This window comes from Suncus etruscus, chromosome 2, assembly GCF_024139225.1.
Source record: "Suncus etruscus isolate mSunEtr1 chromosome 2, mSunEtr1.pri.cur, whole genome shotgun sequence".
NCBI classification, from domain to species: Eukaryota; Metazoa; Chordata; class Mammalia; order Eulipotyphla; family Soricidae; genus Suncus; species Suncus etruscus.
In genome coordinates, this window is record NC_064849.1 from 161,483,296 (window position 1) to 161,555,384 (window position 72,089).

Sequence of the window (72,089 nt, forward strand, 5' to 3'; positions counted from 1 at the left end):
CAATTCCATACAGCAGGAGAGATTGGACAAAAAACTTAAAGCAAATGAGCAGACAATGGAAAAATTAGTCAAAGAATGGGAACAGATGAAAATAGAAGTCTATGATAAGATCAACAGAAACAACTTAAGAATCATTGGAGTCCCAGAGACCCAGGAAGAAAATTCCCAGGAAGAATCAATGGTCAAGAACATCATTAAAGAGAAACTTCCAGAGCTAAAGAATATAGGTGATCCAATCCTACATGCTCGAAGAGTACCAACCAAAAGAGACCCCAGAAAAAACACCCCAAGACACATCCTAGTCACAATGACAAATCCCACAGATAGACAGAATTCTGAAAACAGCAAGATCAAAAGGGGAAATTACATTCAAGCAAGCTTCCCTGAGATTTACAGCAGACCTGTCACCAGAAACACTCAATGCCAGAAAGCAGTGGTGGGATATTGTGACAAGACAGAATGAAATGAATGCTTCACCCAGAATACTATACCCAGCAAAACTCACTTTCCTGTTTGATGGAAGAATACATGGTTTCACAGACAAAAAACAGCTCAGAAACTTCACAGACACAAAACCAGCCTTAAGAGAAAAACTGAAAGACCTAATCTAAGACAAGACTACCCAAAAGACACACCAAATTTTGATATAAAGATGGCGTTAAATCCCAGGACAATTCTTTCTCTCAACGTCAATGGACTAAATGCACCAGTTAAGAGACACAGAGTGGCTAAATGGATCAAAAAACTCAATCCAACCTTCTGCTGCCTACAAGAAACACACCTGAATAGTCAGAACAAACATAGACTCAAAATAAAAGGCTGGAGAAAAATTATCCAAGCAAACAACACCCATAAAAAAGCTGGAGTGGCCATACTAATATCAGATAATGCAAACTTTATACTCAGGAAGGTTGTAAGGGACAAAGATGGACATTTTATATTAATCAAGGGGTATGTAGAACAGGAAGAAATAACTCTCTTAAACATATATGCACCGAATGAGGGGCCAGCAAAATATTTAATACAACTGTTGACAAATCTGAAAAATAATATCAATAACAACACAATAATTGTGGGGGACCTTAACACGGCTTTGTCAACACTGGACAGGTCAACCAGACTGAAACCCAACAAGAATATACTAGACCTGAGGAGAGAAATGGAAGAAAGAGGCTTAGTGGATATATATAGGACACTCCACCCCCAGAAACCTGGATACACATTCTTCTCCAATGTACATGGGACATTCTCCAGGATAGACTACATGCTGGCACATAAAACATACCTCCATAAGATCAAGAGGATAGAAATTTTGCAGACTGCCTTTGCTGACCACAAGGCTCTGAAATTTTTTGTGAATTCCAAAGGGACTCAGAAGAAAAACCTTAACACCTGGAAGTTAAACAGCCTCATACTCAATAACCAGTGGGTCCGAGATGAAATCAAGGAGGAAATCAAAAGGTTCCTGGAAACAAATGACAATCAAGACACAAACTATCAGAACTTATGGGACACAGCAAAAGCAGTACTGAGAGGAAAATTTATAGCTTTGCAAGCACACATCAGGAAGGAAGAAGGAGCTTACCTGAGTAGCTTAATGACACAGCTAATAGAACTAGAAAATGCTCAACAAAAGAACTCAAAAATAGGAAGATAGAAGGAAATAACAAAGCTGAGAGCAGAAATCAATGAAGTGGAAACCCAAAAAACAATCCGAAAGATCAACGAAAGCAGAAGTTGGTTCTTTGAAAAAATAAACAAGATTGATAGACCACTGGCAAACCTAACAAAGAAAGAGAGAGAGAGAAACTTGATAACTCGTATTAGGAATGAAAAAGGAGAGATCACTACTGATATGACAGAGATTCAAAGGGTAATCAGAAACTACTTTGAGAAACTCTACGCCACTAAAAATGAGAACCTGGAAGAAATGGATAAATTCTTGGACTCTTATAATCTTCCACGGTTGAAGGAAGAGGATGTAGCATATCTAAACACCCCCATCACCATTGATGAAATCAAAATGGTAATCAAAGGTCTGCCGAAAAACAAAAGCCCAGGCCCAGATGGATTCACTAATGAATTCTTTCAAACTTTCCAAGAGGAACTACTACCAATCCTGGCAAGACTCTTTCATGAAATTGAACAAACGGAAACACTTCCAAATAGCTTTTATGAAGCCACCATCACCTTGATACCTAAACCAGACAGAGATGCTACAAAAAAAGAAAATTACAGACCAATATCGCTGATGAATGCAGATGCAAAGATCCTCAACAAAATCCTGGCAAATAGGATTCAATGCCTCATTAAGAAGATCATCCACTGTGATCAAGTAGGTTTCATCCCAGGAATGCAAGGCTGGTTTAACATCCGTAAATCTATCAACATCATACACAACATCAATAACAAGAAAAATAAAAACCACATGATCATATCAATAGATGCAGAGAAAGCATTTGATAAGGTCCAACACCCATTCTTTTTTTTTTTTTTTTTAGTTTTTCAGAGGTATTTTATTTATAACACATGAAATTAAAAAAACTTTATTAATTATAAGAAAGTTAAATTGAGTCTATCTTAAGTATCTAGTTTTTTTTTTTAATTTTTATTTTTTTATTTAAACACCTTGATTACATACATGATTGTTTTTGGGTTTCAGTCATGTAAAGAACACCACCCATCACCAGTGCAACATTCCCATCACCAATGTCCAAGTCTCCCTCCTACCCACCCAACCCCTGCCTGTACTCTAAACAGGCTCTCCATTTCCCTCATACATTCTCATTATAAGGAAAATTCAAAATGTAGTTATTTCTCTAACTAAACTCATCACTCTTTGTGGTGAGCTTCCTATGGTGAGCTGGAACATCCAGCTCTTTTCACTTTTGTGTCTGGAAATTATTATTGCAAGAATGTCTTTCATTTCTCTTAAAACCCATAGATGAGTGAGACCATTCTGCGTTTTTCTCTCTCTCTCTGACTTATTTCACTCAGCATAATAGATTCCGTATACATCCATGTATAGGAAAATTTCATGACTTCATCTCTCCTGACAGCTGCATAATATTCCATTGTGTATATGTACCACAGTTTCTTTAGCCATTCGTCTGTTGAAGGGCATCTTGGTTGTTTCCAGAGTCTTGCTATGGTAAATAGTGCTGCAATAAATATAGGTGTAAGGAAGGGGTTTTTGTAGCGTCTCTGTCTGGTTTAGGTATCAAGGTGATGTTGGCTTCATAAAAGCTATTTGGAAGTGTTTCCGTTTGTTCAATTTCATGAAAGAGTCTTGCCAGGATTGGTAGTAGTTCCTCTTGGAAAGTTTGAAAGAATTCATTAGTGAATCCATCTGGGCCTGGGCTTTTGTTTTTCGGCAGACCTTTGATTACCGTTTTGATTTCATCAATGGTGATGGGGGTGTTTAGATATGCTACATCCTCTTCCTTCAACCGTGGAAGATTATAAGAGTCCAAGAATTTATCCATTTCTTCCAGGTTCTCATTTTTAGTGGCGTAGAGTTTCTCAAAGTAGTTTCTGATTACCCTTTGAATCTCTGTCATATCAGTAGTGATCTCTCCTTTTTCATTCCTAATACGAGTTATCAAGTTTCTCTCTCTCTCTTTCTTTGTTAGGTTTGCCAGTGGTCTATCAATCTTGTTTATTTTTTCAAAGAACCAACTTCTGCTTTCGTTGATCTTTCGGATTGTTTTTTGGGTTTCCACTTCATTGATTTCTGCTCTCAGCTTTGTTATTTCCTTCTGTCTTCCTATTTTTGGGTCCTTTTGTTGAGCACTTTCTAGTTCTATTAGCTGTGTCATTAAGCTACTCAGGTAAGCTCCTTCTTCCTTCCTGATGGCAACACCCATTCTTGATCAAAACTCTCAGCAAGATGAGAATGGAAGGAACCTTTCTCAATCTAGTTGAAGCCATCTACCACAAGCCAACGGCAAATATTATCCTCAATGGAGAAAAACTAAAAGCCTTCCCTCTAAATTCTGGTACAAGACAAGGTGTCCTCTCTCACCACTCCTATTCAACATAGCACTGGAAGTACTTGCTATAGCAATTAGGCAAGAAAAAGATATCAAGGGAATCCAGATAGGAAAGGAAGAAGTCAAGTTCTCACTGTTTGCAGATGACATGATACTCTACTTAGAAAACCCTAAAGACTCTACCAAAAAGCTTCTAGAAACAATAGACTCATATAGCAAGGTGGCAGGCTACAAAATTAACACACAAAAATCAATGGCCTTTCTATACACCAACAGTAATAAAGAAGAAATGGACATTAAGAAAACAACCCCATTCACAATAGTGCCACACAAACTCAAATATCTTGGAATCAACTTGACTAAATATGTGAAGGACCTATACAGAGAAAACTATAAAACTCTGCTCCAAGAAATAAGAGAGGACACGCGGAAATGGAAATGCATACCCTGCTCGTGGATTGGCAGGATTAACATCATCAAAATGGCAATACTCCCCAAGGCATTATACAGATTTAATGCTATCCCCCTAAATATACCCATGACATTCTTCAAAGAAGTGGATCAGACACTTTTGAAATTCATTTGGAACAATAAACACCCTCGAATAGCCAAAGCAATCATTGGGAAAAAGAATATGGGAGGAATTACTTTCCCCAACTTTAAACTGTACTACAAAGCAATAGTTATCAAAACAGAATGGTATTGGAATAAGGACAGGCCCTCCGATCAGTGGAATAGGCTTGAATACTCAGAAAATGTTCCCCGGACATACAATCACCTAATTTTTGATAAAGGAGCAAGAAATCCTAAATGGAGCAAAGAAAGCCTCTTCAACAAGTGGTGTTGGCACAACTGGATAGCTGCTTGCAAAAAATTGAACTTAGACCCCCAGCTATCATCAAGTACGAAGGTAAAATCCAAATGGATTAAAGACCTCGATATCAGCCCCAAAACCATAAGATATATAGAACAGCACATAGGCAAGACACTCCAGGACATTACAGGCATCTTCAAGGAGGAAACTGCACTCTCCAAGCAAGTGAAAGCAGAGATTAACAGATGGGAATATATTAAGCTGAGAAGCTTCTGCACCTCAAAGGAAATAGTGCCCAGGATACAAGAGCCACCCACTGAGTGGGAGAAACTATTCACCCAATACCCATCAGATAAGGGGCTAATCTCCAAAATATACAAGGCACTGACAGAACTTTACAAGAAAAAAACATCTAATCCCATCAAAAAATGGGGAGAAGAAATGAACAGACACTTTGACAAAAAAGAAATACAAATGGCCAAAAGACACATGAAGAAGTGCTCCACATCACTAATCATCAGGGAGATGCAAATCAAAACAACGATGAGATACCACCTCACACCCCCGAGAATGGCACACATCACAAAGAATGAGAATAAACAGTGTTGGCGGGGATGTGGAGAGAAAGGAACTCTTATCCACTGCTGGTGGGAATGCCATCTAGTTCAACGTTTATGGAAAGCGATATGGAGATTCCTTCAAAAACTTGAAATCGAGCTCCCATATGATCCAGCTATACCACTCCTAGGAATACACCCTAAGAACACAAAAATACAGTACAAAAACCCCTTCCTTACACCCATATTCATTGCAGCACTATTTACCATAGCAAGACTCTGGAAACAACCAAGATGCCCTTCAACAGATGAATGGCTAAAGAAACTGTGGTACATATATACAATGGAATATTATGCAGCTGTCAGGAGAGATGAAGTCATGAAATTTTCCTATACATGGATGTACACGGAATCTATTATGCTGAGTGAAATAAGTCAGAGAGAGAGAGAAAAACGCAGAATGGTCTCACTCATCTATGGGTTTTAAGAAAAATGAAAGACATTCTTGCAATAAGAATTTTCAGACACTAAAGAGAAAAGAGCTGGAAGTTCCAGCTCACCTCAGGAAGCTCACCACAAAGAGTGATGAGTTTAGTTAGAGAAATAACTGCATTCTGAAATTTCCTAATAATGAGAATATATGAGGGAAATGGAGAGCCTGTTTAGAGTACAGGCAGGGGTTAGGTGGGGAGGAGGGAGACTTGGGACATTGGTGGTGGGAATGTTGCACTGGTGATGGGTGGCGTTCTTTACATGACTGAAACCCAAACACAATCATGTATGTAATCAAGGTGTTTAAGTAAAAAAAAAATTATAAAAAAAAAATAAAATAATAAAAAAAATAAATTCCTAAAAAAAAAAAAAAAGAAAGAAAAGAAGGGGACAAACTCATGTTCAAACTTAAACCACTTTTCACATTATGGGTAGCTCTAACCACAGGCAATGACACTCAAGAAGTCACTTCTTCTTGAGGAGTGTTCGGAATAGAATCTGAAAATCTTGGAAGAATCTTCTCTATTCCATGTAATTTTTAAGAAGGTTGCTTGTCACTTCCATCCGAACAGTGATAAAATTCATCCCCAAGAGGACTCATGAAACCATGAGGTTCAGATTCTTCTTGATTATTAGTTCCAAGTGTATCAGCAACAACTTTATGATTATGAAAAGATGATTTAATTCGAATAATGTTTTTTATGTGTTCTAGTCATTGGAGATTGACTTTGATCACAAGTGTCAGCAACAAGAATTTCAGTTTCACCAGGATTATGTTGTGACTGGACAGAAGTCTTTGAACTTCTCATTAAAGACTTATTAATAAAGTCTTATTACATTTGTACACACAGTGTACTTGTTTAATTGGTGTATGTTCTGCATATAGGACATGAAATTTTTACCTTTTTTTTAGTCAGTTAATGCCAGAAAACTAAAAGGCTGTAATTGGTGAATCTGGAAGAGCGTTTTTCTCACAGTCATGTCCAGTTGCTTGGTGTTGATCTTTCTCAGTTTTCCATTGCAGTTGGTCAGAGAGCATTTTATTTTCTTCCTCTAGAATTTTCTTTTCATTCATGAACTCTGTTACTAGTTTAAGATTCTGTTGCCTTATATTCTCAAATACCTGCTGTTTTTTTTTTTCACATATATTCTTCAGTGACTGCACAGCAATCACATAATCCTGTACTTAATCGATATAAAACTTTAATGGTTTCATGAAGGAATTTCTGTTGTTCTCTCAGCTGTTGATTTTTGGTGAAGAATTCTTTTACTCTCTGTGCATCTAAAATTCATTCTTCTTTAAGATTTCTAACTTTTATTTATAAAAATTTTATGTATTTATTTATTTATTTTTATTTATTTATCACAGTACACCTTTAATTTTGTCCAAAGTTTTTTAAAGTCGTTCAATATAGATGCGGAACTGCTTCCACAATTGCTTCCAAAGATGCTCAGTTTGCTTTAATATACTCCACTTTATTCCCTAATATTTTCTGGTCATTTCTGGTACATTTAGAGTATGAAATCATCTTGAAACAGTTGAAATATTGCTTCCTATTATGCTTGTTGATTCTCAGAAGCCCCAGAACTTTCTGTAGGCAGGAAGAGAGAAGTCCTCATGCCTTTGCCTCCTTCGCCCCAGTAGCAGGTTAAAGCTGGAAAGGTTATGGCAGGAAAGCCTCCCTCTCAGGCCAGCCCACTTGCCGATTGTGTGGGGAAAGCCCCAAGGCAGCAGGCCTGACTCAGTGGCGGCTGGACTCCCTACAAAAATTGAAAACTTTTAAAAACAACATTATTATTAATATAATAAAAATTCAAGGTGTAACATCAATATTGGTTTTAGTTGGTTAGTTGGTTAGTTTGCTTGCTTGCTTGCTTGCTTGGTTCTTTTGTTCAATTTTTTTGTTATTTATGAGGCCATATCTGACAGTATTCAGGGCTTATTTCTGGTTGAGGTCAGGAAACTCCTCTGATGAGGCTTAAGAGACCATTTTATGGAGCTAGGTATTAAATATGGTCAACTCCATGCAACTGATCGAGCTCTATCCAAAGTGATATATTTCTATGGAACCTGTTGAATTGCTATGTGCAAGAATCAATATTGAACACAACATTTAAATCTGATTATAATTGCATAAAATAATAATTGTCTATAAACAAACAAAAATAGAATTTGCTCATTGAAAACTAAAGGTCACTTTAAAAAGAATGTCAGAGAGACATTGCCAGAGAGACAGTGAAGGGATGCATGTAGATGGTTTGCCTTAATCTTCTGCAAAACTATAGTCCTCCAAGCATTGCCAAAATGATCCATTAACATAGAGGTAAAATAAGTCATGAGTACAACAGAGGTGTGTATCATTCCACAAAAATATAAGTTAGAAAATAACAAAAAGATACATGTTCTAAGAAAAATGAACATCTCTAAAAATACCTTCCTAAGTAACAACATTTCAATTTAGGAAATATAATCAACATGAGGTGAAATATATGTAGGAGCAAGTTATAAAGTAAAATAAATTAATAAGTAATATCTTAGTTATAATGTGGGTCACTCAAATATGGGAATGCATTAAATTATATTTTTTTAGGGGCTGGTGTGGTGGCGCACTAGTAGGGCGTTTGCCTTGAACACACCTAACCTAAAACAGACCTGCATTTGATCCCCCAGCATTCCGTATGGTTCCCAAACCAAGGAGCAATTTCTGAGTGCATAATCAGGAGTAACCCCTGAGTGTCACCAGATGTGGCCCAAAATCGGAAGAAAAGAAAGAAAGAAAGAAAGAAAGAAAGAAAGAAAGAAAGAGAGAGAGAGAGAGAGAGAGAGAAAGAAAAAAAGAAAGAAAGAAAGAAAGAAAGAAAGAAAGGAAGGAAGGAAGAAAGAGAGAGAGAGAAAGGAAGGAAGGAAGGAAATAGATCAAAGATTATTGAAACTCACATGAAAACACAAAGATTCCAAATAATAAAGTACATCTAAAATAAGAGAACAAAACATATCACTCTACTAATTCAGATCTATATAATCAAAATATTGGACTCAAAAGATCTGTTCATTTCACTTTTATATAATTGAAAATCCAGTGTTTAACCTTCAGAAATAGAAATTAGGTTTATGAGAAAGGAAGAAAAATTAATATGGTTAAGGGTTGTGTTGCACCCCCACCCTGACCCTGACACAATTCCTAAGCACCTTGTCAGATGAAACCTTTATAGATCAACTGTTCCACGGGAACCTGCCTGCTCTGGGGATTCTCCTTGAGGTTAAAGTTTCAGAGACACCACTCCAGACATGGGTAAAGATAGCACAAAGAGGGCAATATCTCCCAAAGTTTAGTGTTTTACACAGGCTTAACTCCAACCCATCCCTCCTCTCTCACAGAGCTGATGGTTAAGGCAGATTACCTATCAAATTACTGGCCACTTTTATTGCTTGCTATTACTGAGACATTCCTACATCTTAATGTCATTTTTATAGTCTTTGTGGAGCATCACTTCCCTTTGTTATCATTTTGCTATATTCCTAACACTGCCACTCTGCAATATACAAGTTCCTCTTATCCTCTATAAACATTTGCAATGGAGTAAAATGCTTCTTTCATCAGCCTGGGAACCATTCTTTCTTGGTCATCATTTTGGCAGAAACTGGTTGGCAGAAAGTTTGGCAGAAAGTCCTCAATCCCAGATACACTAGGAGGACAGATGTTGACTCCATAGAAAGTTTTTTCAGCATGGTGCTGGAACTTGATTAATTAAATGAAAAACAATGAAACTCTATCACAATATCTTTTTTTTTAATCACAATATCTTAACTTACATGAAAACCAGCTCAATGTGATTTAAAGACTTGGCTACTAGTTCCCATTAAATATGCATTTTAAAGGCATTCAACTTACTCCACAATATTGGTTTTGTGATGCTCATGTACTTAACCCTAGTTACACGGAATATAACAGCAACAATTAATAAATGGGATTCTATAAAAAGCATATTTGCAGACAAAAGAACACTATCATAATTTAGTGGCATTCTATAAAAAGCCAGAAAATATTTATTCTCCATGTATTTTAGGATTAAATTCCAAAACATAAAGAACTCATGAACATCAACAAAGAAACAAACAAGATGAAAACAAAAAAACAATAGATAAAAGCTCTATATAGAATTACTCTTAAAGCAAATACATGCGTGAAATTGCTTATAAAAAAGCTTATTAATCACTAGGGAAAAGTAAATCAAAATGAAAATGAGCTATCACCTTAGACATGTAAACTGACTTACATTAAAAAGATTAAAATTAATGTGTTTTCACTGATATTTGGACAGCTTCCTTCTTATACTGTAATTGGACACATAAGTGCAAAACTTGCAGGCATATTTTTTAAAAATATTACAAAGAGAACATTCAGTTAACCTGACAATTCTCCTAATTAATAGTTACCAACACTCAAAAAAGTTTGTACATGCACTTTTTCAAACTTTTGTTTTTATTGATAACTACCTAGAAGAATTTTTAGATTCATCTAAGATCTGGAAACCGCCCAAGTGTCTAATAATGCATGGTGATATAAAGAAAAATGTGTAATGGGAATTGGAATAAATTAAAATTGACATACATTTCAAAAACTGTATTTGTATATTTATTCCATTATTTGTGTATGTGAATGAAATTATTCAATAATTAAATTATTTAATTAAAAATGATCCCAGTACAAATATTATCCTCTCAGCATATATGTAAGTTATTTTAAAATGTTCAAAAAATATTTTACCCTCCATGTTTCTAGCATTTTTCTAGAAATAGAAAATATTCCAAGTTTTTTAAATATCATTTGATCAAGAGATACATCTGAAGTCTCAATTACAAAACATTAATGGCAATGATAGTAGCGTTTTACTCTATCCGAGTCAGTTATTGTATACACTGTACTATATTTGCTTATTTAATACTCAGAAAATTTTGGTACATATATTTTAAAACCTATTGAAGTTTATAAAATATGAATTTAAGCTATAGCTGAGTTCCATTTCACCAGCCTCAATCATACTTTTCTTTACCCTTAGCAGTGGTCGGCAACCTGCGGCTCGCGAGCCACATGTGGCTCTTCCTGGGTTCGCGAGCCACATGTGGCTCTTTCCACTTTTAATGTGACTCTTCTGTGTGCCGGGCGGCCGCTCCAGAAGTCAGGACTCTGCTCCTAGCCTCTGTTAGTGCGCCCTGTGTGGCTCTCAAAATAAATTTCAATCGTGATTTTGGCGAGATTTAGCTCAGTTGAAAAAAAAAGAAAAAGTTGCTGACCACTGCTTAGAGAAATTTACAAGTATGAAATTACTGTACATTAGGCTAGTTTATAATTTTTTTTGTTTGTTAACTACATCTGGTTTTACTTAGTGCTTACTCTCTATTTTATGCTAAAAAAATATCTCCTGGCACTGCTCAGGGTATCACTTGTGGTGTCAAGAACAGGACTGTGGTGCCAAGGGCAAACCACATGCACCATGTCAAGAATGTACCACCCGAGAGAGGTGAGGCATCCCGTCAGCTAGTCTATTATAATTTCTTCACTCTTATATGCATAAAAATATGATAGTATTGTATGGAGTTTAAATAAATATATGTGACATCAGACTCAACTTTAAAAATTAGGCATACTGGTATTTTTCTTTATTTTAATAATCATATTTTATTTCAATCATTTTAATTGAGAACTACAAAAATAAAATATGAGATGAGTTGTCTTGAATTAATTAGATTAATTTATAATCTTATTTTATGGAATGCTCTCTCACTGTTGAGAAACCTTGAATTCTCCTAATAATTAGTATCTACCTTTAATAAAATGATTTGCCTTCAAAAATTTTTATCAAGGCTGATTATTCAGTGAGTTCAATCAGTTTAATTTAGAGTGAGGAAAGTGCTTATTTTATAACATGGGAATCACTATTGGAATCCTGTGTAATCATTTATCATTTATCACAATTGAACTTTATTATTCTCATTTTGATGTGGTTTAGGTTAATTGGATCCTTAATTATACACATATAAAGTTTTAATTCTGAAAACCTGTCACTTGATAATTATTATTTATTTTATCATAAAAATATCAATTTATTGATCTTAAATTTTTCAAGTTCTCTTTAAAGCTATCATAGTTATGTGAACATAAGTAGGTGAAACCAAGGTTGTGAAATTTATGTTTTGTAAACAAATCTCTCCATTGTCCACAGAACAGATGATAAACAGGAAAATACCTACATTCTATGCATTCTTTCTCTATTTTTTCTATTCTTTCTCTATTTTTCCTTAGAGAATAACTAATAATAATAAGTCTAGTTTTTCCTTAGAGAATAACTAGTAATAATAAGTCTAGTTTAAATAAACACAATAAAAAGGATAAGCTTTTTCCTCTCAATTTTTCTATTTTCATCAGCTTAAACCTATGTTATACAAAATATCTCCCTTCATATGTGTGTATACAAACACATATATATGTAGAAAAATACTTACAAAGATGCATGTATAGGTAGTTTCAGACTCTATTACCATCTATAGAAATCACAGCAAATTGTTCCACACTTTTATTTAACTATCTCTAATGTAATTCCTATTTTATATTATGTGAATCAAAAATATGAACATATGAAATACACATATTCAGCTATTTTAAAGATTGAGGGTTTTTTGATATAAAAGTTCATTTCTCTACCAAGTTAAATTGTTAAATATAAAACTTTCATTGGAATATCTTATATATTGTAGATAGGAAAATCTATACAGTAAATGAATAAATATAATAGTTGAATATAAATAATATACTGTCATAATGTGGAGATATGTTGCTAAACTATATTTTTATGCCTTACCTAAGAACTTTCAAGTATCATTGGTAGTGGTTAGACTATATGTGGCACCAAGGGACCAAATTAGGTCAGCTGGATGCAAGGCAAGCATCTTACCAAATGTTTTAGCTCTCTATTTTCTAAAGTGTACATTTTTATTTGCTAAATCAAATTCTTCAATCTATATTGCTGAATCAAAATCCTCATATAAATGGATGTTAAACATACTAAAAGGGACAATTTCTAAAAGAATGAATACATTAAATCATCCTAAAAATTATATCTTGATTTCATTATTGCTAAAACTTATTTATTAAGGAATTGTTTGTTGCATTTATTCTAAGACAATAATAGCTTTCCACTTTTTAAAAAATATTAGGTTAATTCATTTTTCTTTCTCTAAGAAATACTTCTTGAGCTAGAAACTTGTTTTTCCTTTAGTTTTAATAATTAGGATATTGTATTTATTATAAATATACATTACAATATTTTTATGTAATAACAAATCAGGAACTCTTATCCACTGCTGGTGGGAATGCCATCTAGTTCAACGTTTATGGAAAGCAATATGGAGATTCCTCCAAAAACTGGAAATCGAGCTCCCATACGATCCAGCTATACCACTCCTAGGAATATACCCTAGGAACATAAAAATACAATACAAAAACCCCTTCCTTACACCTATATTCATTGCAGCACTATTTACCATATCTAGACTCTGGAAACAACCAAGATGCTCTTCAACAGACGAATGGCTAAAGAAACCGTGGTACATATACACAATGGAATATTATGCAGCTGCCAGGAGAGATGAAGTCATGAAATTTTCCTATACATGGATGTACATGGAATCTATTCTGCTGAGTGAAGTAAGTCAGAGAGAGAGTCTATTCTGCTGAGTGAAATAAGTCAGAGAGAGAGATAAAGAGGCAGAATGGTCTCACTCATTTATGGGTTTTAAGAAAAATGAAAGACATTCTTGCAATAATAATTTTCAGACACAAAAGAAAGGAGGGCTGGAAGTTACAGCCTACCTCATGGAGCTCACCACAAACAGGGATGAGTTTATTAGAGAAATAACGACATTGTGAACTATCCTAACAATAAGAATGTATAAGGGGGGGGGGCGGGCGGTGGCGCTAAAGGTAAGGTGCCTGCCTTGCCTGCGCTAACCTTGGACGGACCGCGGTTCGATCCCCCGGTGTCCCATATGGTCCCCCAAGCCAGGAGCAAACTTCTGAGCACATAGCCAGGAGTAACCCCTGAGCGTTACCGGGTGTGGCCCAAAAACCAAAAAAAAAAAAAAAAGAATGTATAAGGGATATAGAAAGTCTGTCTAGAGTACAGGTGGGGGTAGGGTGGGAGGAGGAAGATTTGGGACATTGGTGATGGGAACATTGCACTAGTGATGGGTGATGTTCTTTACATGACTGAAACCCAAACACAATCATGTATATAATAAAGTTGTTCAAATAAAAAAACAAATCAGAGAAAAATGTTTTGATTTTTTATGACATACTAAAATATGATTCTAGAAAAGTACATCAATATTTTTAATTCACTTTGTGCAAGCTTCCTCTGGGAGGTAATCATAATGTTTACCTAATTTTATTCCAGGTGGATTTATTATTTACCCAAAATTTTTGTTGTTTTTTTTTTGAAAATTTTTCCTGTTCTACAGATTTCTCTATGTTTCTGCCCATTTTTACATTTATTAGTATACTTTAACTAGTTTACAAAGTTAACTTTACATTTACAACATGGAGATTTATAGGCATTTGATACTCAAAAGAGCAGATAATTAAAAGAACAGATAGTGTTTGACACAATTTTGTCAATATTTTTAATGTTTCATTTAAATTCTTTAAAACAAATTAAATTTTATATTAAAATTACATTTTTTCTAAAATGTAGAAAATATAATTTATTATGCGTTAAATCCTACTTTTTAAAACTGTTATTTTCTTTTGGCAAACACAAAAATATCCCAGCAATCCTCAGAAACTAAGGCCAACTCCCTACAATACTTGTCCCTGCAACACATAACTCGCTATTTTGGTGCTGCATTCAGTAACAATAATCAGTATTATTCTGGCCCAGTTGTGCTGTGGAGGCCACATGGCATTCGTGGTCAGAGACCAGCGCTCCAGTTTTTTAAGACCTCTCCTGCTCCCCATTATCCATTTTTATGCTAATTTCATTTTATAATTTTAACTTTATGTTTAATGCATTCAGACTTATGAATAAGGATGCACTAAATAAATGCTTTTTCAAAAGTAGAAATGTGTTTTAAAAATATTTTAATAATAGTATGTTTGATACATTGATTATAAACCCATGGCACATAATAGAGTCATATATTAAATATTAATAATATTTCATTTTTCCAATTTCTTTCTCCATTTTAGAAAAATACTCTTTGCTGCCTTTATTTCTGATTCCCATATGTTCTCAAGTTTTACTTCTTTGCTCTGCTCAGAGCTGATATCCTGGGAATCATATATGTTCCTGGGTATCATTACAGGGGTCAGCTGAATGCCCTAAACATTTAAACACCCACTATCTCTCTAATACTGAACTTGACATAATTAAGGGAAGGTGGTGATTCTGTTAAAAAAAATATTAGATCAAAATGCCAAATTTCAAACTTTAGTTTGATAAAAACACATTTTTATCCTAAATATATATAATCTAAAAAATAAATTAAACAATGCAGAAGATAGGGTCAGAAATACGTTGTAATTCTTTTATTAATGTTAATTAATTACGATTCTTAACAGAGAATATCTCAAACGTATTACGAAATACTCTTACACATTAATGGCATGGGTCTGTTGTCTTCTGGTTCAAATCTGAAAGTGAGATCATTGAATCATAAAAAATTTCTTAGCATTCTTTGGGAGACTTTAGACAGATTTATTTTGTTGATACTTGGACAGAATCTACCATAGGCAAAGTTGCAGTACTTGAGGACCACGGGGATCACATCTTGAAATGTTTGGAATCCAGAGATGGTGCCAACAATTAAGGTGTGGCTCTTGTATGTCTTTAATGCTTTGTTATTTTTCAAACCAAAATATGAGACATTAATAGAAGAGATTTTTTAAATCATTGAGTAGAATACAGGCAGAATAAGTTTTAAGAAAAAACACTCTCATTACAGAGGTGTGGGTATTATAAAAAATGATATGCATTTTTTTAGAAATAAGATTGCATCTGAGTATAAACTGAGATAAGTGAACATCTGTTTGTTTGTTTGTTGTTTTTGGGTAACACCCAGCAGCGCTCAGGAGTTACTCCTGGCTCCATGCTCAGAAATCGCTCATGGCAGACTCGGGGGACCTTATAGGATTCGAACCAATGACCTTCTACATGAAAGTCAAACGCCTTACCTCCATGCTATCTCTCCAGCCCCGAGATAAGTGAACATCTGAACTACAACATCTGATGGCAAAGAAATATTGTTATACAGCAGTCTGCAAACTGTAAGGCTTTTGCTAGCATAATGTAAGATTAAGGTCATTGTTTTGGAAGACTGATTGAAAAAATAGGGATCAACATACATGTGTATAGAGAAGTAAACATAGTAATTGACCTGACATCCAGTAAAATATTACTATCAACAGCCTTACTGAAGTGTTATTATTAGTATGGAGGAAGTCAATTTATAATTAAAGCATAAAATCAAGGCTTGATATTATAAATAGAAAGGATATATCCTGCTAAAAATACTTGAGAAATATATTATTTAGTCTTCTGAAACATATGGTTATATAAAGCTATCAAATATATAGGATACAAAATAATTACTAAAATTGTCTGAAAGTCAAATTTATTATTTAAATATCATTAGGTGATAATTGGTTTGCAAAATGGTATGCTTATTTTATTGTTTTTAATTTAATGAAAAGTTTGAGTAATATTTTAGCTATAAATGAGCAAAATATATCTGTACATAAATATATTTAAATATATATCTATCAGGTTTCTCATTATTAAAATGCCTAATATATTTTGTCATTGATTGTCATATCAGTGTGTGGTACAGATATTGTTTGCTTTCATAATTGATTTTAAAAATTACATTATTTCACTTTTATTCTAAGGCATATACCCATCATGTTCTTAGACATTACCTTAGCAGGCATTTCACTGAAATACCTTGAATCTTAAATCTTAAGAGTAATAAAAGCCTAGGACATTTATTTTAATAAGTAAGTAATTTCTTAGTTTTGATTATGTGTTGAATTAAGAATGCATGTGGAGGATAGTGCTTCAAAGGATAAAATTACAGAGAATTTGATGATGGCCTTGTAGAAACTTCGCCTAATCTCATAACTTCACAATGCATACAAGCATGAGCAGAGGTAGAAGAAAGACCAGATATTTACTTCTACAAGTTTATCAGGGGCCAAGAGCTTTTAACAGTTTAAAACTTTCATCTGTGTATATAAAATGAAAATAAGAGTTTTTGAGAATTCCTTAAACCATTAGAAGAGCAAACATGTATAATGAACTGTTCAGAAGTTGATGACAAGGAGGTAGAAACAGAGCATTGACTTAATTAATAGATGAGAATTATACAAAAGTAAAGACAGAATATTATTTGATACCAAAGCATCCAATAAAACACCAGTATAAGTGCAAAACTACTTGCACAAATTGCATTATTGTGAATATATCAAGATAAATGTAGAAAGTTACAAGAGAAAAGAAAAGAGCATATAACCTAAGCACATCAACAAATTTATCATTAGGAAGCCGCAGACTAGGGGAGATAAAATCACAGGGAGGACAACCCTGGTGGTGGGAATGGCCCTGATTCACTGTCACTATGTACCTTAAATATTACTGTTAAAGATTCATTACTCACTCTTTGGTCACAATAAAAATTATTATTAAAAATAAAATAAAAGAGAAAAATAGATAAAAAAGGATAAAGTATTCAGAGAGGTATGTACTATGAGTAATATTACGGTTCATGGACTAGGGATAGTATAATAGGGAGGTGGTTTGCTTTGCATATATCCTACCAGGGTTTGATCCCAAGTCTTCCTAGCAATCCCCACATTCTCTATCAGGAGTAAGTCATGAGCACAGCTGACAATTAGTGCTCCAATTTATTAGGCAATGATACTGGAAATCTGAGTTTGCTGAAACTTGTAAGTAAATGAAATACATCTTTGGAACAGAGAGAAAACTAGAATAATTATTTCAATTAAAAGATTACTTATTTAGCAAACTATGTTCTCTAAAACCTAAAGTTTAAACTAAATACATTTTAATTTAATAGATTGAACAAGATAAATGTGTTTTTTGTTGTTTTTGTTTTGCTTTTGGGCCACACCCGTGATGCTCAGGGGTTACTCCTGACTATGTGCTCAGAAATTGCTCCTGGCTTGGGGGACTATATGAGATGCCTGGGGATTGTACAGCAGTTCGTCCTAGGCTAGCTCATGCAAGGCAGACACCTTACTGCCTGTGTGTGCCACTGCTCCGGCCCAAGAAAAATGTTTTTTAAAATGATTTAAAAAATAAGCAACTTCTTGTCTTTACCCTCAAATATCCTAATTAATTATAAGTGGATAAAACTTTGTTGTTTTTTTTTGAGGGGGGACACATTTTATTGATCCTCCATTGGTTTTGAATTGCATTAAATTTGGGGATTCCAACTAGTATTTTCTTTCTATGAAGGAAAAGTGGTATAACAAAATTCTGGGTATTTAGCCCAGTTATTACTGTAATAATACCCAAAGGCAATAGAGATGAGGCCTGCAAGGACCAGATCACAAAAACTTTATTTTTGTCTCAAAATGTCAGATAGTATTGATATAGTTATTTGACAATTACATTTCTGGTAAACTAATTTCTCACTTGTCTCTATCTTTTAGCAACGAAAAATCTAATCAAATGTGCTTACTAGCAACAAAAATAGTATTTGTATATTTGTAGTTCATATGTAATATAATTGATCTAAAATTATATCTAACTCTCAACAGATTGAAATTTACAAATTAGGTATTTCAGTTTGCATGTAACAAATTGGGATTTCTGAAATTCTTTAGTTCATTTCAAGCTTGCTTTCTAATCACTGTTATGCCTTAGTTGTGATAAGTAATGTAGCATCAGTGATATCTCAAAATAAATTTTACTTGATAGACCATATAGAGATTGTATAGTCTTGATTTTGAATCAGAATCTAATTTTTTTATGAATGGCTAACAATTTTATGCACTTTCAGAGTTTAAGATAAAACATATATGCACATTTGACAACCTAAAAATGAGAAAATATGTAGTATGTTGATTGGTATGTAAAATAGCTACTGCAATGATCTTGCATTGGAAATAAATGTTTATAATTGTTATTATCAAAATTCTATAAAAATCAGTTTTCATCTTAATTGATGTAATAAATTAAATACAATATATATTTGTAGCAATGTGTATCAAATTGGCTACTTATGTCTAGAGGAAAAAATGTCTCCAAAAAGCTCATCTTGGTTCAATTTCTTTGACTGAAAATGACTGCTATCACTCATCACACTCTGTGCCAAGAAAATTAAATTGAATTCTAGTTTGCTTCCATTTATTTGCAACTGAAGGGACAAACCCTGGGCACAATCATAACATTTTATCTTTGAAGCAATAACTAAAACTCTAAAGTTGTTAAGGCATCTTGTAAAAGTCAATAGGTCAGTGAAGGATTTGAACCCAAATAACACAGCACTCTTTCAATCTTTTTAGTTCAAAACAAACATAGAAGACACGGGAGGCTCACTAAGAGAAAAGTTGCTTTATTTCTGTGGTGTAGATAATTCACATGACCTGTTTTGTTCACCTTTCTCATTTTATACAAAAAGAAGACTCTTGTCACCTTTAGATCCTGTGCGGCTGGCCTATGAGACCATCTATTGTTGCCCTACTACTGTGCTATGAATTTGAGACCAAATTTTCTTCAACTGAAATTTCCAACAATGTCTTCAATACTATAATCTAATCTACAAATTTGTAAAATAATGTCAAAATGCATTTATCAAACTGTGCTATGAATAAACTATAAGCATGTTTAATTTTAAAAAAAATACTTGTAGACATAAGTTAATAAAATAAATAATTGTAGACATACTTGTGAGTCAATATTTTGGGTACCAAATAGTGTGTGTCTGCATTCACTTCAACAGCACATATACTAAACTTGGAAAGATACAGAGAAGGTTAGCATGGCCCACGTACAAGGACACCCAAAAAAAAGTACTGTGTGTCTTAAGTCCTTACCCCCTCAAAATACACAGAAGTTAACACAACAAACTATCCAATGGTATGACTACTTGGAGGTCAGACATTACAGATTTCCAACAAAAATGTTCATTTGCATCTAAATTCAATGTTTGTTCAATGTTAATATTTAACATTAGTGTCTGAGTATTTATGTCCTGACAGTCATTTGACTTTGCTAAAGTTAAATAGTATTACAATTGTTATAGTTTCTACTTCTTTACCTTAAAATTATAGCACATATTAATTTTTCTTATTTCGAGTGACATTCAGATTTAAATACACACAAATTATATGTCAGATAAAATGTTTCATTTGTCCATAGGCATATCTCTCAAAATATTAGTTTCTTTGATATAAAGATTATATGAGATTAAATATCAACCTCCGATTAAAAATGTGGGTGTTCATCTAAAAGCACACACACACACACTGCAGTACTCAATAATGTATGCATCATACCACTTAGTACAATAGCTAAAAGTTGGAATCGACCTAGATGCCCAGCAACATATGAGTGGGTCATGAAGATGTTGTACTTATCAAATAACTACATAACTCTAAGGAATAATGCCATAATGTAATTTGCTTTAACAGAGATGGAATTGGAAGATATTTTAAATGAAATAAGTCAGAAGAATAATAAATATAGAATGATACTGCTTATATAAGTTATTTAGAATAACTGTATGAATAAATGCAATAAATAAGTAAATGGGGGGGTTGAGAACACTCAGCTCCAGAATATAGTGAGAAGAAGGAAAGAAATGGATTGGAGGAGGAGAAAGATAAATATAAAATAACAGGGGACAATAGCAGAAATGGACTTAGATGCATAGGTGGTATTAAGAAAAGAAAGAAAAAATATTCAAGCTACAGAGCCAATAACAATGAAATCATGAGAACTAAACTTTATTAATAAAAAATGGGCCTGTTTTGATGAGAGGCTAGGGTGGGATGTGGTGACATGGGACGGGACTCTGGGAACAATAACTCAGATTGATACTGGTGGTGAAATTAGTACTGAAATATTTATTGTATGTCTAAAACCGAACTATGAAAATTTGTAAATTACAATGCTTTAATAAAAATTATAAAATGATGAATGAACATGAAATGCAATTTAAACAGTATGGTATGAAAATAAACTTTTTTGAGTATTGTCTCAATATATAATAATTCAAACAAAATATATGTAAAATGCATTTTTTAGGGGCTGAAGAAATAATATAGCAAGTAGGGCAATTACTTGTAACTAATTTGAATTAGATATCCAGCACCCAATATGTTTTTCAAAACCCTGCGAGAATTTATTCCTGAGTGCAGGAACAGGAATAAGCCCTGAGCAATGCTCAATGAAGGCCCCAAAATAAATTCTAAAAAAATATTTTTTTGCTTTTAATAATTAAATGTATTTGTCTAAGCGATTCATGTTTTTATTATAATAAATAAAATATTTTTATTCATAACAGTAAAAAACAGTGACATTGATATAGAAAGTATAAATTAGATATGAATTTAGATAGATGGATAAAAATACATTAATGTACACGATGAAGATTTTATAGCATAGATTTGAGATATTACAGACTGAATTCCATATGTAGAAGCATACCATTTTAAATGCAAACTGGATATTTGACTATACTAAATTCTAGTTATAACAAAATCTATTGTAATAAAATATAATAAAATACTATATATACTTGAAGACAATAAATTAATGAAACATTTGCTAAAATCATAAAAATTTAAGAAAATAAATTTATTATACTATTTTTATGATAATATGTTTATTATTTAGTAATTGGCATTGTAATAGGATTAGGAAAAAAGATAAAAAGCCAGTGAGAATAAGTGAAAGTTATATATTCAAGGAATTAAAGTCAGTCACTAAATATTATTTTAGTGTTATTGGTAGTATAATTCATTTAGTATGCTGTAACCAACATTTTAATATAATATTTATTGCATTTTAAAAAGCAGTAATATTTTAATTTTATTAACAATTTTCATAATACTCTAAAGTGGTGAAATACATTATAGTAAGTTTTAAAATATGGAATAATATTACATTACAAAAAACGTTCTGAGATATTTAAAAAAATTAAATAGTATATTTGTGTTATTTTGTTATTTCCTTAGAAATTTGCATAAAATATTTATGTTAAATACTTTATTACTTTAATACTAGAAATATATTCTAAACTTTAATAGCTGTTTGAACATTTTTATTTATTCTCAGATGTCAGTATGTAGTTTTTTGGTTTTGGTGTCACACCTGGTGATGCTCAAGGGTTACTCCTATGTGCTCAGAAATTGCTCCTGGTTTGGAGGACCATATGGGATGCAAGGGATCAAACTGGTCTGTCCTGGGTCAGCTGCATGCAAGACAAATGCCATAACACTGCGCTCAGTCTGACTCACTGGTATGTAGTTTTTTTTTAAAGTTTGAGTTTACTGTCATTAACTTTGTTATGATGAAAATTATATAAAATTAAACTGAGATTTTTAAAAATGAATTAGTTTTGCATCTAACACTTAAATACTTTAGATTTGAAATGAGTATACTAAAGCTCTTTAATCTAAATCCCTTTATTTATTTATTTATTTTTTTATTTATTTTTATTTTTATTTATTTTTATTTATTTATTTATTTTCACTTTATTTGTGCTAACTCTTTTATGAAATGAACAAAAATACATCGAAACAAGATTGAGCTAAATTTAAAAACGTTTAATTGTATGCATGAACTTCACAGCAGGAAACAGGGAAGTTTGTCTTTCTTTTTGATTAGGATTTATTTTCTACATTCTTGATCTTTTCATATACTGTCTCAATATTAAGGGTTTTGCATCAACTTCCATTTCATTGATCACCAAATACAATATAATGTTTCTGTTATATAATTAAGTTTATCTACTTAGAATATTTAGAGATTTTTTACTTTTTATATTTGTTTTTCATCAAAGTTGATTTATGAAGCTTACAGTTTTGAAATTAACTCCTCAAGGTTACTTACTGTGTAAATAAGGATAAGGTAAACGTCTTCATAATATGGACCTTTAAAGCCGTTTCATATTTACCTCGCCAATTCAATGTACCCTTGTGATCAAGTGATTAACTTATTTATTTTAATTCCATAGAAGTAAGCTAAATAATCATAAACATACACTGTGGAGTAGGTTTTAGGACTTTTATGTTCTGCCACTAGTTATTTCTCTGACCTTGAAAATACTTTATTTTTACTTCAAATTCTTTCCACACTTAATACAGACAACAGTAAGCTCTATGGAGTTATGGCCTTATAAAGTTCTATTATTTTATATAGTTCTCTTTGGGGTGGATTTAGCATGAGGAAGGCAGGCTTCATTGGAATCTCTATGTAAATAATTTTGTGAATTATAGAATTAATTTAGTAAGCCTCTTAGTTGGTGGTGGTTTCTTTAAAAAGCAAATAATCATTGAAGAAGATGTGCTAAAGATGCTTTTAATAGAAAAGTGGTGATGTGTTTATTTATATTAATGTTAGCTACTTATCCATAGTGCGTCTAAATCACCTTGTTACCATGACATAGAATCCCCCCTTTTGGGCACCGACAGCCACATACAGATCAGAAATTTGAAAAGCATTATAAATTTATGTTACTTCTTCATAATTTCTGTATACTTTTCTTCTAAAAATTGAACACAGTTGGATCAAAGTGATAGGACAGCAGGTGGGATGCTTATCTTGCATGTCAACGCAATCAACCCAGGTTCTATTTCGCACACTACATTTGGTCCACCAGGAGTGATCCCTAAGAGCAAAGCCAGAAGTAGGTTCTGAGTACTGCTGGCTGTTGCTCTAAAATAAAAACAAAAACAAAAACCATAATACCTCTAGCATTATGTGTGCAAAATATATTTCCAAGGAAATAATTCCTCCCCCCTTGTAAGTATTTCAATTACATGAAGGATAAAATAGAATCCTTTTGCCTAGGATTTCACTTTTTTAACTTGACAGCTCTTTACATGCTGGGTAGCCCCAGGGCAAGCTGATCGAATTACTTTTGCGAAGCTTGCCAAATATTGTTACGGCTGTGGAGAAGGTAATGAAACCATGAGTGTAAACAACTCTCCAAATAGCAAGTTGAAAGACCAGTGCATGGGAAACACATTTTTATTGTTAATGAGCAGTTGGACACTTAGTAGGGTAATTCTGGAATGTCTCATTTTGAAGAGTCACTTCATTTTGGAGCAATTGCCTGAGAAGTGGCAACACATACTGAGTACTGTTGTCATAACATAATTTTGAAATCTGCATTTACCAAGCATTCTATAGAAATAATGATATTCAGAGTGATTTAATCTTAAAAACCTGTCATGTATGTGATTTATGATGTATTAGGAAAAGCAAAAAGTGGGTTGCTTGACAGAGTGAGTCTCCAATCACAAAGTCCATAGTTATTGAAACTGTGGAAGAGGTTTCACTGTCCTTTCAATATTTTTGACAAAGTAGTACAACTGTTATACAATAATTTTCTAAGATGAAGCATGGCCTTTCCAGTACCTTACTTCATGGAAGACTGAAAATAATTTATTTTCGACTGCAAGTCAACATTAGCCTAGATAGCCTCAAGAATTTCGTTCGTCTCACTGTCGTAATAGTTCCACCTATACCCATGTCTCCCTTCTCAACTGGCAGGTCCAACATTGGCAAATGAAGCGTTTCAGAGTCAATCCTCATGTTTAGTATAGTTTTCAGTTTACCCAATACAGATCAATGGGTTTCACCCATTCTTAAGTAGTTTTCTGATTATAATACCATGTTAATTAATGTTTAATTCACTTTCCCTTAATACTTTCCTCAAAATTTATTTACACAAATGAATTAAAATCATACACAAATTATAAATATAATTTTATTTATATAAACAAAAACATATGAAAACTACTACATATATATCACATATAAACTTGTTTTCTAGAAAGTGTTTTTAAATATTACTAAGATTTGCCTAATAAAATTTCTATTTATGACTTGTCCTGTGAGCAATGGGAAAAAATGTATTTCTATTTGAAAACAATATCAAGGGGTAAATGTTCACTTCATGATAATTTTCACTTTATGATTTTTGTATAATATGTGATTTTCCAAAAATCTGTAAATTAAGGTCAGCATGACATAAAACATAATCTCAATGCATTTTGGGGGGTTGAGCCATATCCGGTGGTGCTCACAGGCTACTCCTGGCTCTGCCTGGCTCTCAGAAATCTCTCCTGGCAGAGTTGTGGAATGATACACGAATTGGGGAATTAATGGAATGGTTCCAGAATGGCTGCCTGCAAGGCAAACCTCACTGGCCCCTATTTTAAATATATTTTATAGCACTTTTCAAACAGAATAATTTTTTGTCTTATACAAACTCAAAAATTTGTATATTTAAAATATATCTTAAATAATTTATATAATTTTTGTTAAAATGTGTTGTAAATCAATTAATTAGATAATATTTAGGGACTAAAAATCTTTATTTTCATTTATTATAATGCCAATATTGGATAAAACTAATCCCAGAACTGGACAAAACAATGCTACCACTATGGATAAATGCTAAGGGTTTATTTTTACCTCTTGCAAATACTCTAAAAGTGCAAGTTAAATTATAAGGCAGTAGAACTTAAAATACCAAACAGCTAAGCCTAAAGGGGCAAAGAGCAAATAAAACTTTAGAAAGTAAATATGCATAATACAGTATAAAATATCTAGAACAGAGATGTAAAATCTTAGATTACTAATTCTTGCATATGAAACAGCTGATTTAATATCATAGTATATTCTCAATATGTTGTAAGAAATACATTATGTTATTTGGAATCATATTTTAACTATACAATATGATAAGAACCACATTATCCAGTCAACATATATTTATTTCAATTGGAGAATAATTTAGTGATCATATACCAGCAGAAAAATAATTAAAGATACATTCACTTTAGATCTAAAAGGAAGCCAAATAGAATAGTCTCAGTATTTTATTTTAATGAAAATATATATAACTATTTATACCGAAGAAGATAATGTTATACTTTAGCTCTTAAACTGTCTATTCTCACAGTAGATCATAAGCTCTTCAATGTAACATATACCAAAGTACTATTTTAAAAAAATCTGTAAAAATATATTTTTTCATAAAAGTAGAACATGTATCAGTTTTATCAACCAAAACATGGGAGGGATAGAAAAAGAGAAAGTTAAGTGGATAAGGCATTTGTCTTGCATGTGCCCAGTCTGGGTTCAAACCCTGACATCCTATAAGATCACCTGTGCCCTTTCAGAAGTAATTCCTGATTGCAGATTTAGGAGTAATCCTAGGTATGACCTGGTATGACCAAAAACAAAAAAAGAAAGAAAGAAAAGAAAAGAAAAGAAAAGAAAAGAAAAGAAAAGAAAAGAAAAGAAAAGAAAAGGAATAAAGGTAGATTTTAAGGAGAATTAGAGACACATAGTATAATGAGTTAAGGGACCTGAAATAAAAAAGTAGAATTTTGTCTAACTTTCTACAGAATAGAACTAAGAACCCCAAAGCAGAATTTTAGTTATAGAAACAACTAATTTTAGACCAAATGTTATGTGTACGAAGTAGGCCAAGGAAAGCCTCTCCAGCAAATAATGCTGGAAAAACTCATTAGTGATAAGCAATAAATAAATACTAATTACATCCAATGCTTTAAAGTTAATGCCACAAAAGTTAATTCAAAATGAATTAAAGATGTGATTTTTTGCACCAGAATCCCTAAAATACATCCAGGAAAATTTGGCAGAACTCTATAGGTTATTGATTCTAGAAGCATCATCAATACTTCAATGCAATAAGGTTAGCAAATAAACAATCAAATAAATAGGGCTTCTCCAGAACAAGTGCTCCTGAAATGACTAGAGTAAAAAGACACGTTTGAATTGAGAAAAATATTCACTGGACACATATTTAATAAATTTAGTATACAAGATGATTTAGCACTTGAAAAACTTAAAAATAAACACAACGGGGCCGGAGAGATAGCACAGCAGTAAGGCGTTTGTCTTGCATGCAGAAAGACAGTGGTTCGAATCCTGACATCCCATAGGGTCTCCTGAGCCTGCCGGGGGTGATTTGTGAGTGTAGAGCCAGGAGTAGCCCCTGAGTGCTGCCGGGTGTGACCCCCCCAAAATCAACAACAACAACAAAATGAATAAATAAATACAAAGCTTCATAAGTGTTTAGGCAGCAGAGCAGAACAGACACTTCCTCAAAGACATACAGAAGCCCAAAAATTATATGAAAAGAATATTCTTCATCACTAATCATCAGGGAAGTGCAATACAAAACAACCATTTATTGTTTTAAAATAGTGAGAAAGGCACACATTTAAAAAAGCATAGAAGATCCAGTGTCTCTTGCACTTGACGACTTGGAGTCAATCATTCAATACCCGCCATCCTATATAATAAACAACACCAGGAGTTCATGAGTGCAGAGCCAGGAGCAATCCCTGAATATTGCCATGTAATCCCACCCACCTGGTACCAACTTAAAAACACACACACACACACACATTAAAAATAGTGCTTGCAGGGATATGTGGAAAAAGAAAATTAATCCATTCTTAGTATGAATATTATCTGAGTGCATTTCTATGAAAAATAGCATGCAGACTGCTCAAAAATTCATGTGAATCACACGAGGACTGTCATACATACATATATTGCCTGAGCACAAATGTCATACTCATCTACCCTTGTGGTATATGTACTTTCATGCTTCCATATTTTTACATCAGGTATGTACTGGAGCTCTCTCAATAACATTACTCTCATATCTTTTTCCACACCTTCTAAGATCCTCCAAATAAAGCCTGTTTTATATTGTGACTTTTTTTTTTTTTGCAAAACGTTTATATGAGCTTCCATATGACTCATTTGAACTCATAAGTTCATTTATTCCATCCACTTCATAGACTCAAACTGGTATTTTAATATGATATATGCAATCCTATGTTTATTGCAGCACTATTTACAATAGTAAAATATGTAAACAACCCAAGTGCAAAAGAAAAATGAATAGAAAAAGTGACTGAGATCTATATCTATGTGAACTACTATTTATCTATAAGAAAACTTATAAACCTGTGAATTACTGCATAAAGAACATCATGATGAGTGAGGTCAGAGTTTAAAATTACCTCATCATGGGTGAAAATATATAAAAAATAAAAAGTTATGAATGGTCAAGGACAATAGATCTTAGAGCTGGCCCAAAGATCTGAGTTTGTCAGATGGAGATTAAAGAGGTTGAAGCAGTGAAAGGGGATCTTCAAACACCAATATCGGAATGCTGACATTCTGGTGCAAAATATTTTGTTGAAATATTATATGCTTACTATGTAGTATTAACAATATTGCAATTTATGGTACATTAATTTAAAAAATGATTTAAAAATATCATACCTCCTTAGGGTAATAAAGAAAATAAGAAATAGTTATTTTTTATACAGGATAAATTATTCACATTTAAAAAATGGTCTGTGTTAACATTAAACTTCATAAATTTAAAACATGAACATATCTTTGAATATAAGTAGATATTCAAGGACTTTTTCCGTGAATTAAGCAATCCATGTATGTTCTTATTAAATAGTCTTTCATTTTAATTTTTAGTTTAAAATAATGTTACTTTTTATTAAATATATTTCTGAAAAGAAACAAATAATGTAGATAAATATGAATGAAATTTTGTGCATCTATTGTAACATGTACATTGAAAATAAGCACACACACATGTACTTGATATTTAAGAAAACAGTGCTCGCTTCGGCAGCACATATACTAAAATTGGAACGATACAGAGAAGATTAGCACGGCCCCTGCGCAAGGATGACACGCAAATTCGTGAAGCGTTCCATATTAAAAAAAAAAAAGAAAACAAGTATTTTATATATATGACCCTATAAACACATTTAAAATAACAGTGATACATTTTGTTAGACTCTCTTGATTATTACTATACAGTATATTTTATGCTGAGCTTTTTTTGCAGATCAAATTGTTAAATACATTTTATAAATGACAAGGAATATCAAATATCAAGGTTACAAATAAACTCAAAACTGAAGATAATTCATGGGTAAAGACAAAGAAGATAAATTCTAAATTCTTTAGGCATCTTTATTGTTTCCATGTTACTATTGTAAGAAAAGATAATATGCCATGGTAAATTTAGATTGCAGACACATCTTAGCATAAGAAAGTACCAAATATTGCAACAACATTCTGGCAAACACATATAATTTCCTATACAATTTAAATTTAACTGGACATTCCCTATTCGATTTGATAAATCTGACAAGTCTGCAGATCTCTTTTCAATATTAGGCTAATATATCTTTACCAGGATAATAGAAAGATTTTCAAAGAATCTATTTTGTGTGTGTGTGTGTGTTTGTTTTTAACTCTACTTCACATATCAGAAACATTTGAGTTATATAACATCTCTGTTTATTGACAGGGTTGTGTGACTTACACACCATTCTCCAGGGAGGGCTGTCTCATAAATCCAGTGATTCCAATTTTATTTACTATGAGTAATCCTTTACCCAGGGACTTCCTGCTAAAGGTTTCTATAGATAAGGTCTCTTTCTAGTAGAAAATACTATTAGTCTATTTACCCAAAGGTCCAGTTGACAAGAAGATTAGACCAGGTCATCTGCTCTCTTTTTTCCCTCTGTGGTTATACCCTGCTAATGGAAATGAATGTATCTCAGACAAAATAACTTATCAAGTCTGTACTAACTATATATAGTCTTAATATTTAAAGTGAAACATACTTTATCTTCACCAGAAATAACAATATATAATGTTAAACAAAAAAACATATCTATGTTTAAGCTTAAAAAAATCTGGTAGAATATTTCACAATTTTTCTCCCTTACAACATATTGCGTTTTATTTTACAAATAAAATTTTAAATACAAAGAGGCATTTCAGAAATTATTTGAGAACAAACATTTTTGTTGCTAGTTTTCTAGTTCCGTATGTTCAGGTTTTCTATTTACTCTTTTAATTTTTTTTTTTTTGGTTGTGAGAATTCCTTTATCATAATGATTTTTTTCCCACCTCGCCGGCCCCCTTCATTCCATTTTTTTAATTTATTTAAACACCTTAATTACATACATGATTGTGTTTGGATTTCAGTCATGTAAAGAACACCACCCATCACCAGTGCAACATTCCCATAACCAATGTCCCAAGTCTCCCTTCGCCCCACCCAACCCCCGCCTTTACTCTAGACAGGCTCTCCATTTTCCTCATACATTCTCATTATTAGGACAGTTCAAAATGTAGTTATATCCCTAACTAAACTCATCACTCTTTGTGGTGAGCTTCCTGAGGTGAGCTGGAACTTCCAGCTCTTTTCTCTTTTGTGTCTGAAAATTATTATTACAAGGGTGTCTTTCATTTTTCTTAAAACCCATAGATGAGTGAGACCATTCTGCGTTTTTCTCTCTCTCTCTCTGACTTATTTCACTCAGCATAATAGATTCCGTGTACATCCATGCATAGGAAAATTTCATGACTTCATCTCTCCTGACAGCTGCATAATATTCCATTGTGTATATGTACCACAGTTTCTTTAGCCATTCGTCTGTTGAAGGGCATCTTGGTTGTTTCCAGAGTCTTGCTATGGTAAATAGTGCTGCAATAAATATAGGTGTAAGGAAGGGGTTTTTGTATTGTATTTTTTTGTTCCTAGGGTATATTCCTAGGAGTGGTATAGCTGGATCGTATGGGAGCTCGATTTCCAGTTTTTGGAGGAATCTCCATATCGCTTTCCATAAAGGTTGAACTAGACAGCATTCCCACCAACAGTGGATGAGAGTTCCTTTCTCTCCCCATCCGCGCCAACACTGTTTATTCTCATTCTTTGTGATGTGTGCCATTCTCGGGGTGTGAGGTGGTATCTCATCGTTGTTTTGATTTGCATCTCCCTGATGATTAGTGATGTGGAACATTTTTTCATGTGTCTTTTGGCCATGTGTATTTCTTTTTTGTCAAAGTGTCTGTTCATTTCTTCTCCCCATTTTTTGATGGGGTTAGATGTTTTTTTCTTGTAAAGTTCTGTCAGTGCCTTGTATATTTTGGAGATTAGCCCCTTATCTGATGGGTATTGGGTGAATAGTTTCTCCCACTCAGTGGGGGGCTCTTGTATCCTGGGCACTATTTCCTTTGAGGTGCAGAAGCTTCTCAGCTTAATATATTCCCATCTGTTAATCTCTGCTTTCACTTGCTTGGAGAGTGCAGTTTCCTCCTTAAAGATGCCTGTAATGTCCTGGAGTGATTTGCCTATGTGCTGTTCTATATATCTTATGGTTTTGGGGCTGATATCGAGGTCTTTAATCCATTTGGATTTTACCTTCGTACATGATGTTAGCTGGGGGTCTAAGTTCAATTTTTTGCAAGTGGCTATCCAATTGTGCCAACACCACTTGTTGAAAAGGCTTTCCCTGCTCCATTTAGGATTTCCTGCTCCTTTATCAAAAATTAGGTGGTTGTATGTCTGGGGAACATTTTCTGAGTATTCAAGCCTATTCCACTGATCTGAGGACCTACCCTTATTCCAATACCATGCTGTTTTGATAACTGTTGCTTTGTAGTACAGTTTAAAGTTGGGGAAAGTAATTCCTCCCATCTTCTTTTTCCAAATGTTTGCTTTAGCTATTCAAGGGTGTTTATTGTTCCAAATGAATTTCAAAAGTGTCTGATCCACTTCTTTGAAGAATGTCATGGGTATCTTTAGAGGGATGGCATTAAATCTGTATAATGCCTTGGGGCGTATTGCCATTTTGATGATGTTAATCCTGCCAATCCATGAGCAGGGTATGCGTTTCCATTTCCGTGTGTCCTCTCTTATTTCTTGGAGCAGAGTTTTATAGTTTTCTTTGTATAGGTCCTTCACATATTTACTCAAGTTGATTCCAAGATATTTGAGTTTGTGTGGCACTACTGTGAATGGGGTTGTTTTCTTAATGTCCATTTCATCCTTATTACTATTGGTGTATAGAAAGGCCATTGATTTTTGTGTGTTAATTTTGTAGCCTGCCACCTTGCTATATGAGTCTATTGTTTCTAGAAGCTTTTTGATAGAGTCTTTAGGGTTTTCTAAGTAGAGTATCATGTCATCTGCAAACAGTGAGAGCTTGACTTCTTCCTTTCCTATCTGGATTCCCTTGATATCCTTTTCTTGCCTAATCGCTATAGCAAGTACTTCCAGTGCTATGTTGAATAGGAGTGGTGAGAGAGGACAGCCTTGTCTTGTGCCAGAATTTAGAGGGAAGGCTTTCAGTTTTTCTCCATTGAGGATAATATTTGCCACTGGTTTGTGGTAGATGGCCTTCACTATATTGAGAAAGGTTCCCTCCATTCCCATCTTGCTGAGAGTTTTGATCAAGAATGGGTGTTGGACCTTATCAAATGCTTTCTCTGCATCTATTGATATGATCATGTGGTTTTTATTTTTCTTGTTATTGATGTTGTGTATGATGTTGATAGATTTACGGATGTTAAACCAGCCTTGCATTGCTGGGATGAAACCTACTTGATTGTAGTGGATGATCTTTTTAACGAGGCATTGAATCCTATTTGCCAGGATTTTGTTGAGGATCTTTGCATCTGCATTCATCAGTGATATTGGTCTGTAATTTTCTTTTTTGGTAGCGTCTCTGTCTGTTTTAGCTATCAAGGTGATGTTGGCTTCATAAAAGCTATTTGGAAGTGTTTCTGTTTGTTCAATTTCATGAAAGAGTCTTGCCAAGATTGGCAGTAGTTCCTCTTGGAAAGTTTGATAGAATTCATTAGTGAATCCATCTGGACCTGGGCTTTTGTTTTTGGGCAGACATTTGATTACTGTTTTAATTTCATCAATGGTGATGGGGGTGTTTAGATATGCTACATCCTCTTCTTTCAACCGTGGAAGATTATAAGAGTCCAAGAATTTATCCATTTTTTCCAGGTTCTCATTTTTAGTGGCGTAGAGTTTTTCAAAGTAGTTTCTGATTACCCTTTGGATCTCTGTCATATCAGTAGTGATCTCTCCTTTTTCATTCCTGATACGAGTTATCAAGTTTCTCTCTCTCTCTTTCTTTGTTAGGTTTGCCAGTGGTCTATCAATCTTGTTTATTTTTTCAAAGAACCAACTTCTGCTTTCGTTGAACTTTCGGATTGTTTTTTGAGTTTCCACTTCGTTGATTTCTGCTCTCAGCTTTGTTATTTCCTTCTGTCTTCCTATTCTTGGGTCCTTTTGTTGAGCATTTTCTAGTTCTATTAGCTGTGTCATTAAGCTACTCAGGTAAGCTCCTTCTTCCTTCCTGATGTGTGCTTGCAAGCTATAAATTTTCCTCTCAGTGCTGCTTTTGCTGTGTCCCATAAGTTCTGATAGTTTGTGTCTTTATTGTCATTTGTTTCCAGGAACCTTTTTATTTCCTCCTTGATTTCATCTCGGACCCACTGGTTATTGAGCATGAGGCTGTTTAACTTCCAGGTGTTAAAGTGTTTCTTCTGAGTCCCTTTGGAGTTCACAAATAATTTCAGAGCCTTGTGGTCAGCGAAGGTAGTCTGCAAAATTTCTATCCTCTTGATCTTGTGGAGGTATGTTTTATGTGCCAGCATGTAGTCTATCCTGGAGAATGTCCCATGTTCATTGGAGAAGAATGTGTATCCAGGTTTCTGGGGATGGAGTGTCCTATATATATCCACTAGGCCTCTTTCTTCCATTTCTCTCCTCAGGTCTAGTATATTCTTGTTGGGTTTCAGTCCAGTTGACCTATCCAGTGTTGACAAAGCCATGTTAAGGTCCCCCACAATTATTGTGTTGTTGTTGATATTATTTTTCAGATTTATCAACAGTTGTATTAAATATTTTGCTGGCCCCTCATTCGGTGCATATATGTTTAGGAGAGTGAATTCTTCCTGCTCTACGTACCCCTTGATTAATATAAAATGTCCATCTTTGTCCCTTACAACCTTCCTGAGTATAAAGTTTGCATTATCTGATATTAGTATGGCCATTCCAGCTTTTTTATGGGTGTTGTTTGCTTGGATAATTTTTCTCCAGCCTTTTATTTTGAGTCTATGTTTGTTCTGACTATTCAGGTGCGTTTCTTGTAGGCAGCAGAAGGTTGGATTGAGTTTTTTGATCCATTTAGCCACTCTGTGTCTCTTAACTGGTGCATTTAGTCCATTGACGTTGAGAGAAAGAATTGTCCTGGGATTTAACGCCATCTTTATTTCAAAATTTGGTGTGTCTTTTGGGTAGTCTTGTCTTAGATTAGGTCTTTCAGTTTTTCTCTTAAGACTGGTTTTGTGTCTGTGAAGTTTCTGAGCTGTTTATTGTCTGTGAAACCATGTATTCTTCCGTCAAACTGGAAAGTGAGTTTTGCTGGGTATAGTATTCTGGGTGAAGCATTCATTTCATTCAGTCTTGTCACAATATCCCACCACTGATTTCTGGCATTGAGTGTTTCTTGTGACAGGTCTGCTGTAAATCTCAGGGAAGCTTGCTTGAACGTGATTTCCCCTTTTGATCTTGCTGTTTTCAGAATTCTGTCTCTATCTGTGGGATTTGTCATTGTGACTAGGATGTGTCTTGGGGTGGTTTTTCTGGAGTCTCTTTTGGTTGGTACTCTTCGGGCATGCAGGATTTGATCACATATATTCTTTAGCTCTGGAAGTTTCTCTTTAATGATGTTCTTGACCGTTGATTCTTCCTGGAAATTTTCTTCCTGGGTCTCTGGGACTCCAATGATTCTTAAGTTATTTCTGTTGATCTTATCATAGACTTCTATTTTCATCTGTTCCCATTCTTTGACTAATTTTTCCATTGTCTGCTCATTTGATTTAAGTTTTTTGTCCAATCTCTCCTGCTGTATGGAATTGTTATGTATCTCATCTTCCACAGCACCAAGTCTATTCTCAGCTTCTGATACCCTGTCCCAGAGCTTATCCATTTTGTCATTCACTTCGTTTACTGACTTTTTCAGTCCTGTTAGTTGACATGTTATTTCAGTTTGGAGTTTTGTGATTTCTGCCTTCATATTTTCTTGGTTCTTATTAGTGTTCTGTTCAACTCGATCCATGGTTTCTTGGAGTCCGTTGAGCATCTTCCATATTGCTAGTCTAAAGTCCTTATCTGAGAGGTTGATTAGTTGGTTGGTCATTATCTGGTCCTCAGAATTGTCATCTTCATCCTCTATGTCTGATGCTGGCCTGCGTTGTTTCCCCATTGTCACACTTGCATTGTGGGTTTTTCTATGTGTTGTGGTGGTATTCATTGTCTATATGATGCAGGCAGCACACTCCTCTGGCTCCTCCCTTTCTGGATGGGCTGACTTGCCTCTAAGGGAGGGGAGTCCTCCGTGGATGAAGCCTCACACTGGGTCAAATCTTAGGCCCGAGCATGCAACAGAGAAGACAGTTCGGAGAGAAATGTTTGCTTCTGTGATATAGCGCCGTTCTTAGCGTGATTTTTCCTTCTTGTTGCAATGGAGTTCTTTCCTTAGAAAGAGTGCATGGCCGCGTAGTGAAGCCGAGTGGCCGTGCTCCGCTGGAGCCACTTTTTGCCCCACTCGCAAGAGTTTCACACAAGAGTACAGTAGACAGACATAGACAGGTCACACTCACAGTTTTTCACAGTTGGGCCCCACTGGGCCGGTGTACTTTCACGGATTTTCCCCTCCTGGTGTCACACACAGGGAGCCCTACTCTTTTAATTATTTAACATTTTGTTTAGTCTTTAATTTAGAATCACTTTGATGGATGTTTTGTGATTACAATACAGTTCATGATGGCTTCTCAGCTACATACTTTTTCTATCAATTTATTTTTAATGAATTTATTTATACATTGTGGTTACAAGATTGTAACACATTTGGGTATTTTTTTAACAGTTAAAAAGTTGTTTATGATTGAGGTTTAGTCATTAAAATGTAAAAATACACTGAATCAGTGCACATTTCTCACCCTCAATATCCTCAATTTTCCATCCCCCTCCCCTATGCCTGTCTCTGGGACAGATAATTTTTTTTGTCTTTCTCTCACTCTCTCTCTTTATAACTATCTCTTTACTTTCTTTTTTTTTTTTGGTTTTTAGGGCCACACCCATTTGATGCTCAGGGTTACTCCTGGCTAAGTGCTCAGAAATTGCCCCTGGCTTGGGGGGACCATACGGGACGCCGGGGGATCGAACCGCTGTCCTTCCTTGGCTAGCGCTTGCAAGGCAGACACCTTACCTTTAGCTCCACCTCGCAGGCCCCTCTTTACTTTCTGATGATGTTCTGGAATATTGTTACTGAAAAAGTATCATATATAAATAAGTTATATATATTAATATATATGTATATGTATTATATATAAATAAATAAAGTGATATGCCACCTTATTTCCTTTCAGCACCTAGGTCATGTCCAGAGGGATCATTTGCGATTATAATTGTTCTACTGGTGCCTTCTCTACCCTAATGGCAGTACCTGCTATTTGCAGTAAGCTTCCTACTATGTGCTGTCCTCCTGGCTCTCATATCTATTGTCTTTGAATATAATCACCACACTATCTTTCTTAAATGTCCTACAACTAAGTGCAATCCTCTGTCTATTCCTCTCCCTCTGACTCACTTCACTCAATATAATATTCCCCATTTCCATCCATGTAAGTATATTTTATGACTTTATTTCTCCTAATAGCTGCATAGTGCTCCACTCTGTATATGTAATATAGTTTCTTTATACTCATTTGTTCTTGAACACTTACATGTGTTCCAGATTCTGGCTTTTTATAAACAATGCTGAGATGAACGTAAGAATGCTGAGGACTTTTCTGCATTGCGCTTTTGTCTCCATGGTTATATTCATAGGAGTTGTATTGCTGTGACAATGGGAGCTCAGTTTCTAGTTGTTTTTTAATCTGACCCACAATTTTTAATTTTTTCATAAATATAAATATTATTTACCAATAGGGATTGACAAGTTGTGTTTATGCTAAGATAAAAAAATATCTAAAAAGGTTGCAGAGTGATAGCACAGCAGTAGGGTTTTTGCCCTGCATTCTGCCAATCCAGCTTTGTTCCACGGACTCAGATGGTCCCCTGAGCCAGCCAGGAGCATTTTATTAGTGCAGAGCAAGGTGTAACTCCTGAAGGTCTCTAGCTGTGGACCCCAAAAGAAATGATCAAACTAATAAATAAATAAAATTTAACTGGTCTCTGAAAATAAAAGTGACAGAAATGAAGACAGCCTGTCGCCTGTGCGTGTTTCTCTACTGTTCTCCTAGACCTAGAGGCTCCAGAAGAGCATGGCTGCTCCACTTTGCTTTGCGGCTGCAAGCTCTTTCTAAAGAATGAACCCCACCATAAAACACAGAAAAAAATCACACTGCAAGTGTGACAATGGTGAAACCTCACAGGCAAACACCATGCACAGAGAATGAAGATGATAGCGCTGATGACCCAAAAATTACCAACCATCTGATTAACCTTTCAGATTAAGAGTTTAGACTAGAAATATAGAGGATCCTCATGGAAATCAAAGAAAGCATAACTCTAGCTGAACAGAACATAAAGACAGAACTAAGAAAACTCCAAACTGAAAAAAGCAGATCTGAGAAATACGGTAGCTAAACTGAAAAACACAATGGGAAACCTCTTCACCAGGGAAACAACAGCCAAGGACAGAATCAGTGAGCTGGAAGATCAAATGCAGAGCAATTCCATTCAGCAGAAGAGATTGGAAAAGAACCTTAAGGCAAAATATGATACAATGGAAAAAAGTAATCAAAGAATGTGAATAGATAAAAATAGAAGTCTTTGATAAATTCAACAGAAACAACATAAGAATCATTGGAGTGCAGAGGCCCAGGAAGGAGATCCCCAGGAAGAATCAAGAATCAAAAACATCATCACAGAGAAACTCCCAGAGCTAAAGACTGCATGCCCGAAGAGTACCAGCTAAAAGAGACCCAACGAAAAATACCCAAAGACACATCCTAATCTCAAAGATGAATCCTACAGATAGAAATAGAATACTGAAAGCAGCAAGATCAAAAAGGAAAATTATATTCAAAGGAGCATCCTTAAGACTTACAGCAGACATGTCACAAGAAACTCTCAAGGCCAGAAGACAGTGGTGAGATATTGTGACAAGATTGAATGAAATGGAGGCTTCACCTTGAATACTGTATCCAGTCCGACTCAGAAATTTACAGATGCAAAACCAGCCTTAAAAAAAAAAAACACAAGGGGCCGGGTGGTGGCGCTGGAGGTAAGGTGCCTGCCTTGCCTGCGCTAGCCTAGGACGGACCGCGGTTCGATCCCCCGGCGACCCATATAGTCCCCCAAGAAGCCAGGAGCAACTTCTGAGCGCATAGCCAGGAGTAACCCCTGAGCGTCACAGGGTGTGGCCCAAAAACCAAAAAAAAAAAAAAAAAAAAAACAAAAAAAAACACGAAAGATCTACGTTAAGACAAGACAGACCAACAGACATTCCAAATTTATACACAAGATGACATTAAATGGCATGATAATCATCTCCCTCAATGTCAATGGACTAAAAGCACCAGTTAAGAGACACTGAGTGCCCCCGGTGTCCCATATGGTTCCCCAAGCCAGGAGCGACTTCTGAGAGCATAGCCAGGAGTAACCCCCAAGTGTCACTGGGTGTGGCCCAAAAACTAAAAAAGAAAAGAAAAAAAAAGAGAGAGAGAGAGACACTGAGTGGCTAAATGGATCAAAAAGATGAATCCAACCTTCTGCTGCCTACAAGAAACACACCTGAATTGTCAGAACAAACATAAACTCAAAATCAAAGGCTGGAGGAATAACATCCAAGAAAACAACACCCTTAAAAAAACTGGGATAGCTATATTAATATAAGATGACACAAACTTTAGACTCAGAAAAGTTGTGAGGGACAAAAATGGACACTTCATACTAATCAAGGAATATGTGCAACAGGAAGAAATCACACTACTAAACATATATACACCCAATGAGAGACCAGCAAATTATATAATACAATTATTCACAAATTTGAAAGAGGACATCAATAACACAATAATTGTGGGAGACCTCAACACAGCTCTGTCAACACTTGATAAGTCAATCAGACTCAAACCCAACAAAAAAATAGTAGCCCTGAGCAGAGAAATGGAAGAAAGAGGACTAATATATATATATATATATATATATATATAGGATGCTCCATCCCCAGAAACCTGGATACACATTCTTTTCCAATGTACATGGGTCAATCTCTACGATAGACCACATGCTGGCACATAAAACATACCTCCATAAAATCAAGAGGATAAAAATTTTGCAGAATACCTTCACTAACCACCAGGCTCTGAAATTAGATTTGAACTACAAAGGGACACAGAAGAAGAACGTTAACAACTGGAAATTAAACAGCCTGCTACTGAACAACCAGTGAGTCCGAGTTGAAATCAAAGAGGAAATCAAAACTTTCCTGGAAACAAATGACAATGAAGACACAAACTATCAGAATCGATGGGATACAGCAAAAGCAGTACTGAGAGGAATATTTATAGCTTTGCAAGCACACATCAGGAAGGAAGAAGGGGCATACCTGGATAGCCTAATGACGTAGCTCATAAAATTAGGAAATAATCAACAAAAGGAAGCAAAAATAGGGGGACAGAAGGAAATCAATGCAGTGGAAACTAAAAAACATTCTGAAAGATCAACGAAAGCAGAAGTTGGTTCTTTGCAAAAATAAACAAGATTCATAAACCATTGGCAAAACTCACAAAGAGACAGAGAGAAACTTGATCACCTTACTAGAAATGCAAAGGGCGAGATCACTACAGACATTGCAGAGATTCAAAGAGTAATCAGAGACTACTTTGAGAAACTCTATGCCACCAAATCTGGAAGAAATGGATAAATTCTTGGACACTTATAACCTTCCACTGTTGAATAAGGAATATATAGCATACCTAAACACCCCCATCACCATTGAGGAAATTAAAAAGGTAATCAAATGTCTGCCCAAAAACAAAAGCCCAGGCCCAGATGGATTCACTAATGTATTCTTTCAAACCTTTCAAGAAGAAGTACTACCAATCCTGGCCAGGCACTTTCATGAAATTGAAAAAAATGGGTACACTTCCAAATAGCTTTTATGAAGCCAATATCACCTTTATACCAAAACCAGACAGAGATGCTGCAAAAAGAAAATTATATAACTACACTGAGAACTATCATAATAATGTGAATGAATGAGGGAATTGGAAAGCCTGTTTAGAAAATAGGTGGGATGGGGTGGGGAAGAGGGAGATTTGGGACATTGGTGGTGGGTATGTTGCACTGGTAAAGGGGGGTGCTCTATACATGATTGAAACCCAACTACAATCATATTGTAATAAAGTTGTTTAAAATATTAGTTAAAAAAGATCATTTTAAAAAAGTCCCAAACTTTAACAATCTAAACTTATAACTGGCCTGTTATACTGGCAGGCTAGGGGTAGGCAGTGTTATGAGATGCATTCCGGGAACATTGGTGGAGAGAGATTGACACTGGTGGTGGTACTGACCCTGATTCACTGTATGTCTGAAACCCAACTATGAAGGACTTTGTAAATAACAATGGTTTTAATAAAATAAAATTTAAAATATATAAAATTAAAAAAGAATAAAATAAAAGACATGGTCATTTTTCAATGAGAAAAATGATTATGTGACCACATATTCAATAAGTAATAAAATATCTAAATTAGTTATCCTTAACTTATATTTTATTTTTATATTTACATTTTCCTTTCTCTTTGGTGGAGAGTACAAATGGATCCTACTTCCTTGAAGTATAGGAGTAGATGATGACTTAACTGCCAATAAAAATAAAATCATGAACATTTCAACAAAGTATGAAGGATAGTAGATAGATGACAGACAGACAGACAGACAGATAGATAGATAGATAGATAGGTAGGTAGGTAGAGATAGATAGATAGATAGATAGATAGATGATAGAGAGAGAGATAGAGAGATAGAGAGATAGATAGACAGATATGTAGAGATAGATAGGTAGGTAGGTAGATGATAGATAGATAGATAGATAGATAGATAGATAGATAGATAGATAGATAGGTAGGTAGGTAGGTAGATGATAGATAGATGATAAATAGATGATAAATAGATAGATAGATAGATATAGATAGATAGATAGATAGATAGATGATGGGTAGATTATAGATAGATAGATAGATAGATAGACAGACAGACAGGCAGGCAGACAGATAAAATTAAAGAAAATAAAGTGGGATAACATATTGATAGTAAGTGGGCAGGAGTGCCTTTATCAGACTAACATTTTACATACATAAATTTACTATTCATGCAAAATGCATGAGCTATTCAGGTATTTTTAATTTTAAGATGGGTAGCATTTAAAAATTAATAAAGTCATAATAATATCTTTTTAAAAATTTTAACATTTATTACATTATTTTAATTTTTTAAATTTTTATGACAGCATCTATCTTCTACAAAAATGTAAAATTTCTCATGTAATATGTTGGGAAATATCAAACCTCTCCATTAATATTCATCCTAAATTAGCACTCCCTGTCAAATACTAAAAAGTAAAAAAAAAATGTCAATGAGGTAAAATGAAAGAAATCTTTTATTTTTTTGATTGATACATTATTAATAAAATATTAGATTAAATTTAAATTACCAGTAAACAAATTTACCCCCAATAAAATTAGAAAAGTGCTTAGTTAATCAAATAAAAGAGTTGTGCTACTTGCACCTAGAAAACACTAACAATAGTTATATGAGCATTAAAATATCAACCATTTCCAAGTATATGCTTTTTTTCTGTGCTTAACTAGACTCTCTTTTTATCTCCCAAAACTATGTACCTTTGTGTCTACTTTATTTCTTGGCAAACATGCACTTTGAAAATGCCCAAACTAAAGGTAGAGAGAATTCTAAAGAAAACAAAGACAAGATTCATGTAAGAGTAATTAGGGACAGATTTCTCAAGTGAAGCACTTGGAGGAGCAGAGGGAATGATATGGAATATTTAAAATGTTGACTGTAAAAGACTATAGGTTTAATTGAATTATCTTGTACGCTCTGGTCAAGAGCAGGGAACTCTCTTTGCATGCAACATGCCTGTATTCAATCTCTGATACACATATGTCCCCCAGTTCAACAAAGCGTGTTTCCTAAGTACAGAGTCAGGAGTAAACAAAGTACACTAGTTGTGTGCTACTCACCAAGGTTAATTAAAAATAAATCACTAACCAGAAAGCCAATACTTAAATTAAGGGAGTGATAAAAAGCTTTTCAGCAAATAAATAAAAGGACACATGGTTTCCAAGCCAATTGTATAACTGATCTAAAAGAATCTCTTATAAAAGAAGGGAAAAAGTATTTCCACTTTGAAGCAGTAAGGTAGCCCAGAATGAGAATGGAGAGTACAATTGAAGAGTCTTAGAATAAACTAGAAATAGACTTCCTATTAGTTTAAAAATTAACTATAAAACTGAAGACTTGGATTTCTGATATTGAGACTGATGTACTTAATTCTACCAGATTATATGCATGTTCTCTAGCAGCCCCAAAGCTTTGAAGGTAAAGGACTAGCAGCAAATGGGAATACTTCACCATAATAATTCTAATTTTAGTAAAGTAAATATACAATAGAATTAATTTAATCCTATGTTTTTAATATATAACTTCACAGTCTTTCAAAATGAAAATAATTGCAATTACCAAAATTCAATAGTCCTCTACAGAAGTCCACAGCAGAGTATAATTTTCTCTACAAGGTATGCCACTTAATCTCTTTTCCATTTTGATCTTCCCACTATCACCTATGCTAATGTCAGAAGGGTAGACCATTCAAGGTGTCCTCTGAGTCAAAAGTTTTATTTATTTATGTATTTTTCTCAGGACTTGCATGCTACACTATAGTGCTTCTCTATATTATACATAGAAATAATAAAATCTAGTACCTATATTACTTTTTTGAAATTATATCCATGTGCATGACCACATTTGGTTATTCATACTTGAAAAACAGTAGTTCTTTATATTTTATAGAGGTCAATAATATTTATGTATATATACATATATACATTTTAATATATACAATTTTTATACATTCACTTGTTCTTGTTTACTGGTAATTTAAATATATACATTTTAATATATACAATTTTTATACATTCACTTGTTCCTGTAATTAATATAGAGCTCCAGGAATGTTTTTAAATTTTGATTTTCCTGTTTATCAAGTAGATACTTATGAATATAATGTCTGGATTATATTCTTGATAGATTCAGAAATTTTCCTGCATTTTTTCACTAAGGTTGAACTGGTTTCCATCTTAATATGTCCTTTTCTTTGTACTTTTTCAAACATCAGCTATAGCATTTTTATGTAACTCACAGTATGTCAAAACCTCTTCAATATTTTTATTTCCCCTATACAAAATAATTAATTTTATGTACACAGTTGCTAGTAGATTTTTTTGAATAATTATTTTTTCAGTTCTTCAATACATTGCAGAACATTTTCTTGTTAATTCAGTTTTGTGAGTCCTTATATGTCTTGATTTTAACTTTTCATCAAATAAATGTAAAAATGTCTCCTATTAAATCAGATGTCTTTTTAATTCTATTGAGAATTTCCTGTAAGTTTTATAAAATTTTACTGGAAAATATTTGCTTTTCTTTGTCAGTCCATGGGAGTTGAATCCAAGATACATTCAAAAAGTATAGCATATGTTATTTTGACCATTCACTGCATATTTGGTACTGATTTAGATAATAAGATTTTAATTGCATTTGTGTTAATTTTAAACATGCTTTCAAAAATCATGCAATCACTAGTTAGGTTGTTGCTTTTCTCAGTACCACTTTTTAAAGAATTATTTTTTTCTTCATATTTTGCTCTTGACTTTTTTTATAATTGAACTGATCATATATGTGGGAATTTAATTGTGGAATCTAGTATATTCCATTGATATACTGTCTCATTTTGATTCTGATATCATATTTTGGATTGGTGTGGTTATCAAATATACTTTGAAGTCATGGTGCATACTTTTCCTAGTTGTTGATTTATCTTCATTTTATTTTATTGCTTTTGTATGGATTTCTTTGGATTCCCATATTTGTTATGGATCCTGTGAATGAATAATTGGCTGTTATACCAAGAATTACATACATAATTTTTGTGCAATGATACAATTGATTGTAGAGCTCTTACTCTTGGTTCTATGAGTTCAGTGCAACAATGAAAGTGCCCTAGGTAACACATAGCAGGCAGTAATGAAAATTAAATGTATATATTAATACCCACAATATAGTAATGTTTTCATTGAGCCATATCTTCTGGCTCTACTTTTCTTTTGCAGTAAAATTGCTTTAGCTGTTCAGTTGGTTCCATATGAGTAAATTTATTCAATTTTATTAAATATTATGTTAGAATTTTGATATAAAATTTTAAATTTTAGGTCACACCCAGCAGTGCTCAGGGAGTTACTCCTGGCTCTATGCTCAGAAATCGCTCCTAGCTTGCTCGGGAGACCATATGGGATGCTGGGATTCGAACCACTGACCCTCTGCATGAAAGGCCTTACCTCTATGCTATCTCTCCGGCCCCCTTGATATAAACTTTTAAATCTACATGATGTTTGAATAGAAAATTATTTTAAATAATAATTCTTCTTTCTCATGAGTTTGGTATATATTTATTACCTGCTATATTTTAACACAAATATGTATTCAAATGACTATAGATGCCAAAATTCTTTAAAAAATTTTCAATTAGTCAAACTTAATAGCAAAATAAAATAGCTATTCATTGTGCCAAGGTAGACTATTCCAGGTTTAACATAATAAAAAATTATTTAAAGAATAATTTATTTAAAGAAAATACATCACATGGTAGACATAGTTGAACATAATACATTGATTTCCAGATAATTGAGAGCAAGGTTATTATTAAAATAAACAGAAAAAAAAGAAAAAAGAAGAAAATAAAAAATTTAAAAGTACAGTCACATAATAAATTTTTAATATACCATATCAAGAAAAATATTTTATATTATTAAATGTTAATTTTAAATATAAATGTTTATATTATTAAATTTACATCACTTCTTATAAGAATTTCTATTGTTTTATAATAAAGTCAACAAAATGGGGATATAGTGAACTTCTCAAAATATACTAAAAGCTATATATTTATAAATTTACTTCTAATGTCATGCCCACTAATAAAAATCTGATAACACTTCTCCTAATATCATGTTTACAATAGCAGTTCACACCCTTACCAATGCCATTCAGCACTGTACTAAGAATCCTATAGAGAGTAATTATGTAAATAAACATAATAAAAATGAATCCAAAGGAGAAAGAAGAGCAAATAATACTTACTATCATGTATTAGTAAAAGGTAGTAAAATTTTCAGTGACTTATTATTGGGACTAAAAAATGTAGTACTTGACAAAACATTTCTGTATCTTTGAAATAGGCATCACTTAACCAGAATACATTTCCTTTTCATATGTAGTGGAAAATGTCGTTTACCTAAATACATAATGTAAATTAAATTTTAACTTGATGTTTTTATTTCTCTATTAAATATATCAATTTGGTATTAAAATCTAGTTTGGAATTGAAGGTAGTCCTTATTTTTATTACTACATTTAGGTGGCTTGAGTTCAGAAAGCTACTTGTCTTTAGATTAATTTTAGGGAATATAATAAATATTTTTGTGCTCTCTCACTCATTCTTTCCTTTTGCTTTCCACTCTTCTTCAGTAAACATACAACTGGTCCTGTCTTTGCAATCTGGGTCCATTAATGCATTCTGTTTCTTCAGTCCACAGCTGGTACACTGAAGCCCATGTCTCTTTGCTGCTTTCTAGTCTGTCACTGGACCATTCAATTTCAGTCATTTCTTGTATTATTCTTTTTTTTTTTTTCTATGAAGACACCTACTGTGTGATAACTGCTTTTCTCCTGATTTATATCTGGACTACAATGAAGAGGTCACAGTTGATATTGCCAGTTTCCAAGGGCTAATAAACATGGAGGCTTAAAGCAAGTTGCCTGGTTGGGGTCTCTCTTTGTTCGTATATTTTTTTACCCCCATCTATTTCAACTGGCTACATTTAGCACAGGCAAGATTTTAAGGAAATAGTCAAGTAGCCAAATTTTAGACACTCCACCCCCCACTTTTACTGTAATAACTAGCATTCACATCTTATTCATCTTATTTCCAAATTCCTCCGCACTCCACAGAAATAAAATAAGGCTATCTTCATAATTGATTTCCTTTTTACAAGGCCAAAACAGTGCAGACAAGAACAATTTTTTGTAGTGGTCCAAAAAACAGTGAAAAAGGATTTCACATATCAATCGGAACATAGTAACTTTGCTACAGTCTTCCATACTTAAAGGAAAGACAAAGAATTATCAAAAAATTATGTGGCAATAACCTTAAGTCTAAAGATAAAACCTGTATGTGCAAACAACATAACACTATTCATACAGTGAAAGAGAAAAACCTGTATGTAATGCAACTAATATATGTAAAATCAATGAGAGTTTTAGAAAATCATTATTGGGTAAACACCTTTGCTATAATAGTTTCAGACAACACTAATCAATGACTGGTAAAAGTGGTGAGTGAAAACAATAAGAAAAAAGCAAATCTACTAGTTACTAAATAAGAAGAAAAATCATTAACTATGCATTTGAGATGTTTAGGAGACTCTACCTTAACACAAGTGAGCATCATGAGTAATAATAGGACTATAACATTATTTACCTCTTGATCAGATGCACAGAAAGCATTGCATGCTTCTCATACTTCTGCAGACATAATAACTTAATTCTAACCACAAAATTTTATTAAGCAAACCCCATTTTAGAAATAGTGTATAAAATAATTTTGTTGTATACATAAAGAATATCAAGTTGAGAAAAATAAAATACAAGTGCAAGTGTACATGAAACATAAGCAAAATAATTTAATAATTGAGATAATGTGACAGACCATGTAAAAACATACCAGAAAAATAAATTATTTCATTTGTTTTGTTTAAAGGGCATATGTAATCAAGAGGATTTTTAAAGAGAAAATGCATATTACTGGATATTAGTATTGTATAATTACTGATATCCTGGTTTTGATAACTGTTACTGAGTTCATTGACATTTATGCTTATGGTGGTGTGAAAAATTGTACAGTGGGTAGAAAATTTCTTTGCATGTGTTCAACTTAGAATCCTGATATATCTAGTCCCCAGATCATTGCCAGTGTCATCCCTGAGTTTAGAGCCACGCGTAAGTCCTGAGTATCCGGATAGCTGTAGCCCTTCTACTTCCAAAAGAAAACATTCAAAACATTTTAGGTATTAAATATTATTAGATAATTATATATTATTATCTAACAATTAATTAGGTATTAGATATTATAATAATATTAGATATTATAGGTATTCGATATTTTAGGTATTAGAGTTATTATTACGGCAAACTATGGTTTAGCAAACATGTATAGAAATTTTTATTAATATTGGCAAAATATTTATACTATGTGTAAATGTTGGTGAATAATGTAGTTAAAATGTTAACAGAATTATTTTATTACTTTTTTAATTTTATGCAAGTCAAATTTCTTCAAAATCATTTTTAAAAGATGTACTATACATTATAATAATTTCTTTCAGGCAGTATTTTTATTTTACTTTTTGTATGTGTGTCTATGAATATGTGAGGTATGTGGAGATTTGAAGTAACTCTCCCAAAACAAGAACTTAAATCATCAAATTTTTTAAAAATATTAAGGACATTTTCTTTCTACTATGTTTATTGTAAATTATCAGCAGGAATGGTGGCATACAATTTTTGAACTATCAAAGACCTTGTTAAGGCAGAAGCAATAGAAAATCCTAGAGGCTTAATAGGGGGAAAAACAAAATAAAATAAGAACAAAATCATAAGTTCTCCATTTTCAAATTTAGCATTTGAAGTATTTGGCTTCAAAACTAAAATGAGCAGAGGGGGATTGAACTAACAAAAGTAAGAGTTAAGTATTCGGGGAAGTGATTGGAACCCTTCCATGAAGATTAGAAGTTAAGACGATCAATTGAGATAATGAAATACAATGTGTCTTCTTTGGTGTGTGCAAAGAAAGAATTGTTTTCAGGCAAGTTTAAAGAGCCCATGAATTGTAAAAATCAATCAGAATGCCTATAGGACAAGGAAAACAGCTATCACTTGAAGCCAGTTCAGTACAGCTATTATTCAAAATAGAGCAATAGCTTAGCAAATATATACACATCTAGTCAATTCAAAAACTCAGTCTAGTAAAATAGTAAATACAATTTCTTCATATATTGTCTTCTTTACAGAACAGCTAAGTGGTACGCAGTATAAAATGTGTGGTGAAAACTATTTTAAAAGCTCCAGTTTCTAAGTTTTAAACCATATGCACATTGCCTGGTATTGAATTAAAGCAAAATCAAAATTCCTCTGAACTTGATTTCTTTCTTGACGATGTTGGCATATTAATAAAAGCTTTTTAGCAAAACAACTGAACACAAGGATACTAAGGGACAGTAGTAGCTCGTAAGAGAGAATTCCTAACAATTGTTAGGATAGTTCTCAGTGTAGTTATTTCTCGAACTGAACTCATCACTCTTCGTGGTGAGCTTCATGAAGTGAAGTAGCTTGTAAGAGAGAATGCCCAACAATTCTTAAGAAATGACAGAATGAAGAAAACATCCTCTGGGAGACAAAATTGTAAATTGATACCTGGTTGTATTCATATTTAGAATTAGAGATCAAAGAATCTCTGTTATGTTTTACAGCATTACCATATTTTTCATATCATAAGACACATATTTTACCATTCAACGATGGGGGAATCTGTGCATCGTTGGAGTGAATGCTGTCTGGAGTTGAAGACTGAGTGCAGAGGATTTTTTTATATATTAAAGAAAAAATATTTTAAAATACATTTTTTCTTTCTGATGTAAAAAAATGTTAGGTAAATTTATTTAACCAGAGGTGGAATGGCATATTGTAATTATGTTTTGGCCTAGCATGTTGGTTGTTCCCAGATGCCGTCTCCTGATGTCTCTTGTTTAGATGCCTCCTGATGTCTAATTACTATGTGTGTTTATTGTCAGATATGTCTCATAGATTGAAAAATACAGTATATGCTAAATGTTGAGGGTTATTCATCAGGTTGACTTCTAAAGTTGCACACAGAATTTGCTTTAAAGGACATATCAAATTTTTAAGTCAAAGATGCAAATCAAAGTATTTGAAAATTATAAACCTACCTATATGATGGGTTGTGTGGATGAGAGAGAATTGAACACATCCAACATTGTTCAGAGCTGACTTCAGGTCCTGTGCACAAGTTCCAATTCTAAGCTTCACTAGGATGATTCGTAATTTTCAACACTTCAAGGATAGAATGGTCCCATATTCTTGGGCCTACTATGCATTGAACTCTTGGGCCAGATAGACAAAAACCAGCAAAGAGGAATCATGGATCCCCTGAAAACAACTTGAAGGCCAATTATCAATGGACGTTGAAAATTCAACTCTTTTACTATTACAAAGGAGATATTTTATGTTCATGTTATAAAGCTCTAATGAGTCATTTGTACATTATTTTAAGATACTCTTTCTGCATTTGCAGATGGGTGGCAACATCTGAGTTCTGACTCTAGAGTAAAATATATGCAGTACTTTCAGGAGAAAAAGATCACAGATGTTAACTATTCAATTTGGTAGATTTTTTTTCAGTCTTTAACTTGAAGACAAATTTCACTAAAATAAGGCAGAGTAAAAGTAGGCCAAAGTTCAAATATATTTTAAAGATATTTTCATCAGGATATAATAAGTTGTGATAGTATTTCAAAAATTTGTTGTGCTTAGTTGTCAAAATGTAATGGACTATGATTTGTTTTGGTTGGAATAAGACCGAATTATTGACATCAAATTGTTTAAAATACTTTGAATTCAAACTTGAAAATTTTTGTGGTGTAAATCTGTGGAAAAAATATTGTAATTCAAGTTCTATGTTTGTATTTATAATTCATAATAAATACTATTGCTTTGTACATTAAATTCTTCATGTGTATCTATTTGTACATGTATACATTGCTAAGTGTATTTCATGTAGAGTTGAAGTCAAGAGTTTGTACTCTTGAACTCTGTACTCATAATTTATCCTAGACAGACATTGAAGAAACATATGTGGTACCAGAGATACAAATCAGTCAAGAAGGTGAATGTCAAGCACATTTATCTCTGGATTTCCTCTTAGTACTTAGTTCTTAGATTAGTACTTTAGTGTTATATCTTTAATACAGCATCACATTTTATCATCTCTATGGAATATGGGTGTTTAATTCTTTGTTTACATTTATTTTATTGTCATTGTATTCATAATTAAGATGATCACCTCCATTTTTAATTAACTTTATTTTTATTAAAATTTTAAAATTATTTATATTTGGTAAAATCACGCCACATGCTGTATCTCCAAGCTCAGGTGAACAAGTCTGAATCAGAGTAGCACAAGAAATAATCCTCAGGGCAAATAATGTGTAGTATAGCAGTCTTCTACCTAGTATGGTCATAGCTGCCTACCAGAACTACCATTTTTATTGAGTACAGAGATCACCCCTCAGTGGGGCAGTAAACCCACCCAGGTTTACAAATAGACAATCTTTATTTTGGGTGGAACCAAGTAGTAAACAAACAGATACAAAGAAACCAGGGATAAACTTTATTTTAGGTAAAATAAGGTATAACACAACAACTGCCCCCTTTTGTTAAGAAAACCTTGAAGGGTACATAAGCCATGTTCTATTGTTCTCTGTTAGAGGCAGGAACCCCAGATCAGAATTTGCAAAAGTGGTTATTTTGCATATGAAAAAGTGTTCATTTCATTTATCATCAGAAAATTGCAAATTAAAACAATACTGAAATATCATTTTATATCAGTGAGAGCACAATTAGTTTTGTTCTTCTTACTACTGGTTCTAAATTCCTGGCCCATTCCTGGCAGTGAGTAGGGACTTGATGCAATCATAAGGATAGAACCAGGGATCTTGATGTGCTAGGCCAGGTCTATAACTTCTTATGACTTAATCTATTTCTCTAGGCCAAAATTTATATCATTTAAACTGGGATAAAATGATAAGTATGTCTGTACTGGCAGGTATATCACTAAATTTTAAAGAAATATCCCTAATTCCTAAAGGGTACATAAACTAAGAATACATAATATTCTTTTTTTTTTTTTTTTTTTTTGGTTTTTGGGCCACACCCGTTTGACGCTCAGGGGTTACTCCTGGCTATGTGCTCAGAAATCGCCCCTGGCTTGGGGGAACCATATGGGACGCCGGGGGATCGAACCGCTGTCCGTTCCTTGGCTAGCGCTTGTAAGGCAGGCACCTTACCTCCAGCGCCACCGCCCGGCCCCAGAATACATAATATTCTAACAAATTATTTTCTTTCCTTGCAAGTGCTAGCCAAGGAAAGATTGCGACTTCGGTTTGATCCCGGTGTCCCATATGGTCCCCCAAAACCAGGGGCAATTTCTTAGCGCTTAGCCAGGAGTAACCCCTGCACATCAAAGGAGTGTGGCCAGAAAAACAAATAAAAACAAACAAAAAACAAACAAAAAAAATTATTTTCTTTTTTTTTTTTTGGGGGGGGGGCACCTGGTGATGCTCAGGGGTTACTCCTGGCTCTGTGCTCAGAAATCACTCTGGTTCAGGGGACTATATGAGATGCCGGGGATCAAACTCAGGTCTATCCTGGGTCAGTCACATTCAAGGCAAATGCCATACCACTGTGCTATAGCTCCAGCCCTGATTCTCAAAATGATATATAAATTTTTATTTGATTCATAAATCTGATATGGATCTATCTTTAAAATGCTCCTGACATATAAATATAATCCACAAAGACTGTTTTCACAAAGCTTTATTAGAATATTTGCCTATTTGATAATGATACAACAAGGTAATAGCAATGATCTTTACTTTCAGCTAATTTAATTAGGAACCTTTTGCTGCTTAGAGTCCAGTGCTAATGAGGTCAAGGCTAAAGATCTTATCCCCAAATGGACCAATTAGCATTGCTATGCTTCTAATCCCATACTATTTATGTTACAAAATGTTCCACCTATGACTGAAAAAACGTGAGAAAATTAAATATATTTGTAAAATTCAGATAAATATTATTTTGCCAACACCAAATAATGTTACAATATCATCATAGCTATTATTTCTACATTATTATTTTTACATTGGTTATTATTGGTTTCAAACTTGCAATTATATCGCTTTTTTAAAAGACATATATTATTTTTCCTCCTCCTTCAATCATATGCTCTAATAATTTTTAGAAATTAAACATCTTTAAATCCTATATTTTTACAACATTCTCACAAAGTTTCTTTATTTTTTTGTTTTATGAAATTAGAAGAATATTTTTTACTTTGATCAAATTCTTTTGCTTCAAATTTTATGTATGTTTATTTGGCACACATTTTCTAGGAAAATAAATTGTTGACTTTGACATATACTTTTATTTATCTCTGTAAATCAGTATGTTATACAGATTTTGTTTGTATAAATAATCACTGTATATAAAATAATAAATATAGTAAGTAAATAATTATAGTTCAAACATTAAAACTAAGTAGTCTAATGTGAATCCTGAGCATGTACAATACAATGTAAGCATAGCAATGTAAGAATAGCAACTATACTCATTTCTTCTACATATCTAATATTTATAAATAATGATATGGGTCTTAGCAATGGTTAACATTTTCTATATATAATTTAAAATATTTAAATGTTTGTTAGAAATGTTTCAGCTTTGAGTAACATCTGACATATTTCTCCTAAAGTGTAGTTAGAATATTTTTGTAAGGGTATCAAACTTAGATAGTGAATGGAAAAGCGAAGCAAGATCAGTTTTGGAATGGAGATTATAATTAAGTGAGTCATTTTCCCAGGAGATAAAAATATCTAACTCTACTTCAAATATGGTACCTATTAACCCTACAGCACTGTTGAGCAGATGAAATGTGGCTGATTCTGAGAGAGATAAACTACAGCTTAAAAAAATATTGTTTCTTAAGAATTGGTAAAAATTAAAAAATGTGAAATATTTCATTTTTGTATTTTGTATTGTTTACATGTCTGAGTTAATTATATAAATATATAATTAATTTGACTTTTTATATAATATGTACTTAATACTAATAAGGAAATTTAAAATTTTAAACTGCATGGATATGTACTTTATATTTACAATTTCTTGTTTTTTTTTTTTTCTTCTGTTTTTAATGCTACTCCCAATGGTGTGTGCTTATTCCAGGATCTGTGCTCAGGGATTACTTCTTTTTTTTTTTATTTTGATCATATTGGCTTACATATCTTTCACAGTAGTATTTTAGGTACATATTAACATTGAATCAGGGGAATAACCATCACCAATTTTGTCCTCCCTCCATCCCCGTTCCCCTCCTGCAGCCATATCCCACACCATCAGCCCCCGGGCTGCTAGAGTAGGTTGTCCCCTCTTTGTCTAGCTTACTATTAGGGATCATATATCTGTTTGGTCCTGGTACCCTCCCTTGTTTCCCCCTCTTTTTGAGAGGTGGAGCTTGATAATTCGAGTTATGTGGTTTTGTTTGAAGGAAAGAAAAGCAATATAATTGAGTAAAAAATAAGAAAAAAAATAAATTACTAAAATAAGCTGAAAATGGCGGAATCCTTCTAGAGGCTTTCAACCTCAGTTTGAGTGAGGACATGAAAAAGGTAATTGAAACACCACATCAATACAAAAAACAAATTAAATTAAATACCCAGTGAGCACTACAGCAATAAAGACAAGCACCACACAATAGTCTCAGTTCTAAAATAAAACCATACTGGAGAACAAAAAGAAAGAGAAAGATAAAAATAATATAAAGTAAAATAAAATAAAATAAAAATAAAATAAAATAAAATTGGAGACATCATTTTTAAATGTGCTTGGAGGACTCTACGTAGTACCCAAATGATTGAACCATGGTTATCTGTGGCAAGGCTAGCACCATCCCCAGAAAATATCTCTTCAGCCCATATTATTTATATTAAATAGAAAATTGTTTTAGACAATACTTTATTGGTATTTTTGGTAAAATAAAGTATCTATAGTTTACAAACCACTAAGAATTCTACTCAAACTTACACACAATGGGTGAAAAGGAACAATGATGCATATAGAATTCGACAGAAACCATTGTAAGAATATATAATTTATGGAATAATGAAATATAATAGCATTGCATTGATATGATTGGGATGGATAATGGTGCAGTAGAGTCATAAAGTACCTTAAATTTAGATTTTTGATTTTCAATGCAAATAAGGCTACAAATTACACACATGTGCACATAATATAGAAAGAATGAATGTAACATTTATATTATATTGCATTTATATATGTATATTAAAGAGTTAATTTGTCCAGTGATTATATTATTTTGTGAAAATTATGGTTAGCCTCATCATTCCACTATGATTCTCTTTAAAAATAAATATCTGACCAAAATTGACATATTCAGGTATTTGGGCTGATACCCACTAAGGTTGTTTTTTTTTGGGGGGGGGTTGTCTGTTTTGTTTTGCAGAGAGTGCAGGAACCCTCCCTCCTAACTCTCCTTCTTTTGGAAAGTCTGGCAGCTGTAACTACACCAACAAATTAGTTGTTGTGTTTCATGGAGCCAGCTCCTCTGTTTTCTAGAAAAAGATGTACAGCAAGTCATGAAAAATCATGGGTACACAGACCAAGCAGCAGAAATCTGCCAATTTTAGGAGGAAAGGATTAACCCAACCCAGACTAACTTAAGCCGTGCCTGCTGCATCCATTATCCCTAACTAACCTTGCCTAAGGCCCTGCCACATCACTTTTCTATGATTTTTTTTCAGAGACACCAATATGACCAAAATTCAGGTATGCCAGTATTTGGGCTGCTATTACCAGAAATGTTTTAGAGCAAGTGTAGACACCCTCCCTCCTTCTTTGAGGAGGTCTGGCAGCTAAGAACTTAACCCATTAAAGCCAATATTCATTGAATATTCATTGAATTTCTGGACAACTTTATGTGTTTGATGCTATCAGTCCTATAGTAACATACCAATTTAGATACCAATATGCAGCTGAGGTCACTTAATGTTTGGAAACAAACAAACAAAATAACAGGATGGTCAGCTTACAAAACCTTGCTAAAACTGCTGTCATTGTCTTAATGACTTCATTGGAAATTAAATTTTCACAAATTTGTTTGTTACTGTACCTTTTTTCTTTTATAAAAATTTCTGTGTTCTTTTTTTTCTTTCTATTCTTTTTAAAAATAATGGCTCTCATTTATATGGAAAATATATTTATTTATATTTGTCTTTATTTAAGCAACATGATTACAAACATGGTTGTAGTTGACTTTCGGTGTTAAAATAACACCAGTGCAACATGCCATTCCCACCACCAATGCCCTCCATCTATGCCTCCCACACCCCTTGCTTGAATCAAGACAAGCATTATATATCACTAACTCTTGAACATTGTTATGGTAGTTATTAGGGTAGTTATTTCTCTAACTGCACTCACCACTCTTACTAGTGAGTGAGTTTTATTTTATTTATTTTTTATTTTATTTATTTATTATTATTTATTTTATTTATCATGAGCTGGTCCTTTCAGCACTTATCTCTATTGTCTCTGGTATTATCACAACAGTGTTCTTTATTTTTATTAAAACCCATAGACGAATAGGAAATTTTCATGAATTCATCTTTCCAGACAGCTGCATAATATTCTATAGTGTGTATGTACCATAGTTTCTTTAGCCACTCATCTGTTGAAAGGCATCTCGGTTGTTTCCAGATTCTGGCTATTGTAAATAGTGCTGCAATTAATATAAGTGTGAGGAAGGTATTTTTTCTATTTTTTTTTTTTGTGATCTTAGGATATATCCCTAGGAGTAGTATAGCTGGATCATATGAGAGGTATTTCCAGTTTTTTGAGGAATCTCCATATTGTTTTTCATAGTCCAGACTAGACTGTATTTCCAACAGCAGTGAAAGAGAGTTACTTTCTCTCCACAACCCCACCAGCAATGATTGCTCTTGTTCTATGTGCTATGTGCCAGTCTCTGTGGCGTGACATGGTACCTAATAGTTGTTTTGATTTGCATCTCTCTGATAATTAATGATGTGGAATTTTTTTCATGTGTTTTTGGCCATTTGTATTTCTTCTTTGAAGAAATGTCTATTTCTTCTCCCCTTTTTTTGATGGGGTCAGATGTTTTTTCTTAAGTTCTGTCAGTGTCTTGTATATTTTGGATATTAGTTCCTTAACTGATGAGTATTGAGTGAGTAATTTCTCCATTTCTGTGGATGGCTTTTGTAATCCTAGTCACTATTTCCTTTGAAATGCAGATGCTTCTCAACTTAATATAGTCCCATCTGTTTAACTCCACTTCCACTTGTTTCAAGAGTGCTATTTCCTCGTGAAGATGCCTTTAGTGTCAATGTCATGGAGTGTTTCACCTACATTTTGTCCTGTATACCTTAGGGTTTTGGGTCTAATATCAAGGTCTTTAATCCATTCGGATTTGACCTTTGTGCATGGTGTTAGATGGAGGTCTGAGTTCGTTTTTTGAATGTGATCTGATTCAGCACCATGTGTTGAAGAGGCTTTCTTTGCTCCATTTTGAATTCCTTGTTCTCTTATCAAATATTAATTGATTGTATGTTTGGTGAACATTCTCTGAATACTCAAGTCTGTTCCAATGATCTGAGGGTTTGTCTTTATTCTATTACCATGTTATTTTAATGACTATAGCTTTGGAATACAATATAAAGTGACAGAAAGTGATGCGTCTCATATACCTTTGCCCTTGCCCAAGGATAACTCTAGCTATTTGGAGGTGCTCATTGTTCCAAATGAATTTCAGGAGTGTTTGTTCCATTTCTTTGAAGAATGTCATGGGTATTCTTAGGAGATCGCATTCAATCTGTACAATGATTTTGGGAGTATTGTCATTTTAATGTTAATCCTCTCAATTCATGAGCAGGGTACATGTCTACATTTTGTGGTGTTCTCATTTCTTTTTTTATTATTATTAAATATAATTTTTATTTTAATCATAGTGGCTTACATATTATTGACACTTTGTATAGGTCCTTCGCCTCTTTAGTTGACTCCAATATATTTAAGCTTGTGTGACATTAATGTGAGTTGGATTGTTTTTTTTTTTAATTTTTTTTTTGGGCCACACCCGGTAATGCTCAGGGCTTACTCCTGGCTATGTGCTCAGAAGTTGCTCCTGGCTTGGGGGACCATATGGGACACCGGGGGATCGAACCGCGGTCCGTCCAAGGCTAGCGCAGGCAAGGCAGGCACCTTACCTTTAGCGCCACTGCCCGGCCCTGGATTGTTTTTTTTAATGTCCATTTCTTCTCTATCATTTTGGTGTATAATAAAGCCATTGCTATTTGTGTGTTTTATTTTGTAGCATGCCATTTTTTTATATAAACTATTGTACCTAGAAGTTTTATTGGTAGAGTTTTGCATTTTATATATAAGCATATACATGTAATATGCACATACACACACACACATATATATATATATATATTCAGATATATGGGTGTTCACTTTTGAGCATATCATACAACCTAATGTCAGGAATACAAGGAGATTTATTCACTCTTGTACTGAGTCCAGATTACAAGAGTGTCTGAAAACATCTGGAGAAACAACTCATATATAAGTCATTTATCCAAGATCATCCTTCTGGTTTATGCTCAGTATTACATATTAGACTTGCGAATGAACTCTTAAACCATGGCTTCAGTATAATATGGACATTGATTTTTTTATGAGCTGGTAGGTTCTTGAGAATTGTAAGATAAATTTGCATATAAATCTCTTTTGAAAATTAATAAATTAGAGTTTATTACAGTTAAAGTAGATGTATCAGGGTTCTCCCCAAATTTGCTGGTCTCTTTCCAAATGTGTTGGCCTCTCCTCATATGTTTTGATTGTTACCAAATATCCAGACCTCTTCTTTAACCATGTATAACATCTCTCTCTACCTGTCCTGCCTGGGATACATGACTTCTTAAATTCTGTCCTCTGCTATCTGCACCACTCAGTATTTGATGATCTTGTCTTGGAAGTATATATAAACATTCTTAGTCTAAAATCTTACTGCTGGGTGTTTTTCTCACTATACTTGAAAGATGTTATATTTTCCTTGCTTGCCTAATCCCTGTTTACCACAGGCTTGTGGGTGAGACTCTAGTGCTTAGTACCTTGTTTCTGTCTGTGTGTTAGATCAAAGTAAGGGGTCAGATAGCACAGTGGTAGGTCATTTGCTTTGCACTTGGGCAACCTGGGACAGACCTGGGTTCAATTCAGGCTATCCTTATGGCCCCCCCAAGCCTGCCAGGAGTGATTTCTGAGCATAGAGCCAGGAGTAACCCTTGAATGTCAATGTTTGAGACTCAAACAAACAAACAAACAAACAAAAATATCTTCCAGATCCTAGGACTGTCCAGACTTACAACCCATAGGTGATTTTGCATTTTAATTGGATAACTTGTGAATGGGATTGATTTAAAGAGATCAGCTAAATTAATTTTTCACATTTCTACTCCTGCTATATCACTATTACATTATATATTACAAAGAAGGATGATATTTAATAGTATAAACATGGAACTATATAATACCATATCTCAATAATTTTACTATATCTATTTTATATGAGGATTATCGTCAGATTACTTGTAGTATGATATAGCATATGGCATAACAATAAGTAGTAAAGAATCTATATTATATTTTATTTTAGATATGATTTATCAGATCTTATATAAAATTCTAAACATGCATTCAATGAATCCCTTAACAGTTTTTTATATGGAAACTTTCTATATGATTCACTAAAATGCTAATTATAGTTGACATGCCAATTTCAGACTGGAACATAAGTCATGCAACAGCCCAGTTTGTTCTGCATTGCCTTGTCCATTCTGCATTTTCTTAACAGAAACCAGTTTAATGCTTTCTGGTGACAGAAATAGCTGCTGAGTTAATCTTTCAAACATATCAGTGTCATCATGGCTATGTCTATTTTTTCCTGAAAAATTGTGACTCTTCTGAAAAACAAAAGGGGAATTATCGGAATTTCAGTCAACCATACCTTTGTGAAAACTACAAATTATAACTGGTGAGAATCTACCTGTTTGGGTAATCTGGTTTAACTGAGACCATTACCTTTAATTCAAGAGAATAGACTATATGGGCTAATGACAAACACTTATGCTTGGTTTACAAAAAAAAAGTTTCCAGGGGCCGGAGTAGTGGCATAAGTGGTAAGGCGTCTGCCTTGCACCTGCTAGCCTAGGACAGATTGTGATTGGATCCCCTGGCATCCCATATGGTCCCCCAAGCCAGGAGCAATTTTTGAGTGCATAGCCAGGAGTAACCCCTGAGCATCACCAGGTGTGGCTCAAAAACCAAAAAATAAATAAAGAAAATAAAGGAAAAGGAAAAACAAAACTGTCTCCAAGCATCAAGGGGAGAGATGAGGTAATGAAGACCAGTTTCGCAATGGGACATAGAGGGAGAGATCTGGATACTTTGCCAATAGTGAGGCATAGTAAGTTTTTACATTAAAACTATAAATTTTAGGGACTGGAGAGACAGTAGAGTGTCTTCCACCTGCTTGTTAGTGCATTCTTTAATAATCTAGTAAGCATTGTGTCCTAACCTATCTGATTAAGGCAGGTGCCTGAGAATTTCTAAACTATAATCACTACTGCCGCATTTTCTAGACTTGTTATTGCCTTTGAAATTGAGTAATGTGTGAGCATATGAAACTATACTTTTTATCTGTGAAATTTGATTTCCAATCAACTGTGTATCAGAAATTATTACCATATAGCATATCTAGCTAAAACTCTGAAAAAACAAACACAAAGTGCTCTAATATCAGAATTTAAGATTAGGACACAAAAAGAAATTTATACACACACACACACACACACACACACACTCACATGGGAGTTTTGACCACACCTGTAAGCACAAAGAGAATACATCTGGCAGGCTTGAGAAACCATATGGGATACTGGAGATTCAACCCATGTTATCCATGTGCAAGACAAAAACTATACTACTTATGCTATCATTCAGGACCTACTATTTTTATTTTGAAACACTTTCTGAAACAGTGATATCACTACATTGAAATAGATGGCTGATCTACAAACATAAAAAACTAGAACCTTTGCCTTTTCTTCCTTCTTCCTTCCTTCCTTCCTTCCTTCCTTCCTTCCTTCCTTCCTTCCTTTATTTTATCCTTTCTTCTTTTCATAGATCTTGAATTCATTTTACCTTCCTTCCTTTCTTCCTTGCTACCTTCTAAACTTCCTTCCTTCCATTCACCTTCCTTCCTTCCCTCCTCCCTTCCCTTCATTCCCTTCCTTCCCTTCCCTTCCCCCTCCCTCCATTCCATCCCTTCCCTTCCTCCCTTCCCCTCCCCTCCCCTTCCTCCCTCCCTTCCTTCCTTCCTTCTTCCTTCCTTCCTTCCTCCCTTCCTTCCTTCCTTCCTTCCTTCCTCCCTTCCTTCCTTTCTTCCCTTCCTTCCCTTCCTTCCCTTCCTTTCCTTCCTTTCCTTTCCTTCCTACCTTCCTTCCTTCCTTCCTTCCTTCCTTCCTTCCTTCCTTCCTTCCTTCCTTCCTTCCTTCCTTCCTTCCTTCCTTCCTTCCTTCCTTCCTTCCTTCCTTCCTTCCTTCCTTCCTTCCTTCCTTCCTTCCTTCCTTCCTTCCTTCCTTTGACACTAAAGGATTAAGGCTTCATAAATAAGGTTTTCTTTGTTTGAAGAGGGACATGCTTGAAGTACTCAGAGAACCATGTAGTACCGAGGATAGAACCCAGCTTCAGAGAACCATGTAGTGCCAAGGATAGAACAAAGATTGTGCTCAGCCCATTAATCCATCAATCTGGCCCTATAACTTTCTCAGCTGCAAATAATCCATTTGGCATTGAAGGTACTTTAGCTAGGACCAGAATTTTCTTGAATCATCACTTTCTGATCAGTGAGACCAGCGCTATAGAACTGTCAGTCTCTTGGCCCACCATAACTCTTGAGTGATTTTTTCACAAACTTCCCCAAATTTCATGTCACCAAGGCTCTGAAAACTTGACCTCTTTTGGAAATAGCATTTTTTTGGGGGGGGGGGTCACATCCGGAAGCGCTCAGGGGTTACTCCTGGCTCTACACTCAGAAATCCCTCCTGGCAGGCTCGAGGGACCATATGGGATGCTGGGATTCTAACCACCTTCCTTCTACATGCCAGGCAAATGCCCTACCTCCATGCTATCTCTCCGGCCCCAAGGAAATAACATTTTTTCAAATCCCTGCTTCCCTCTCTCCCATTTCTGTTTGTTAAGAATTCTGAATGACAGAGACCTTCAAAGGTGGATGGCACCGCTTGCCCCCGCAATAGCTTATTCCTGAGGCAAAAAATACCTGTTCCCCGGTTCCCCTCCCTTAGCTGAAAGAGAAGGGAGAGAGAGAGAAAGAGAGAGAGAAAGTGAGAGACTAGAACCTTTTATCTTTCTTTTGTTTTGTTTTGTTTTGTTTTGGTGTTGGGCCCCAATCAGTGTCACTCCTCCTCAGGGGTTACTCCTGGCTATGTGTTCAGAAATCACTTCTGGCTTGGGTGACTATTAAAAAATAGAACCTAAATGATATGAATATATAACTTGTAGTATGAAAAGAGTGATAGAAATAATAGATGGGTAGAAAATTATAATTACAAAAGCAAGGCTTTGTGTGTATGCTCATTAGTCATATGATAGATATATATTTTAGCTTCAATAATTTGTGATACATAGAAAAATGACTTCCAAAATTTTTCAAATACTTCAAAATTTATTCAAAATATTTATTTTGGTTGTTAACAGATAAAAATTTGGACCAAGAGCAGTAGCACAGCAGGGAGGCATTCACTTTGCATGCAGCCAATTTGGATTTGATGCCCAGCATCTCATATAGCCCTGAAGACCATCAGGAGTGATTTCTGAGCACGGAGTTAGGGGTGAACCCTGAGTGCTGCAGGGTGTGTCCCAGAAATAAAAAATGGAAACAAACAAACAAATAAAACCCAAGAAAATATCATTTAAATAAAGACATAGGGCTTTAATCAATAGCAGATATAACTCTCAATATACAATAGAGTATTTTTAATGTAAAAATTGGCCACTAAATACAAATTTATTCACAATTATGCACAGAATGTAGCACATGTTTTATGTTAAACAGATTCTAGTTTCAAAACTTCCATGTGTAGATAAAAATAAAATGGCATGATTTAGTCAGTTGCTAACAAATCATCTCTATGGGAACCAGAGACCACCAATCTACAAAAAAAATTTTTTTTTGGTCTGTTGGCCATATCTGATAGTGCTCAGGGGTTGGTTACTCCTGACTATGCACTCAGAAATCACTCCTGGCTTGGGGGACCTTATGGCATGCCAGGATGGAAACGAGGTTCGTCCTGGGTCAGCCACGTGCAAGACTAACACCCTACTATTGTGCCATCATTTCAGCCACTACAACATTCTTCTAAGTACAGTCTACCTAGTCTCCTTGGAGAGAAAAATGAATATGTAAACTTACTACCAAAAATGGCATCAATTAGTTCAAGCCATCTTCATTTTGATATTTAAAATTTTTTTCTGCTCTTACTGTCAAATAACATTGGGATGCTGCTTTGTCAAGCTCTGGATTCATAATTCTTATTTTAAAACATCTTCGAAATGGAAAGTAGTACTGCTATTTTTGTACTTACATTTTGTGAAACTCATCCTAAAACATTGCTGGTATTCCTTATTAAGTTTGTTTTGGCCCTAATATTCTTCATTAGAATTATATGTCAACATAGACTTAAAGAAAATTCATGGTGGTTAGGTTAAAATCGCCAGGGTCAGACATAAAAGTAATGAAAGCACAGGGGTAAAAATAGGACTTCTTTGGAAAAGGAATTAGGGAGAATTTAGGGACAAAAAAACATTTTAGAGGTAGATGAGTATTTTAGAGTGTTTTTAGCAGTTTCTCTTCAAGCATTTTATAATCTTGTAATAAATTATGTTGTACTGTGAGGAAATTTTATTTTACTTTTTCAAGCTTTAAGACTGTTTACTATCAGGGTAGACTTAGTTTAAGAAAATATATTCCTATTCCTTTATGCAAGACCCATCTGTGGATTTTGTTACTATATGGGTTAGAAATAAAATTTGGGAAGTTTTTCTTTTCTATAAAGGATGTGTGGTAACAGAAAATATATATTATAATACAGCTTCTGTTATGACACTCTTGTAGACTTTATAAATATAACTTGCTCGTAGATATAAACTGATTCTTGCTTTTTCTCACAATATTAAATCATCCTGGGAGTGACGGGGGTATGAGGCTAGGTTGATGCTATTCTAAATAAAATTGTTATAAATATTGCAACATGAAAAAGCCCTGAATAATTTAGATGGATAGCCGCCCTAGAGGGTGCCTTGTCAAGTAAAATAAGTCATAGAGAGAACATACTCATGTAGTATACAAACAAATACAACCAGTAGTGAACAGAATCTAATGAATACAAATTCCTGTCTTTTGCAGAATTGAGATTATCCAGTGATGGAGGGCATGACATAGAGGTATAATAAACATGCAAATAAAAACCATTGAACTAACTTAATAAATTAATGAAATAATTAATTATAATTATGTTACATTATAGCAAATAATGATGTTGTTTTAAAAAGGGCTGAAAAACAAAACAATAACTAAAAATAGTTATAAAAATGTATGACCTAAACTTGGGTTATATAAAATTTCACAAATCAGAAGTCATATATTATACTCATATTATTCAAATATTGTTTCAAGATTATTTCAGACCAATTGTATGTCACCTCCGATAAATTCTGTTCCTCATATAAAACAAGGTGCATTAAAATCAAAATAATTTAAAATAAAGCTATATGTTGATTTATCATGTTTTTAAAGCTTTTAATATTTCATTAAGCATAATAATAACTTGCTTACTCTGTTTCATATTCCTAAATAAAAGGATCTATTGGCGATCTCTTTAGTTCAGAAATTTTATTTTATTTATCTTTTATTTGACTCTAAAAAGTACTAATATTTTCAGGTAGAAACTTTATTGTTTTCTTATGCATTGATGTTTTCTACAATCTGACCTTCTTTTATTATATCTGAGAAGTATTTATAAGTAACTTATTAGTTTTAGAAATGATAAATAAAATTTTTCTCAATGTCATTTCAAATAAATCTATTAGTCTCCTTCATTGCTCTGCCATATTTGCTTCCTTTGCATGGATTTTAAGGCAATTTTTAGAGAATTATAAATAATTCATCCAATTCTTTGTTAGATCTGAAAGAAAATAGCTAAATAAATAAGCCATCCAAATAAACTTATGGAAGAATATTTATGCTGCTATTTAACTTTTTGAATTCTTGACTTTCAAATTTGTGAATATCTGATGGCAGGTTCTATTCTTTCAATGGTTGACATCATGCCTAAAAGAGCATTCAAATACTATTTTTAAAAATGGTAAAAGGTTCAGTCTCAGAAATTCAAGGTGCGTTAAAAATAAATGTCTCGGGGCCGGGCGGTGGCGCTGGAGGTAAGTGCCTGCCTTACCTGCGCTAGCCTAGGAGACGGACCGCGGTTCGATCCCCCGGCGTCCCATATGGTCCCCCAAGCCAGGAGCGACTTCTGAGCGCATAGCCAGGAGTAACCCCTGAGCGTTACCGGGTGTGGCCCAAAAACCAAAAAAAAAAATAAAAAAAAAATAAATGTCTCGTTCTATAGAGCAGCTTATCTCTGACTATGAAACTAGGAAACTTACTACAAATAGAGATTCTCAAATTATACCCCAAATCTACTAACTAAAATTCTGCTTGCTTAAGTAACCTGTAAAAGGTTATCATTGCATGGAATTGTCTTTTCTGTTGTTGACTACTTTTGTTTTGGGACACACTAGCATTGCAGAGGGCCTACTCTTGCCTCTATGCTCAAGATCACTCCTGGTAGTGCTCAGGAAAACTTAAGTTGGGCTACTATCTCTCTGACTACTGAGTCACACTTTAAGAATCACTAGTTCAGTAAAGCACCTTTATTGTTCACAGAGTTGTGACTTTTACAAACCAAAGAACAGTAGCAATTGTGGAAATACTGTAACCACAGAATGACTCCATAAAGAATACAAACTCATATATATATATATATATATATATATATATATATATATATATATATATATATATATATATATATATATATATATATATAAAGACAGCCGGACACACCTTCCCAATTGTCATTGTTTTCAAGGCAGGGGTCACTGCACTTCTCATTTAAAGTTGGAATTAAATGGTTTCTTTGTCATTTTTGCAGACTGAAAATTAAGTCAGAATTTCTAGGCAATGTTTTTGCAAGAGTTTGGCCTTAAATTTGAATTCATCTCACTAGATCTCTAAGCAACATAAAGTTTGTCTCAGGTACAATATGTAAAGAGTCAAATTTTTGCCCCCCTCAAACTTGGTTCCTTTTAAACAAAGCCCAGTAAATATGCAGAACACGGAGGTGAAACAATTGAAACTCCTATCAGAGTAGATCAGCATGTTGCAGAGACTGAGAAAATGCTACATGCTCCCAGCTGGGAAAACTTGTAATTGCAACCAGCCAGAACATTGATATAGAGATAGCAAAATTACTAACAAGGGAAAAAGAAAATTTAGGAGACAAATAGAGGAAGTATTTTCCAATGTATGACAAGAACCCTAGTAAATATGACAAAGTGCTCGTCAAGAGCAGACTGTTGAACTGGCGTGAAGAAAATATAAAATTGATTACTACAATGACAAGCTACATAAAACGCCATAATAACTGCACAGGAACTCATTTCAAATAAAAGTAAAATAAAGAACATTCTCCAAAATTAAGGCGAAAATGTGAACAAAACTAAACTTCTAGCTTTGGGCAATTCTGTAACCAGAAACTATAGTCAAAAGCAATCAAGACTAATGGTAACATTATCATAACAGAAGAATACATATGGCTCTAGGGATTTTCTCAGCATATAAGTCTATAGCCTCAGCTCCTGTAACATCAGGAAAACAGCAATCTAGGAGCTAATACCACCATTACTGTAGACTTCGAATAAAGCTACACCATAAATTCATTTCTAAGCCAAGGAGCATCTTTTTTTTGATTCAAGTGTACAAAAATACGGGGAGACAGAATTGCTCTTTAGTTAACTTGCTCAGGACTGGTACATTATACATATTAATGTCAACACAAGAATATATCCTTGTAGCTGGTTACTATTAATGCAGTCTCATTCTATATTCAGAGAATTAGAGGTAATCAGGAAGACTCTAGATTTCATTTGCAGTAACTATCTGTGAAGTTTCTTAGCCACAAAACTGAACAAATGTAAATAAACAAAAATCAAACAACTTCTGTAAGTGATCACTAAACAAATATTTGTTTGGTTAGCTTAAAGATTGAAGTTATCCTTTACACTTATTGGCATAACCAGAATGATGTTATTGTGTGAGATATTCCATAGTAGAGGACAACCATGATACAGTTTCTAAGTAAGGAATACATAAAGTACTTTCAAAATTGTAAGTAATAAATATGCGAATAATGCCTGCATCTTAGTGAGATGGTCCTACTTTGTGTGGTGTTTCTAGGTATCATAATTCACATTATTCTCAAGCATCAAAAAACTATGATAATTTCAGTAAAGGAAACTTGTAAGACCTTGTCTGCTCCTTATAAAAAAAAATCTCTGAGCTAATCTGTGATATCTGATGGTAACTTTTACTATTGGAACTCATCTAGCATCTTACTCAGAGTTCTATCATATATAATTTACTACTTTTTGTTGTCTTATAAAGCGTAATTTGTCAAGCTCCATAAACATAAATTATGTACTCCATGATGAAACAATTACTTTAAGATAATCAAGCAAAGTTGATATCCAAATGACAAGAATCACTAATTATGAAAATTTATCTAGGTAATGGAATTGGAATTAAGTACTTTGTTAGTTTCCTCACAGCTACAATAGATGGTCTATTGTTACTTAAAATTAACATTATTTAGATATTTCAGAAAATAAAATGGAAAAATATTTTTAATTCAAAGTAACAACTATTATAGTTCATTTTAAATGTCTTTCAGAAGAACTCAATTTTTTGTTGACTTTTTATGGACATTGTACTAATATTATTTTTATTTTTATTCAAGCCAATGTGAATTACAAGTTTTTCACAGTTGTAATGCAGGTACATAGTGACAGTGAATTAGGGCCAAACCCACTACCAGTGTTGACTTACCTCCACCAAAGTTCCCAAAATGCACCCCATACCTCCACTCTTAACCCCCTGCAGTGATAGTATAACAGGTCCATTATTTGTTTAGCTTGTTATATTTTGGCTATCTTGATTCTATTGTCATTGATTTTGGCTCTGAGACTCAGATATGACCATTTTTTTTCTTTTCTTTTCTTTCTTTTGTTTGTGGGGCCCCAGTGCACTTTACCCCCCTACCACCAGGGCCACCACAGGGCTTTCCCCTCACCTCGCAGTCTGAGTATCCCACTCCATTTTTTATTTTCACTCAATGCTCCTGAGACTGTTTGGTCTCTGGTCAAAATTCAAATTTTTTTTATCAATTTGTAGGAAAATATAGAAATGTGAAGCAGAAAAAGATACTCTAGAAGCAATAAATAAAATTAGTGAAGAAGAAAAGAAGAAGAAGAAGAAGAAGAAGAAGAAGAAGAAGAAGAAGAAGAAGAAGAAGAAGAAGAAAAAGAAGAAGAAGAAGAAGAAGAAGAAGAGGAGGAGGAGGAGGAGGGGGAGGAGATTTGGCTTTTTTTACTTTATTTTATTTCTTTGCATAGGAGCAATAAACATTGGGAAAATTACAAAGAAAATTCCCTTGGCCTAAAAGATACAGGTGTCTATTCACTTGAAGCATACTGTCATAAGACCAACTACAGGCTACAGGCTTGTTAGTTATCAAACACCAAGGTCTTTCTTTATGGTTCTGCTCAGACAGAATTGTCAAAGTCAGTCTTCTGTAATTAGAGATCTTGTGTGTTTGTTTTTGTTTTGGGGCCACACCTTGTGACGCTCATAGGTTATTCCTGACTATGCTCTCAGAAATTACTCCTGGCTTGGGGAACCATATGGAATGCCGGGGATCAAACTCAGTACCATCCTGGGTCAGTCGCATACAAGGCCTTACCACTGTGCTATCGTTCCAGCCCCTAGAGATCTTGTTTTTTTGCACAGATCCTAGATGATGCCTAGAATAAAAACTTTCTTATATGGTCCCCAAAAAGTTATGTTTAGTGACAGTTTTTATAGTAAGTACTCTGAATTAAAGATCTTGTTTTTTAACAGATCCTAGGATGGAATGTCTTCTGATATCAAATCACCATTATGTTGTGAGGTAAGGCAAATTGTCCTTAGATCAAGTTGTTGCTGCTTTCCCGTCATTAGGGTATAATATAAACCTACCCTGGAGAAAGTTGGTGCCAGAGAGGTGTTAGGGTCTCCCACAGGAAGATTTTGATTCTTGGTGTTGGTACAAGGAACTGTGCCAGTTAATTTTTTGTTTGTTTTTTGTTTTTTGGGGGGCCACCCCCAGTGACACTCAGGGGTTACTGAGCTATGTATTCAGAAATTCAGCTATGTATTATCCTGGCTTGTATTCAGAAATAGCTTCAGGCTTGGGGGACCACATGAGATGCAGGGGGATTGAACCCCATTTGTTCTAGGTTAGCCTCTTGCAAGGCAAATGCCCTACTGTTGCACCACTGCTCCTCCCCAGAACTGTGCCAGTTTTAAGGTTGGGATATGAGTTTGGAGTTGGATGGCTAATATCCAATCAATTGAGGTCTATGTCTAGCCCCTATGACAAGTATTCAGGGTGGAAGGTGTACTGAATTATGAAATGTATGGGTTCTTATCCCTATTTGATAAGAACTTCTTTCTATACATGAGATTTCTCATTTTAGTGTGCCTATTCAAAACTCATTGATACCATGTCATATTACTGGTGTATTTGTGGATAAAATAACATGCTATACAGTCTCTGTGGCCCAGTTTTGACTTCAGACATTACCCCCCAAGTAGTATTTTTCTTTTTTTTTTTTTTTGTTTTTTTTTGTTTTTTTTTGGGCCACACCCGGTAACGCTCAGGGGTTACTCCTGGCTATGTGCTCAGAAGTTGCTCCTGGCTTGGGGGACCATATGGGACACCGGGGGATAGAACCGCGGTCCGTCCAAGGCTAGCGCAGGCAAGGCAGGCACCTTACCTTTAGCGCCCCGCCCGGTCCCCAAGTAGTATTTTTCTACTAGAATTTTCTAATATGGGGTTAGAGAGATAGCATGGAGGTAGGGCATTTGCCTTACATGCAGGAGGGCGGTGGTTTGAATCCTGGCATCCCATATAGTTCCCTGAGCCTGCCAGGAACTATTTCTAAGTGTAGAGCCAGGAGTAACCCCTGAGTGCTGCCAGGCGTGACCCCCAAAAAAGCAAAAATAAATTAAATAACAAACAAAAAGAAAAAATGTTTCTACTACTTGTTTCAAAACAAGCAAACAAAAATGAAAAATGGGGTAATGGAGAAGGCTACATGTACTATAAAAATAAAGACTAAGAGTTAAAACTCATTTAGGATATACATCTACAAAACATGCAAAGAAAAAACTATATATTATATATAATATATATGGTGATGCTCAGGGGTTGCTCCTGGCTATGCACTCAGAAATCTCTCCTGGCTTAGGGAACATATGAAACACTAGGAGATCAAACCGTGGTCACTTCTATGCTAGTGCAGGCAAAGCAGATGCCTTACCACTTGCGCCACTGCACCAGCCCTACCATTCAGACTTTTTGAGTTAGTCTAAGGTAGGGGATAAGTTAGAGGGCACATTATCATTCTACACCGAGGTCTTGTGAGGTCTAAGAAACTGTTTGCAGCAGTCAGGGATCAGGTAGTATCTTTGAGCTGGGGCTCCCTTTGCAGCTGGAGCAAAGCTGTTATGAGCTGGTAGCAAGCTAGAGTACACATTGAGGGATAGTGGGAGAAAAAGGGCGCACAAATGAGTCAGTAATTTTTATGTATTTTTTTATTTTAGGTATTGTGGTGCTAATCTTTTTTGGTATTTTGTATATCGTATATATCAAAATTTTATCTGATGTTTTGAGTGCAAAAATTTTGCTCCATTTCAGGGGCCAGAGCAATAGTGCAGTGGTAGGACGTTTGCGTTTCATGCAGTTGATCCAGGATCGACCTCAGTTCGACCCCCAGGGTCCCATATGCTCCCTCAAGTCAGGAACGATTTCTGAGCACATAGCCAGGAGAAAGCCCTGAGCATTACTGGGTGTGTCCCGCACCCCCAATTTTTCCCATTTCATTAGCTTTCTCCTAGTTTTAGCCCATGTTTCTTTTTCCATGGAGAAACTTTTTAGTTTTATGGAATCCGATTTATTTAGTTTTAATGCCATAACTCCTGCCATTGGCATCCTATCATCAAAGTCTTTGTTGAGGTGTGAGTATTGGAGTGTTCTGATTACATTTTTCTCAATGAACTTTATAGCTTTAGGTCTGATTGCAAGATATATGAACCATTTTGAGTTGATTTTTGTGTAAGGTGTGAAGTATAAATTAATTTTTAATTTTCTACATGTGGTATTCAGTTGTTCTAACACCATTTGTTAAAGAGACTATCTTTGTTCCATTACAAATTCTTAGCTCCTTTGTCAAATATGTGTTAAATATATATTTGGGGTATGCCACTGAATATTCACTTCAGACCGATTGGTCTTAAACTCTGTCTTTGTTCCAGTATAATGTTTTTTTGATCACTATGGCTTTGTAGTAAAGCTTCAAGTTTGGTTAAATGATGCTATACGTTTCTTATTTTTAATTTTAATTTAGCTAACCTTTTGTGGTTTCATATGAACTATATAATTGATTGTTCAAAGCTCTTAAAAATTGTCTTAATTTAAAAAGGAATTGCATTGACCATATATAGTAGTTTAAGTAATATGGTCATTTTGATTTTACTTTTTCTTTCTAGCCATGAGCATGATATGTTCTTTCTATTTCTTAGGTCCACTTTAATTTATTTCTGAATTTTACATGGTATAGGTTTTCACCTCTCTTGTAAGATTGATTGTGAGGTAGTTAGTATTTTTAGATATATTTTAAATGGAATGAATTCTTATCTATTATTTGATTCATTATTTGTATAAAAGAGTGCAACTGTTTTTTGTATATTAACTTCATAGCTGTCAATTTGCTTTATTTTTTTTTTTTGGGTCACATCGGCAGTGCTCAAAGTTACTCCTGGCTATAAGCTCAGAAATCACTCCTGGCAGCCTCTGGGGACCATATGGGATACTGAGAATCGAACCACTGTCCCTCTGCATGCAAGGCAAATGCCCTACCTCCATGCTATATCTCCAGCCCCCCAATTTGTTTTATTGATTTATTTCTTTTCGGAGCTTTTCTATGGACTCTTTAGGGTTTTCATTGTATATTATCATAACATTTTCAAATAAAGATATTTTGACTTCCTCTTTCTCTATTTGAATTACTTTGATTCAGTTCTCTTGTCTGATTGCTATTGCCAGGAATTCCAGTACTATGTTGAATAAATTGGACTCAATGGAAAATCTTCCCTATTGCTTGGCCTTAGTGGAAATGCTTTCATTTGTTTCAGCATTAAGGACAATGCTGACTGTGGGCTTCATATAGATAGCTGTAACTATCTTGAGGAAGGTTCCTTCCATCCTTATTTTGCTGAATATTGTTATCTATCATAAATGGGTATTAGATTT

At 34.1% G+C, this 72,089-nt stretch overlaps 2 non-coding genes and 1 pseudogene across 2 annotated transcripts; 2 read left to right on the top strand and 1 right to left on the bottom strand.

The window, feature by feature from the left end:
• Window positions 1–6,393: 6,393 nt before the first annotated feature.
• On the bottom strand, window positions 6,394–45,977 carry LOC126001905 (DNA endonuclease RBBP8-like; annotated as a pseudogene).
• LOC126002384 (U6 spliceosomal RNA) lies at window positions 19,856–19,963 on the top strand. The gene has a single exon (XR_007493103.1). It is a non-coding gene; the product is annotated as a U6 spliceosomal RNA (small nuclear RNA).
• Window positions 28,797–28,903, top strand: LOC126003123 (U6 spliceosomal RNA). The gene has a single exon (XR_007493664.1). It is a non-coding gene; the product is annotated as a U6 spliceosomal RNA (small nuclear RNA).
• Window positions 45,978–72,089: the final 26,112 nt, after the last annotated feature.